At 36.0% G+C, this 62,515-nt stretch overlaps 1 protein-coding gene across 1 annotated transcript; it reads left to right on the top strand.

Annotated features, from left to right (window-relative positions):
* Positions 1 to 20,234: 20,234 nt before the first annotated feature.
* On the top strand, positions 20,235 to 61,724 carry CCDC172 (coiled-coil domain containing 172; the record flags this gene model as incomplete). The annotated part of the gene is made up of 8 exons (XM_081074732.1): positions 20,235 to 20,313; positions 20,520 to 20,605; positions 37,571 to 37,687; positions 38,832 to 38,997; positions 46,120 to 46,221; positions 46,578 to 46,680; positions 60,769 to 60,856; positions 61,689 to 61,724. The coding sequence occupies 8 exons, from the start codon at positions 20,235 to 20,237 to the stop codon at positions 61,722 to 61,724; spliced, it is 777 nt and encodes a 258-aa protein (XP_080930858.1).
* Between the last annotated feature and the right edge of the window lie 791 nt (positions 61,725 to 62,515).

Genomic DNA, 62,515 nt, shown 5'->3' with positions numbered 1-62,515 from the left:
TCTATCTTTGTTTCTCATTCTCTTTTTCTTCTCTCCACCCACCAGGTCCCTCCCAATCCATATCAAACTTTAACACAGGACACCAACTGGTCCTGCTAAGGTACACTCTGTCCAGTGGGATGGATGTCCTGATGTACCTAGGGCATGCCCATCCCCATGGGAACGGGATCAAATCTTGACGGACAGGCCCACCGATTACATGTGCAATTGGAGTAAGGGAAGCAGTCTGCAAAAAGAAGTGTTCTACCACACACAATTAATAAATATACTCCACCTCAACCACCGAAATCACTGCGAAGCATCAGGATTTGTTGTTTTACGTGATTTTCCCTGATCTCAGTTTTCTGATTCAGTTCAGTCCCATAAAGCCAGTTGAAATAATTCCAATATGGAAATTTGTCACTGGTAGCTGAATGAGGAAAGGAAAACTTGTTTTTACCTCATGCTGGGGCCCTGGACATCCTGACCAAAAATGTGTTGCTCAAAACATGTACACATGTGCCTAGGCTTCAAATGTGGACATGGCACCAGGCCATGCAGTAGTGAAGCTGTTCTTTACTGCAGGAAACAAGGTGCGGCATTTGACAATTCTCTCTCCTTGGAATCTGGCTAAGGGGGTGAATGTTGCTATTTCTGGTGCAAATTGGGTCAAATAAAAAGGTACTATGTACTTCTTACATACCAGCCATTATGGAGACATATTAGTGAATTTTTAAAAGATTCCCTGCCTTCAGAAAAATCACAGGTTTTAGGGAAACACAGAAAAGCAAGTAGCTAACTAGCACAATGTGATTAGTATTATGAGAATGGTATAATGAAGTGTTACGGGAACAAAGAGGAAAAGGTGATTAATTTTTCTGGGGATGGAAGGAATGAGCAGTAATCAGGGAGGTGGGGAGAGAGGGGTGTCACTAGAGGTATCTCAGGGGAGGTGACATCTGACCAGAAGAATGAGTGGGAGTGTGATAACTTAGGAGAAGGATAACAGCATTTTAGGCAGAGGAAATGGCAACAGGAGGATGGACGAAATCAATCCGACATCTCTCTAATAGTTGCTGGCCAAGCTTCCACGGCTAGCACAAGGGGGAAGATTGAAGCAATTATTGAGAAAACCTTCTCAATCTTTCCTTTCCTCCTAGCTGTGGAAATTTGTCCATTGCTGCATTTTTGTAAGAGAAAGAGTCTTGATTCCAGGGACCACACAATGTTACGTGATAGAAAAAATATTTTTTAGACAGAATAGAAAAAAAAAACAAAAACAGAGCACCTGAATTCAGCTGGGGAAAACTGGACTTTATAAGAAAGGAAAATGAAAAACTTTCTTCTTTGTTCTCTCTCTCTCCATTCTTCCCTCTTCTATTTTTTTTGGGAGGAGGGGGGGTTGGAGTGGGGGGTAGTTTCACTTCAGAGAGCAAATCCACTGAGCAAAAACCATGTGTCTATATGCAATTGACGCCTTGTGAAAACTTAACAAATAGTTATAGCAGGATGGTGCTAATTACTCAAATAATTTTTCAAGAATTTACTAACATAAATATCAAATTAAAGAGCAATCCAAGAATTGATTCCTATGCCCTCTCTTCCATTATCTTGTCTCCCCAAATACCTCGGTAGCTTATTAGCTTTCAACACATCTTTTGAAGATTAAATCGCATTAAATTTTTGCCTTGCTAGGAAAGAGATTACAAATTTATGTGAAAACAAGTCTTTGGTAGAAATGTATGCAGAAATGTGAAGAGGGGTGAAATTCTGGCTAAAAGTCCACAAAATGCACCACAAACGAACAGAAACTGAATGGACCTTGCAGTTTGAGTTTCAGCACCACGATGTATTAACTGTGTGACTCTAGACAAATTTCTTAATCTCTGTAGACCTCAGTTTTAAAATAGGAATAATGGCAATATTATTCAATGTATATAAAGTTTTTGAACATCAAAAGGGACAATCCATGAAAAAAAATGTTTTACACAGTACTTGGCACACAGGATTATATTGAAATCAACAGAAACTACAAAAAAAAAAAAAATGCCCCAGAAGTAGTACTGACCACAGAAGCAAACATTACACGAGGATTCTAATCTGGTACCACCTACCTCATCTGTTTGTCTCTTCATCAAGGTATTACATTAACAACATTTGGGAACTGTCGTTATGATATTGATCCATATTGGATAACACCAGAAGGCCAAGGGATGACCTTCAGTCCTTTTTACCCTCCTGTTATTTGCCAAGAGGAAAGAGAAGGGCATTGGACTCCTTCACTGAAAACCTAGGCCATTTGGCACCACATGAGTCGGATTATAGTGAGAGAAAGAGGAGGTCCTAACGAGATGTCAACACTGGGCCCAAAACGCCATGACACAAAGCTTTTCCCCTCCCCCATGTCAAAACTTTCTCTTGTTATGTGAACATTCCCTTCAAAAACAACATGTCACTTCATGGGAATTAAGTCTTAGAATTTGTTAATGTGTAACCTTTGAGCTGCGTACTTTCTAGAAGACAGAGGAAGCATAAGCTTCTCACTGAAGTGCAGTGTGGGTAACAGTGGAGTTGTCTAGAGTTCAAAAATGAGTATGAATGTTCCCTTTATGATACAAATAGGAAGTAGGTACATAATTCAGTACCGCGTGCTTTAAAATATATTTGCCTATTGGACTCTTGACTTGGAATTCACATTTTACAAAGGAGCTGAAATATGAATTTGCGTGGAAACAAGTCATGAAAAAATTTCACTTGGCTGTATTATAATTAGACCTTTGTGTACCTTACTTTTATAGTTAACTGCTTCAAAACATTGTAATTCATCTTATTTAATATACAAAGAAAAAATTATGATTGATTGAAGATATCAAACTGAAAATAAACACGTGAACAAGAGTACTTAGGGCTATACACTTTGTGGCAGAATTTCCCATGACTTCATTCACATACCTGCTATTCAAATTCACTTTTAGCTAGATATGTACACCACAGGGCGATGTCGACTGTTTGTGATTTATTGGAACATCTGAACAGTTGCAAGATACGGCTCTTTGTGGTCATCTATCATTCTGAATTATAATTAAGTACAAAAGGGAGATACAATTGAGAAAAAGAGCCCCATGAAGTTGGGGTGACAGGAATGGGCCACACCATGGTTTGTATCCATAATGAAATTTGAGAAAAACATATTATCAGAAAAATCATAATAGATATGTTAAATTTTGCAATAGCAAATAAACATGACTTTGCAGAATGGGTAAAAACCATGATTTCTATCTAGTCATAATTAAATAGTGGCATCTTGGGTCAATTTTTCAAGTGACATGACAATGGTCTTTGGCTATGTCTACAACTGACTTCTCACCTTCCTTAAAAAGCGTGTGAAGTTGAGACAATGTTTGTAATTGTAGAAAGGAGCTGTATACTTTTAGCTTCTCGGTTCAGAAAAAGTCAACCCAAAGTGGTGGCTTTTGAGTCTAGAACCAGGTCTGTCATTTGCACACTTGAGCACATCAGAACCTCAGTTTCTCCATCTATAAATTAAACACAATAATAACAATAGTGCTGCTTCCCCACAGAATTGCTGTGAGAATCAAATGAGGTAACGGATGTCAGCTGCCATTATTAGTATCTGCAAATCAATTAATTTAAAGAGAATTACAGCTGTTATTTCTTCTTAGAGAGCCAAGATGAAGCCTTATGTGGAAGCAGCAGGGTGACAATACATTATTTCCAAAGGTAGCTATTGCCTTGAAAGTGAGATATCATTGTGCTATTTGTTTCGCAATCCTGTTTTTATTCCTAGACTGAGGGGACATAGGAAATAATGGTCATACTTAGGTATGTAGGAAAATCCATGTGCACAGATAGGCCCAACTATGCATTTGTAAAACCCAGTATGTGTGTCTGTTTGTGTATCGTGTATTAAGAGCAGGGATTCTGGAACCAGATGGTTTAACTTTGAACCCTACTTACTTGTTTGTAACCCCGACAAGTAACTGAATCTCAATCTTGCTATGTATGCTTCGGTGTTCTTATTTGGGGGGAAAATAAAGAGGTATGTTTGTGTGGATTAAAGTACTGAGAATGGTGTCTCTGCATGCTCTAAATGCCTCATAAATGTTCATTCTTCATACTATCAAGGGGACCTACATTTTAGCAGCAAAATTATCAGAGGTGATTTACTCGGTTCGAAACATACACTCTTGTCCCTCTGGTGAATAAAAGTTAACCAAAATGCTAGCCTAGACCAGAATCACAACTTTTGGAACTAATGGCGAGAGGGCGGCTGAGTGGCCTGTCACCAAGTCCTTGGTAGCTGCCTAAACAGAAATCCATACCCGGCTTTGAACCACAAAACTGTGTATTGCAGAACACGACTGGCCCTAACATGGTTAAGTACTCCTCATGAAAAAAGGGTCATAGCCAAATACGTCTGGGAACATTTTGTGACACTATGCAAATCAGGTTTCTTTGTTGCAGAATGTCTCCGAACTTTTAATAAACTAATGTGCATTGTGAATCTCCAGAAAACTGTAGAACGTACAGTTTTCCCCTTTATTTTCATGTGGAATCATTGTTTTTGTCTTTTTTTTTTTTAAGAAAGCCTATAGAAATCTTGAAGGATGTGAGGGGTTCCTGAGGGCACAGCTTGGAAAAATACTTGTTCATGTAATTTTTCTCAATTTCAGATATTTTAGACTGGTACCTTTATCATAACAGGATGGTGAAGAACCAAATGTACTCAACAAAATACTCTTTTTGGTGGGAGTGGGTTTTGTGGACTCCTCCACTGGAAGGTCTTGGGGTCATCTTTGTTGGTAATGAGTTAATTATGGCTTGTCTGTGATTTTAAAGAAAAGAACCCCACATCATAGAGATGCCTGGGAAACACAGAACAGCGTGCACCATGAAAACTAGACTTAAATGTGATCTTTTGGGAACCCATTTGCACAATTTAGAGATGATGAGAATTTCTTTTTTTATGGATTAAAACAAAATTGTTAACTGCAGAGCAGAGGTCAGGTCAGACAGATAAACTGCTCGAGACAATGTGCTGATGATGATTTGTATTTTATGGTCGCTGAAGAGTTTGAGCTGCTTGTTAACGAGACCAAGCGCCATTACATATATTACCGGCATCCGCCGTAGCTGCAGAGCTATTTTGAAATATCTTTATGCTACATTTGTTCAAAGTATTGTCTTTCTGTTAAAGGAATTCACCTGCATATTAAATTTTCTCTAGACTATACCTCTGATAGTTTAAAGAAATATTTTTGTCTATCTCATTGTCTGAATTTGGAAGCTCTGTATTTTCTTTGAGTTCCATTTCTTCTGAAAACTAGTTGTTGACAAATATGACTGTCACAATGATTGTAAGACTGCATTACCCTGTTGATTTTCTAATTCGTTGCCTGAATTGTAATGACTGAAAATAAGAGCAGTCTCTCTCAAATATTTTGTCATCTTACACTCTTTGAAAGATAAATGGTCTTAGAATAGTTGTTGAAATTCGTTGCTAGAATTGAAGTTTTAACATCAAGGTCTATATCCGAGAGAATGTAGGTGGCAAGGATTACTCCTTTTCGGGTAGTTTTTTCTCATCCAAGCAGGAGAATTCTGTAGGGTCAAGTCTAATGTAAAGAAGAGAACATAAAGGAAATGGATTTCCTAGTAAAAAAGAGAGCTGGAATGTATATTAAAAAGAGTACCGAGTCCAGGTCTAGGTCTGTCATGAAGGCTTGGGTATATAAGGCAGCTATCCGGTGTGAATTTCCGTATTTATGAAAGGAACAGATGTCAGTAATCTATAAGAGACATTTTTTCATTAAAAAGTTGGTATGGAAGGAGAGGAAAAATAAGGAATCTAGTGACTAACTGTAGAATTCTTTCCATATGTTAAATGTGGGAGAAAAGTCATACGATGAGGACTCATCATCTGTATTCTTCAGTTACTTTTTCACATGTAGATTAGCAATGGCTATTGCTTTGGGGGGAGATAGCATTTCCAAACTTGACTCCATTTTCTGCCTGGAATTTTGTGTGCTGTATGCCTAGAATGATTTTGGTGTTGGGTTTTTCTTTTCCACTTCTCATTTGAAAGGCTTTCACTTACTATGCCTATAAGCTATGATATTAAGGCTCAATGCCAGTGAAGTTTCAGGGAAAAGAGTGAGAAAATTATTTAAAAGGACTACTTTTTGATAATGGCAGTGTTTTGACAGCTTTTGACAGGCAATTTAAAATAATGCAACCTCCTGGATTACAGCCAACCTCTGAAATGGGCTGTAATTTAGAATGATGGCAGCTCCTATGACCTCTGTATTGGAGAGTCACTGGAATTAAAAAAAAAAAAAATCTCCAGTTTAGGTTTATCTTTGAAAATCTGGCTTAAATGTTCTGACATGTAGCCATTTTATTTAATGAAAGGACTTGCTTGTCCAGCTCCAAATACTTGTTCTAAAGCTGGGGAAGATTTCCTCCCTTTTTGTGTGTGGTAAAATTCTTCTTCTCAGATTCCACTCCCAACCAGATTGTGGGCATTCTAATGAGCTGGTTGTAGGCACGTCTGCCCTTCTCTCCACTGGATGAAATTAGACCCACCCAGGCACTGGTAAGTATATCAAGCTGTCATTCTGCCGTGAAGTCCTGGGTTATTACAGCTTTCAACTTTCTCCTTTCACGCCAATGTGTTGTCTTGGATTCTGAGTTTGGTCCTCAAGGCCCCTCTGAAAAATAGGTTCTATTACTCCCTTAATTCTGAAAGTTAAATGCTTTTTAAAGAGTTGTGTAAGTGAAACATGAACTGGGTATGCAGCGTAGGATTTTTAACTGAACTGCAGTTCTCCAAACATACCAATATATTCCAAAATTGCCAGTTGCAGGTCATAAAATATTTACATTATGGAGTAAATAATGTATGTTTAGTAAGAAACGATGAAATATTTATAGTTTTTCTAAAGATACTATATGGGGTTTTTCCTCTACCACAGCCATTTTTCTTGAAGCAGGCAAAATAGGCAACTTTAAGAGCTCTGGGAACAACAAGGAAGCGTCTACGAAGGCAGCAAATGTTCTGAGGCCGTAAGTGGAAGAGTCTCCATAAGGAAAAGAAACAACAGCTGATCCCAGATATCAAGATACGTATTTCATATGATTAAAGGTCTAAGGAGTCATTAGCAAACAATTTTGGTATTTTTACCATTAAATTGAAGAGTTGCTAGGCCCTGATCTCGTGACACAATCATTTGCCAATGCCGTTCTGTGGGAGCGTTGTGAACCTCAGAGGATGGTATGACTATCGGGCTTTCAAACGAATAGATTTTTCAAACACTCATTGCCTGAAGTACTCTCACAGTGTTACTAAATCTTCATGGCACATGTTTGGGAAGGAGTCGGAAAAAGCTTTTAACAGGAATGTTCAACAGAATCACCTAAGAGGGTCTTATAAAGAGATTTTCAGGCTCCCACCCACTTTAAGGAATTCTAATAGGATCCTCTAGTGTAGGGCCTGGGAATCTTCATTTTTGAAAAGCTTCCCAGGTAATTCTGATGATCATCAGGGTTTGGGAACTGAATGATAGTAGACTGAATATTGGACCCCAAAGATATCCAGGTCCTAACCTCTGGAACTTGTGGATGTTACCTTATATGACAGACAAAAGGGAGGTTACAGATGTAATTCCATTAAGATTCTTGAGATTAGCCTGGATTAACTGGGTGAGCAATGAATGTAATCGCTGGTGTCCTTATAAGAGGGAGACAGAGGGAGATTTGACCATAGAAGAAGAGGGCAAAATGATAATAAAAGCAAGAGGCTAGGCGTCTGGCTTTGAAGATGGAGAAAGGGCCAAGAGCCAGTGAATGTAGGTGGACACTAGAAGTGCAAGAAGGTGAGGAAAGAGATTATCTCCTAGAACCCTCAGGAGGAACCAGCCCTGCTGACATCTTGCCTTTCGCCCCGTGAAAGAGATTTTGGACTTTTGACCTGTAGGGCCGTAAAAGAATAAATTTGTGTTATTCTAAGTCACTATTTGTGGCCATGTGTTACAATGGCAATAGGAAATAAATCCACACATCATTGCCCTTAGCCACCTCAATTTCAATAGTCCGTTGTGGCTAAACACAACACTTCGAGCCAGAGTTTCGAGGCCCTAGGACTTAACCCATTCCCCAACTATGGAGGGACACAACAGCAGCCTTGACTCTAGAAAATACTGCTGCCCCCTCTTCCCATCACATTCCCTTGACCTCCCTCACATTCCCTTGACGATGCCACTGCTGCCCCAAAGGGAAAAGGCAGCAGTGTGGGACCGTGGCCAATGACTGCGTCCCTCAAGCTTGGACCTCAAGCCACAAGAATTCATCAAAGCTCTCCTGTGTGCTCAGCATTCTGCCAACCGCTGTGGGGAATTAGGGAGTCAGGAGAGGTCACTCCCCATTCTCCTGCTGAGTACAGAAACTGCAGAGTGATCAGACACTTAGGAGCATTTTCCAGGAATGCCAAAGCCGAGGCTCCCCTGTCTACACAGGACATTGTCTAATTTTGGGATAGGACAAATGCATCATTGCAGTTTAGCGGAAGGATGATGTCAAAGCATGGGCTTCCCAGCTCTACTGTGATTAGAAGACCTGGAAATCAAGTCATTTTTACAGAGTTCTAGGCTCTCGGCAAGCTGAGCGATGAACAAATTATCCGTGCAACATTTGAAATGTATTTTCCAAGGTGGGTGAGAGTGTGGGGGGGAGGGGTATCTATATTTTTATCAGTACTTGTTCCTATCACAGCTCTTCTCAGTGAAAGAAAAAATAAGATGGCAGCTGCATAGAGCTGGGATAGCATCTCGTTGCTATGACAACAGTGTCTGCTCTGCTCCCAAGCTCCATCTGGTATTTTCAGGCCTAACAGCCAGGTAGCAATGCCTAGTGGAAAAAAAGGCATCAATAGAGATTCTTCAGATCAAGCACAAATGAACACAGCAACACCATGCCCTTTCTATGAAAAACAGTGAATTACTTCAGCAGCAACAGGGCATTACAAAGACAGAGCACTTAATACATAGACCATGCTGAACTAAGCAGCACAATATGCATATAAAGTAAAAGTAGCTGTTGGGGCTGATGGGGGGCTTTTTCCTAAAGGCAAGCTGACCATGCTCCCATGGGGTGATTCTCTTCTCTCCTGCTCTCTTTCCTGGCCCTGCTTTGTGGAGCTGTGTGTGCTTTAGGTAATATGGATGCAGCAGCTCTTACCTGACCTTCCCTTCAGATTTTATCCTTGCTGATTACTGTTCCCTGGTAGCTCTGTAGAATTTATGAGAAGCTGAATTTCAGTTCTCCTCCATGGGCACTCGCTCACAGAAAAGCATGCTTTTAAAACACAATACGACGCAGTTTTCACCTTCCCCCACTTCCATTTTGAACACAATTTAGTGAAAGCACTTCCTTTTTCATCCTTAATAATACCATCATTAAGGACGTTACATCTTTACAAAGATACCATTTATCTAAAATACGATGCAAGGTGACTTTATAGCTACATTGTCATGCAGTATTTGGGGCACACTTATACCAAACAATTATTCACTGTTTATCTGACTTTCCAATTTAACAGGGTATCCTGTACTTTTATTTGCTAAATCTGGCAACTCTATTTATAAACAGAGACATATGCCTTTTCAATTCAGTTGATCACTTAGGCTCTGAAAGAGTATATCAAAATGTCAGTACTTTGAACTGAGTCTTGGTTTCCAGCATTTACTGGTATTAAAAGGAACATTTCAAGGTTCATTGTTTACACCAAAAATGGTTGTTTGCATCAAACTTTACATACACTCATTTTTTTTCCTTCTCTCAACACAGAGTTACTGGGCACTTACTCCTTGGTTGGCACTGGGATTTCCAGAGCTGGGAATTCGTGGTACACAAGACCACCAGGCATTCTTTCATGGCGCTAACACCATGCTATGGCTCCTAGATCTTATTTCAGGATATTTGCGTATAAGCACTTTGGTATACAAAGACCTATCAGACATGGTGTTGCCCTCTAAGAGCAAATAAACTATACTAGGTTAGTTGTTTCATACCCATCTTAATATCTCCCCAAACCTCATCAAACCAATTTCAAGTAGTTCCATGGGCATTAAATCACAGAGGAAATCAAACTGTCATTTTTCACTTCCTTTGTCCCTCGGTATCCCAGGTTAGGAGACAATTGACCCTGAAAAAGTTAGACATTACCCAGTGCCACCCCACCATCAGTTTCTGAAAGACCCTTCTGCTCTCTCTGGGCTCCCTTCACTTGAGGATCCCTGCTCTGTCTTCTTCCCCTGGAGATGTTATTACATGAGTAATATTGGCATTCTCTCTCTTTTTTTCTCTCTCCTTTTTTTCTACTGCCCTAATTCTTGTCTCCTTTTAACTATTTCATCTATTTGATACTGGTAACTACTAAACCAAAGGGGAAGAATTAAAGGTCTGCAGTATTCCAGAAAGTTTTTGAGATATGATCCTTCTTTAAGTTTTTTCTATATCACTCAGATTCTTTCCTCTCACAGCTCACTTTTTTGACAGTGACACACTCCGTTTTATTTTATGAGAATTCTAGGTAACTTATTACATACACTCAGGTATGACATTTAAAATATGGAATCCCTGTGGTAGACAGAATAATGGTCCCCAAAGATATCTGCATCCTAGTCCCTGAAACCCATGACTGTGTCACCTTACATAGCAAAAGGGACTTTGACGATGTGATTTAAGACTCTTGATATGGTGAGATCATCTTGACATATCCAGGTGGGCCCCATGTAATTACAAGGGTCCTTATAAGAGAGCGGCAGGGATGTCAGAGGTGAGAGTCTGGAGGATGCTAGATTGCTGGCTTGAAGGTAGAGGAAGGGGTCAGGAGCCAACGGATGCAGGCAACTTCTACAAGCTGAAAAAACAAGGAAAGAAATTATCTCCTAGAATCTCCAGAAGGACTGCTGATCCTTTAAGATCAGCGAAGTCAGACGGGTTAGCTTAGTCAGACCATTTTTGGACAGGTGACCTCCAACACTGTAAGGTAACAAATTTATATTGTTTTCAGCCACCACGTTTGTGGTGGCTTGTTAAAGCAGCAGGAAGACAATGCACCTACAGGCCCAAGCACTGAGAAACTAGTACTAGGCGTTAACCTGAGTAGGCGTTAACCCTTAGTTGCTGGATTGTGTGAGATCTGCGTCGTCATGGAGATGGGACAGCCCAGTGGTGGAAGTTGGCACTGGAGGGCTAGGGTCAAGGTTGTTTACCAACCACTGCGGGAGCTTTTCAATAATTTTACAATGGGCGAACGCTTCTACAGATGTAGAGTGGATTCTGGCATCATCCTGAAGGCATTGATATTAACCTATAACCAAAATGGCCAATGCAATGATTCTAATGGATTTGTAGTCTCTTTTCTATGTGTCCTACATTGGGTTTTTCCAGAGTGTGAACTGGGATGACTTTTCACTTAAAGCCTTTTATCACTAAATTTTTAGTTGTTTGTGTGTTTTTCCAATTTACTATCTGAACTTTCCATCTGTAAGTATCAAGTATTTTTTTCTTTCCTTCCTCCTATTTTCTCCTTTATTTTTCTCTGCCTCTCCTATTCCCATCTGAAAACAAGTAAAATAGGGGGAAAAAGAGAGTCAGTGTCTTGCTCAAGGTCACGTAGCTAATTATCAACCAAACTGAGCCCTGGACCTGGGTCAACACCCTCTATCTCCAACCAGTGATGTGTAGTCACTTCCCCACCGAGGGAACAGTGCTGAGTGATTGTCTTATTCTTAAAATGCAATCATTCCCCTATACAACCCTTTTATGACCTTTCACTGCGTGGTGAATAAAATCTGAACTCCTTCCACTGCCTTCAAGGCCCTGCGTGATTGGGTCCTGACCATTTCACCAATCCCATCTGCACAATGATCCCACTGGCTTCCTCTCCGTTCTTCAGATGCCAGTTCTCTCCAGCCTGAGGGACTTTGTAGAAGTGTAAATGTGTTGTCCACATTCTATGGCAGGTGTCTGCCCCACACTGTTAGATTTTATACCAACACTTCCGCCATGTGTATTGAATTAATGAATGTGGACTTTGCTTCTTGTTGCCTCTGTAGGCTCCATGAGTGCAGAGAACTCATTCATCTTGTTCATTGTTGTGGCAGAGCCTGGTACACAGTAGTTCTTCAATGCACACTTAGTGGATGATGTTTGTGTTCATTCCTGATGTCCTCACCCTAAAGCCATATCACCATTCTTAAAGGCACAGAATTCCCAGTTCATCTTGTAAACCACTGAGACAGGCAGCCAATCAGATGCTGGGACTGAATAAAGGAAAGACAAGTTGTCTGGTCAGTTACATAAAACAGGATAGCGGGCACTTAAAGGAAATGGAAACTAGTTTTCTGACCTCTGTGGTGATCAGCTTACACTGTGAAGCAGGAGCCATGAATCCCCTTATCTACTTCTAGATGAGAATATTATGTCTCATTTATAGTTACAGCCTTCTGGACTAAAATATCATATTTTATGAGTAATAGCATCTGTAAGTAAGATAAAAGACATCACAGAAGAAAATGAAAGCATTTAAAATACAACAATTACTGAAATAAAATCATCTTTAGGACATTCTTCTGACAAGTTCTCTTAGGTTTTATTAATTTCTTCTAAAGATATCACCATGAATCTTTTTTATGGGTGTTTGGATCCCATGTGCACAATCCTTGCATCTATTCACTGGAGGCTAAGATACAACAGAGTACAGGATCTCAGCTGTTTCTGCTTTTCTCCATGATAACACCTTGAAAAAGGAAATGGTAAAGGTAGATTATCAAACAGTTTAAGAAACCCATGCATGGACAAATTTTACAAGTAGAATAATGAGATAGAACAGGCACAGAATTACAAGACTGCCAAATTTCAAATGATGATATATACACCACTTTAGTAATTCTAATATTTTGCAATATTTCCATATTTGTTTTCAGATATTTAAATTCCTTTCACTCTGTTTATTTATTCCCTTCAATACTGTCCCCAAACTGCTTACTATTATGAAATATCATGAAATAATCAGCTTATTCTGTTTGAAATGTTTCTTAGTGACCTCTTTTATTTAAATGTTAATTAATTGTTTCCTTTAACCATCTTACAGATTTTCCATATTCTATTATCAACACACTTGCAATGTCAAATAAAAGATAAAGTTTATGAGCCATGTAAACTATGATAAAACATTCTGAACTGTCTATGGCATTGTGAAAATAATGGCAGTGTTTGACTTTTATAATGTTATGCTATTGTACTAAGGCCACCAAAGTCATTTTAAACATTGAAAATGTAAAGTAGTTGTATCTTGATGAATGAGCAATTTTGAAAATTGTTTTAAGAAAAAAACAGAATTTATGGTTCAATCTATATATACACATATATGTTTATATGTACACTAACTTTTTTTCAAACTTTCCAGGGTCACTGTGAATAACTAATATATAGTAATAGAAATATTAAAATTTATCCAAGATTTCCAAATAATCACTATGACTAATTCACTCAGATTAATAGACATATTCATAGAAATTTAGAGTAGAATCTGTTGATTGTTGGTATAAATTTGGACCCATTGAACAACTAAAGAGTTGATTATTTACTAAATAACCATGTACGAAATAGGAAGGCACAGAATACAATAATGACTAAAACAAGTAACCGGTAAGAAAAAAAATACCTTAAATTTCTCTTTTAATTCTTTCTATGCAATCCTAAACCATTTAAATTTATTGTCATAGAAATGACAACTTGATACAACCAGATTTCAAGCCCCATGTTTTATTCATCTTTGTAATTCCAAATTCTTACTTGCCTTACATACAGTACACACCCAAAAAACAGATACTCAATAAACAAATGAATCATACAAGGTGGAGAAGAGTGGTTTCCAAGTTTTGTTTTGTTTTGTTTTCTGGGGTCAACAGGCTAATCTCTGGGGTAGAGCACCTGCGCAGCCTTCCTGGACCTTATGCTGGGCTCTGGGCCCTAACACTGTGAAAGTCCAAGTTCACCAGCTACGCTACACTTTTTTTTTCTTCCAAAGATTTTGATATTTAATGACTCCTAATGTGTTCATGGAATTTCTTTATGTAGTATCTTTCGCAACCAAAACAAGTTTGTTTTTTTCATAATTTCTATAATAAGCATTTATTGATGAAAGTGTTTCTTAAAAAGTATGCTTTTCTTAATCAGTAATTAAGAAATGAGTTTACTTAAATTTCTATTATAAAAGTGTGAAACTTAAAATAAAATTGGCACCTTAAACATTTATATTTATATATGACTTTATCATATATCAGTATGTGTGTACGTGTATGTATGTGTGTTTTATCTATTTCTATGTATCTCTCTGTCTCTCTCCTTATTTATAGCTATCATCTATCTATCTATCTATCTATCTATCTATCTATCTATCATTTATGCATCTATTATATATCTATCTGCCTTCCTCCCTACCTATCATTTATCTTTCTAATATCCTTAATGGAGAAACCCTCTTGCAGCAGATGAACTGCCCCAGGCCAGCTCTGTACTCTAGCTGTTATGCCCTTTCTTCAAATTCTTACTACAGAGTTCAATATAGAAAACAGATAAAAGAGGAGTTGTTTTAACTGTAGTAGTTGAAAGCCACTGGTGAACAAAAAAGATCTTTCATTGGAGCACAAGGAATTAGGAGGGAGTTCCAGACCTAGCTCTGATATTAATAGCCTGTGCAATGTTGGGGCAATCCATCAACCACCACGGCCTCAGTGTTAATATCTATAAAAAATAAAAAAAGGATTGTGAAGATGTTTTCTAAAGTCTGTTAAATGACTAAAAATGCTTTATTAAAATAGAAATAAATCAGTCACTTACATTTTTTTAAAAACTCAGATAACTATTTCCCACAATTTAACTTTCAAGCTCTGTTATATAGGTTGAATTGTGTCCCCAAAATAATAGGTTGAAGTCCTAACCCTCAGCAGCTCAGAATGTGACTTTATTGGGAAATAGGGGCATTGCAGATGTAGTTAGTTAAGGTCCCACTTGAGTAGGATAGGCCCTTATCTATTATAATATGACTGGTGTCCTCATAAGGAGAGAAAAAGAGACAAAGCGGCAGAAACACGCAGGAGAACTCTCAAGGGAGAAGAGATTGAAGTGATTCATCTATATATCAAAGAACCCATAAGATGACCAGTGAGGACCAGAAGCTAGGGAGAGGCAATGAGCAGCTTCTCCCTCAGAGGGCCCAGAGGAACCAAGCCTGCGGACACCTCGATTTCAGACTTCTCACCTCTAGAACGAAGAGAATAAAATCTTGTTGTTTTAAACCACCCATTTGTAGTATTTCATTATAGCAGCTCTAGGAAATTAATATAAATATTAAGAAACTAATATACTGCTTTGTATACAAATTTCATTCTTAGTTTTACATAGTAGATATGTAGCTGGTTAAATAAGCATTTACAACAAGGGACGATCCATTCTCAATTATTTTTCCTTAGGTCACATTTAATTTTAATTCATTACAGAGGCATTGCACTACTAATCCAAATTCTAGAAGTCTGAAAATGTCTTCAGAAAAGTTATTAATTTGCTGGTGATAAGCATTTTTTAGGAAATGTATCTGCCTTGAAATGAAACACAGCTGCTGAAATGGTGTCATTTTCTCCAGTGTCTAGTTTTTGGAGGCAGTAAATGAAGTGGTGAAGGGTAGCCTTGAGAGAGTATCAGGGTTCAAATCCTGATTCTGCTACTTCTTAGCTATTGTATGTGATCTTGGACAAATTACTTAGCTCTCTCTGCCTCGGTTCTCCAATGTAATGTGGAAATAGTAAAAGCATAGGGTTGTTGGATTGATTAAAAGACTCTTTTTTAGTACTTCTAACCCACTGTCACAGATTGACTGCATAAAACAACTCTGACATGCCATTTACCTGCTAAAAAACTTTACATGGTCTTCCATCACATAGAGAAAGTGTTAAACACCATCCAAACGTCAGCTCTATCTTCCTTTCTGCTTTTTTTCTCCCCTACTCACTATCTGTTGAAGTCCCATCCTCCTGAAAATCCAGCTTATGTTTCATCCCCTAATGATAAGCCTTCCCAGAACACCTACAACAGACTTCTTTCTCCCTCTGCCATATTCCCATAGCACAAGGGTGAAACTCTTGTACACATGCTGCTTAGGAGTTATTTGTGTATGCTATGTCCAATTTATTGATTATGACCTCCAGGAGGGCAGGGCCTGTACCTTTCAATCTCCTGTAGTATCTAACAGACATTTTTACACTTAGTAGAGACTCAATAAATGGTTGTTAAACTTGGTTGAACCCACATTTTTTTTTCTTTTTCTTTTTGGCAGATGCCCTAAGGAAAACATAAGATAAATAAATTACTTTTCTTCTTTTCATTGCAGTATATATGCCCTGGGCTAGTGGGTTTTTGCAAGCCTGTTTTAGAATTTAGGGAAGTCATCAATCTAAGGAAGGAGAGGCAATGCATTTTAAATCACAAGAGCAATATAGCCTTATATAAGGCCTTCTAGCAAAGCAATTATCAATGGTTCAATAACCCAGGTGCTAGTTGTTGAACAAAGTGTTACTATGAACAAAAGTCGAAGGTGGAGAGACAATGAATGATCTTAACTTTTATATTCCATAGGTATGCAATTCAACGAAACATGTACAGATGGAAAGTTTAGATCTGAGAATCATACGTGGGTATAATAATGCAAATAATTGGCTTTCTTTCTGAAGAACATCTGTTGAAACATCTGAAAGCAGTTGTTTATACTGCTACCAAAATGCTGAAAAATATAATAATTCTCCAAAGAGGTTAGAAATATCCGGGGGAAGAAAAATATTTCTTATGTAGCTCTGTTTTTATTAAATCCTGTTGTTGTTTCTCTAATGTGGCACATAGGAGATGCTCAATAATATTTGTCGAATGAATGTTGAATAAATAGCAGAGATTCATTAAACAGTTGTGGAGTGAATCATTTTTTTTTTAGACTTATAAGATACATTTCCAGGAAATAGTATGCCCTAGTTTTACCATGTTGTATATCATTTTTAGTCAGCATAAATGAAAGTAATGCTATTCTTGCTCTGGTGAATAGCTATAAGAAAAATATCTTAACATTATAGAAAATGTATGAACAAAGCTAGATGTATGAGAGCAACATTTTAATACCTTAGTATGTGACTTGTACTCATTATAATGAAACATTTAAAATTTGAGTTGTAAAAATTTTACAGTTGTAAAAAATCCTGTAAAAAATCAGGTTTGCTTTAATAAATAAAATAAAATAACCTTGCTATTGTCTATTGCTGTGATTCCTCTAAGCAGATTCAAATTTAGGATTTAAAAGTACCAAAATATTCTGGGATGTGAAAAAGACTGCAGAAGATGAAGAAGCCATTTCTCCTCATACCCCCTTTTCTTCCCAGAATCTCTAGCAGCTCTCTCTTCTGTACTCCTGTGTGAGTGAGGTGACTGGACTCCCTAAAGGCTGCCCAAATTTTACTCTGCCAAATTTCAGTACAGAAAGAGCACGTTAAATAATAAATGTAAGTTTGAATGCAACTAGTAACATTAGAATGTTAAAGAGCAGCCTGCTTTTGAAAACCAGCCTGCTTGTGAGGATACTCTCTGTGCAAGTCCATGGGAAATAATTCTGAAGGGAGTGATATTAATTAGTAATCTAATTTATCTTCTGGAAGCCCTAGTCTTTGATGGCCGTCGTGGCACAGTTCATAAGCCTCAAAACGAGTGCTCAAAGAAAGTGGTTCAAAACATAATTTCAGCTTTGTTTTTCATCCTTGAACAGATAAAAGAGTCAAATTTATTTCAGCATATCTAAATTTCACACATACATTTATATGATGGAGAATTATGAAGTTATAAAAATGTTTTTTATGAAGAGTTTTCAATGAAATGGTAAAATGCTTGTGATGTAATAAGAGGGAAAAGAAGCAGAATCTAAAATTAAATTCATGGCCTCTAATCTCATATTTCTTGGTTCCTGATCTTGCTCTGCCATGTACTAGATAAGCAACCTTGGCAAGATACTTAACTGTTCGGTGCCTCAGTTTCCTCAACTATACTATGAAGATAATAGTGAAAATCACTTCAAAAGAATATTGTGTCCAGAACAGTGCCTGGAAAATACTCAATAAACAATTATAATAAGTAACAAATAATGTAACTTACAATATTTTCAGGTTTGTAAAGAAAAAAAATGCAAGTCGAGGATGATTACCTGGAAGGCAATAACTGAAGCATTATTATTTCCGAATGAGATATTTGTGGGCAATTCTTTTCTACTTTGTTATACTTCTCAGTATGTATTTTAAAATAAAGTTTAAAAATTAAGTTTTAAGCACGCATGGCTTGACGGAAGTTAAGTTTTAAATTTGGAATAGGTTAAAATTTATAACCAATTATACTACGCATTAATGAAATATTAACTAAGTATTATACAGATGATGTGACAGAATTTACCTTTACCTTCTTTTACTTTGTTGTAAATACATTCTAACTAGGAATTACTTTTTCAAGTTTAGCAATGCCAATTTAACATTCAGAAATAAACTCAAATGTTGATTATAATCTTAATATTTTGACCTTTTAAAACTAAAAAATTATTTTTTAATTTAAAAAATTCCCAAAGGTGCCTTTCATGTTTAAGCTCGAATTAGCAACCACTCTGGTCTCTGACACATATTGCGCAGATATTGAAGTGTTAATAACACTGCAGCTTGATTACAAAAAGGCAATGATTAATTTTTAAGCAGACAAAAAAGGTATGTCCTGATTACAAAGGAATGATTAAGGCGGAATGTCAGACATTGCACATTTATAGCAGTCTTTGCCATCGTCAAAGGATAAGACTTTGCAAAAGTTTATATTTAGAATCACGGATACTGCCTACTTTATAATACTGGGTGTTTGTGCCTTGAAGATAGATCACCCTGACTCCAAAGGCCTGAGGCCTTTGGGGGCCACCTGGCCACAGGAAAATGTAAGGGTGCTGGTGTATTTTGCAAGGTTTAACAACGTAGTGTCTTTTTCTTTTTTCTTCTTTTGTTTCCTTCCCTTCCTCCCGGATTCAATTGCTCTGTTTTCCCAAGGTTGCATACATACCTCATGAATCTGGTCAATCGCCAGAACACGGATTTAAAAGAAACTTGCAGCCCTTAGACTTCTAGAAGCGGACAACCAGGCTGCAGCCCCCCTGCAAGTTTCCACCGGATGTCTCGTGCATCGCCCCTCCAACTGAGTGCAGGTAACCTTAGCTCCCAAAGCACTGGATGGACCCAGGATGCGTTGTTTTTGGACGTCAACCCCCAGGAGTCGCTTAGCCCGCCCTTCCCTTTGTCCTGCGTCTTCTTACAGGCCTATCAAACCTTCTGGCTGTTCTAGAAATGGGGGAGATGGCCTTTGAGGCAGGAGTCGGCCATCTTCCCAGAAGACTGGCCTTTTGAGTAAACCTCCTTGTCCTTCCACCAAGCCTTGTCTCTGGGCCGTCGGCGTTTGTGGGGCCAGCGGCAGAGCCTGGGATTTTCGGTAACCAAAGCCCCTGAAGGCAGACGGGCCAAAGGAGGCGCCATAGTTTCCGTCCCTCCGACGCCGCAGGGCCGACCCGAGGCGCGGGCCACGGCCTCCCCGACGGTCCCCGCCGGCGACATTGTCAGTAAGGACAGGCTGCACTGAGCGGCAGAGCACTGTGAGGACCTCCTCTCTCCAGAGAGGGGCCTGGGAGGCAGAGGCTGGGCCCTGACAGGGCTGCTGCCCAGACCCGCTCGGAAGCCTCCATTTTCACTTCCCACCGGCACAACCAGGAAACCGGGGAGAGGGGCCTGGTCTCGGGGACCCGCATTCAGCCAGGGAAGAGGCAGAGCTGGAGACAGTTGTCACAAGCGGGACGAGAGGGCGAAGCCGGGTTGGTCCGTTAGAACAGGACACAAAGGCCGGGACGGGACGGCGCGGCCCCGGGGCGCCACCGCTGGCCGTCGGCGTCCTCGCCGGGTCCCGCCTCGGGCTCCGTGCTCGGTGTGGGCCGGGGACCTGGGCCTGCAGGTCCACCGGGGAATAGGCTTAGGATGATCCTTATCTATTGTGCTTTCCAGGATCTTCAGAGTCGGTTATAAAATATTTAAGGGCAAAACAGGGATCCGCAGGAGCCTGTGCCGGAGATGAGTTTAGAGTCCTTGTTTCAGCACATCATCTTCTCGGAGCAGCGGGCGGAGGAGAGTCGCCGCTTGATGCGGGAAGGTCGGTGGGGTCGTTTGCGAGGACCTTTGTCTTCCTCAGTTGGGAGCTTGGAGCAGAAGTAAATCCCCAGCGTAGTGGTCTGAGCAGTTAGGGGAGGGTGCTCTCCACGTCGAGGGGAGAGACAGCTGAAAGGTGACTTTTCACAGGCCACAGAAATGGGGACTTGAGAAAGATTGATGTGTTCAAGGATTTAATTTGTATTACAGTCAGGTCGGAAATAAACAGATGCCGTGAGAAGCTTAAGAAAGCAACAGAGGAGCTGAATGAAGAGAAAATCAAGTTGGAAACGAAGGTACTGACCTGTGGAGTGTGCTCATTATCATTTGAAAAAGTCTGTTTTAACTTGACTTTGGGAAGATGTTTAACTAGTTGTCCTTCAAGTAGGAAGCAGGTTACTAGCCTGATTAGCGTATTGAATGTTGCCTGGGAATATTTAAAGTTCTGAATCCGGTGACACCTTCCATTCTAATATGAATTTGTCCTAAAGAAACCAGTTTAAGTAATAAGGCATTCATTGGCCATGTTGTGGGATGGTTAACATTTTAAAAGAGCACAATGTCATTGGAAAAATAATTGTTCCATAAGTAGTTGGTGCACTATGTACATTTTGAATAATAAATAATTTAAGAAGTGTGCTATGTTGATGTAACAATTGAATGTACCTTTCAAATGAGTCTCTGCCTTTTGTTTTTCAACTCTCTACCACATTTGGTACTTGACTGTCATCCAAAAGCATAATTTTTCTACTAGCATTTCTCCTTTTTCTGCAGCATTTGTAAAGTTCTGTTGTTTTAAATAGAAGCAAGGGAATCTGATGGTTTCTTGAAGGAGGATTTTGAAGCGTGCATTTTGGACAGGCAAATTGATAGGACAGAAACATTCCGGTCAGGGGGGGATCTGAAGGAAAGGGAGACATACCCAAGGCATATTGGGAGAGAAATCACCCAAAGCAGAGGACTGATACCTGGGAAGAGGAGGAAACCATCGCAGGTTTTTGATTGGGAAGCAGAGCGATAAAAGTGGTTTTCAGAAGATCTCTCTCTGAGTTCTGGGAGGATGAGAGCTATGAACATCATCCAGGTATATCACAATGAAGGCCTTGCTATGAGCAGGGGCAGATAGTCATACAAAAATATTTATTCAACTCCTAAAGATCACTAAGCAAGCAGTGTGCAATGGGAAATCTGTTTGAGGAAGTCTGTTTGCCTTAAAATATGTCTGTCTTAATTTACCACTGAGGAACTTCCAGTTCTCTTTTTGAATAGTGTAATTATAGATCTTTTCTCTACCTGGGGAGCTTCTGCTCTTGCAAGTCTTGCTCAGGCATCACCTGTGAAGCCCTCCCTTGGACATCTTGGAAAAATTCTTTCATTATAACATTCAGTGCATCACCTTACAATTAAGCAACAATATATACTTGTGTTTGTGTTTGTATCTTTCAATTTTGTGAGCAGTATAGCTGGAATTTTTTTCTTACCCATTTTTTTTATTCCCACAGCCTTTATCCAATGCCTAGCATTAGTATATATTAGCATTTTAAATGACTTAATGAGTGCTAATAATGAGATAATAGGGAGAGAGCTGTCTTTTACAATAGAATTTGAAACTATTATTCGGTAAGATCTTAGGTCCTGTTTTGCCTGAGTAGCAGATAGACTAGCTGTTAACAATGCTAAAAGCTGATGGGATGGGCAAAGCATTAAAAATGTCATGATGTACTTTAGCTTTCTTTTTCTTTAGAAAACAATTAATATACTTTGAGGACTGGTAACTAGAAGCTATTAGAAGTAACAGGCAAAACAATTAGGTAATGCATAGATAGCTACCACTCATTCAGCACTTACTTTATGCTGGGCACTGATCTAAATACCACACCTATATTAACCCCTTTAATCCTGCCAGGAATCCTGTGATAAGGCACTATCATTTAATCCCCCTTTGTAGGGTAGGAAACCCAGAGGTTAAATGACTTATCCATGGTATATAACTTAAAAACAAACTACCATAATGAAAGTACGACAGCATATTTTATTAAAACAGATTTCTGAGCTCATCTTAAACTTTTTTTCATGAAATTCACGTATAATATATGTGAAAATTTTGCGTAGAGTTTAGGGCAATATTTTTAGAAGGTCACTTATGTAAGTTTTTGTACAAAAATGTATTTTTCCGGATTGATGAAGATATTGTCCTGACAGATAGCAAATGTTAAAAAAAAAAAAAAAAAGATTTGCTATTTGAATATCTTCTCTGAAAAAAATTAGGTTTATTCTGTAATATTTTATTTGTTAGCAGCCTCTTTTGCTGGAAAATGGAAATGTAATTTGTTGATATATACATGTACATAAAAAATGATTCAAATATTTATACCTGAGAGGAGAGCAAATCCCTAACATTGTTTAGAAACATTTGCTGAAATTACTAATTAGTATATGTTCATAAATGTGTATAGCTTTTTAATCAGCTCATGTATGTGGGTAATAATGCAATTGCATCTTATTAATAAAATTAACATAAGAAGGTCACAGTTCATACAATACTAGTTTGTAATTAAAATAATTTGATTTATTATATAGTCAAAATGGTGTGTATGTGTGTATGTGTATAAAGATTTTAAAAGTAGACCACAATCAACGTAAGTGACTAATGGGAAGAACTGAAGAAGTAATCATAAATTGATTTCTTGTTTTTTATTCTCAGAGTTAATTATATGTCTGCCAATAACAATGAAAATATATTTACTTGAATATTTGACTTGGCATTTATTGACCAATTTATCAAGTAGAAGCAGCAAAAAAGAGAAACTAGAATATAATTTGAATAGGCCAGTGCTTCATGCTCCGTGTATAGTGATACTTCAGAAAATATTTTGGGCGTTTATTTTGGAAGTTGCCTGTGGTCAAAAAATGTATTTAGGAAGTACAGTATTCATTTTTCTTCTGTTCTTTAAAACCGAGGTAGCATGTAATTAGAACTTGAATGATAGCATTTGCCTTTCAGGCCTCGATGAGTCCTTTAAAATATATGGTTGCAAAAGTCTCAGATTATACAGTATGAGTACTTTGTGAATTGGACAGCTACAGCATGCCTGGTTAGGTTTGGTAATATGAAAACAGAAAGACAAGAACGGGCCCTGGATTTGCATTAATGCTTACCAATATACCAGAGCTTGTGATGGGCAAGGAAAGCTTTTATTGATGACAGTGCAAATCAAAGTTAAGGACTCACAGAATATTTGTAGCTTCTTTTAAGCATCTAAAAGAGTTTTCTTTCAGTTTTGTTTTTTTAAAGTATATAGTTAAAATTCGGGCATTTAAACTTTATAAACATACCATATGAAACCTAATATAGTATCGTACTCCCTTAAGAGGAAGTAAATGAAGGAAAGTCTGAGGTGATGTTGTTTATTTTTTCTTCTCCCAATTTTAACTTACTGTGTAAACATCATAACAATAATCAAATTTTATGAACTTTTTATTAGTTTCAGGTGTACAAAACAATGCAAGTTAGACATTTCACCCTTCACAAAGTGATAGCTCCTCTCCCCCAATCTGTTGAGCCCCTCTGACATTGTATGTATCTATTACAATTCTATTGATTCTATTCCCCGTATCTCGTGACCATATATATAAATATATATATATTAACTTATAGTTGACATACAACATTATTCAGCTTCAACTTCAGGTGTATAGCACAGTGGTCAGGCATCTACACCGCCCATGAAGGGGTCTCCCTAATAAGACATGTGCCCATCTGACAGCCTACAAAATCTTTACATTATTGAATATATTCTCCAAACTGTCTTTCATATCCCTGTGGCAGTATTGTAGTAGCAATTTATGCTATCTAATCCCTTCCCCTTCTCCCTCATTCCTACCCTCTTCCATCTAGCAATCATCAGTTTTTCCTCTATATCTCATACTTCTGAGACTATTTCTGTTTACTTTGCTTATTTATTCAGTTCTTTAGATTCCACATATAAGTGAGATCATATGGTATTTGTCTTTCCGACTGACATTTCACTTAGCATAATGTTCTCTAGGTCCATCCATATTGTTGCAAATAAGATTTCGTTCTTTATAACCAAGTGATACTCCGTTGTATACTCGGACCACAGTTTCCGAGTACCACATTGGAAAATGTACCAGTTTCTTAATCCAGTTGAAAGCCAATGGCATTTCGGTTGTTTCCAAATTTTGGCTATTGTAAATAGCACTGCAATAAACATAGGGGTGCATATATTTTTTTGAATTAGCATCTTGGATTTCTCTGGATACATACCTAAAAGTGGAATTGCTGGACATAAGGTAGTTCCATTTCCAGCTTTTTGAGATACCTCCATACTGATTTCCATAGTGGCACCAGTCTGCAATCCCTGGGAAACTGTCATTGCTGGGAGTATTTGAGATCTTGCTTCCTGGCATGTTGTCCGTTTATGTTATGTTACATAAGACCGGGTCTTATATTGTATTAAAATAAGACTGGGTCTTATATTAGTTTTTGCTCCAAAAGACGCATTAGAGCTGATGGTCCAGCTAGGTCTTATTTTCGGAGAAACACGATATTGACCACTACAGCATAGTATAAACAGAAGTAAGAAGGAAACAATGAGGATATAGGAAAGTTTGAAGACTTATTAGGTTGGTGGAAAAGTAATTGCGGTTTTTACAATTGTTTTTAACCTTGTATACCGCGATTACTTTTGCACCAATCTAAGAGTAACAGGAAACCGAAGACATGATTTACTAAAAGTAGTCTCTTAGCTTTATTTCAACAAATTTAACAAGTATAGGTCATGTTTAATGAAACTTCATTAATAAGAATGCTTTATTTCCTTGTTCTTTTGCTTTACCAGTTAGGTAGTAGCTTTATGCCAGCAAGGTAATAAGTTGAGTTTGGAAAAGTTTCCCTGTAATCATTTTTGCCACTCATGACTAAAGATCCATATCAGTCAGGCAGCAGGTTAGGATGAATAATATGTGGCCTTTGCCCTTGAGGTACTTAGAGTCAAGCCAGAGGTTACCCCTTCCTTGGAGAGGAGGCTCTATCAGTTGTGGACAAAGAAGGGGCTCTAATGAATCTAACTGAAAGTAACCTCACAGGGTGATCTGATCATAAATTCCTAACTGGGCAGGTCATGGTGGGTAGTCACGCCTCAGGCCGAGAATTTCCCTAGTAAAATGTTATCTTTGCCTTAAGCAAGCCCTGTCCATTGTTTTTGTGCATCTAGGTTAACACATCTTTGAAATGCCTCTTTTTCAAACTCCTGGGGTGGGAATCTTACCCACCCTCAAGAGTGCATAATCTTGTTAACTATCCTGTAATTGAATCTCCACCTTGCTTTCTCCCACCTTCATGTAATCTTCCTTGTATCCTCTCCTTAATTCCAAATGTATAAAAGAAACTGGGAAACTGTCATTCCTGGGAGTATTTGAGATCTTGCTTCCTGGCATGTTGTCCGTTTGGCTGAAATAAACTCATAAAAATTCTCTACAGGTTTGGTTGTTTCTTATGTTGACGCAGTTTAGGGTATTCTTGGTTACAAGTAACAGAAATTCATTTAAAAATGGCTTAAACAATATTGGGAAACTATTGACTTATATATTGGAAACCTAACCTTTGATTCTCTAGGAGTAGAATTTCTGGGTCATGTGGTAATTCCAGGTTTAACTTTTTGAGGAAATGCCAGACTGTTTCCATAGCAGCAGCACCGTTTTACAGTCCCACCAGCAATGTAAGAGGGTTCCAATTTCTCTATGTCCTCTCCAACACTTACTACTTTCTGGGGGTTTTTTTGGTGTTTTTTGTTTGTTTGTTTTTGGGGGGTTATGTTTGTTTTATAGCCATCTCTTTGGGTGTGAGATGCTATCTCATTTTGGTTTATGTTTCCAGTTCCCTGATGACATGAATGTCAAACATATTTTCAGGTACTTATTGGCCATTTGGCACATTTATACTTGACGTGAGTTACTTAATAGTCATGTACGTGCTTACAGTTCTTTTAGGAGGAGATGGTCTCTGAGAAGTAGCAGTCTCCATAGTAATTGAACTGAAATGACCATATTTCTAAATGAAGTGAAAAATATCATACATAGCATTTATTGGACTCCTTTTTCTCAACTTTGTTTTCATGATCTTAAGAAAATCCAAAAAATATTTCACGTTAATAGCAGTTTAGAGCAAACTCTGGAACAGTATGCCAGATAGCCTTTCTGTTTGCAGGTGCTTATAAATCACAAAAGTTGCACACTTTCTGACTTAAGATCCACAAAGTGGAAAATCTACTGTACTGCTTCTAATTGTAAAATCTACCAGCATGTCTCTATTTCTTTTTTATTTTTTAAGGAGCTACTCCGCATAAATTGTTTAGCCTGAAATGTTAGAAATGTTTTGAACAAAAGAAAACTTCTTTTCGGAAACTGAGAGAATGGTCCTTTAATTGAAGAACAACATGTTTGTGGTTCAGTATGCAGAAAGCACAAGATTAAAATTTGGTTTACTAGCCTCATAAGAACTATGCAGCACAAAAGAATGCCTTTTAAGAAGTTTACCGTTTGACTTGTGATTTCTTGGAAAATCAATTAACTGTATTCCTCACCTCCTAAATGTCTCCAATCACACATTGGATAAATATTCATTCAACAAACATTCATTGAGCAACTTCTAAATCACACCATGAATAATTGACAAGTAAATTATATAACAAATTTCTGGCTTAATTCGAGGCTTGACATCAAGCAACTTCAACTATGTTAACCTAACTAACCTAATTACTAAACTCAAAATACTTGATGTTCTCGTTTTTTCAAAAAAGCATGTAATTACTTTTAATCTTCCCTACGTAATTGTATAAAGAAAGCTTTATCACCTTTGTCATGAATAATGACATGAATTTGTCATGAATGATTATCTAAAATGTGGAAACGGAAGAAAGCGATCACCAGATGTCCTTTTAGTATAGAACTGGCACTTTCTAGTAGCTCACCTGCCAGGGATAATCTGATTTGCTAGGAGTGTGTGTACCTTTGTAATGGGTTCTTTTGTTCTTGAGTAAACAAGCCATTCTCTGACCTCAGGGCCTTTGCACTCCTCTGCCTGAAATGCTTGTTTTCTCAGCTATTAGTGTTTTAGGCACATTCACTTTCTTTGGGTCTCTCCTAGTACCGTAGAGCGGCCACCTATTCTACTGGAATGTGAGACCCTCTGTTCTAACATGCAGAGTCCTGTGCAAATCTTGATGGTTGATTACCTTGGGTCTCTGCCACTTTAGGGCTGAAGTTCTCAAAGTGTGATCTGTAGATCCATAGGTGTCCCCGAGACTTTCAGAAAGTCTGTGAGGTTAAACTATTCTCTTAACAATACAAAGGCATTATTTGTGATTTTCACTGTTCTGACATATACATTGATGGTGCAAAGGCAATGGTGAGTAAAATTGTTGGTCCCTTACCATAAATCAAGGCAGTGGCACCAAACTCTGCTAGTCATTGTTTTCTTCACTGTCTTCCACTCACAGTAACAAACCAAAACCTACCAGTTTCACTGTATGACCTTGACTAAAGTGTAAAAAATATTACTTTGAAGCTGACCAATGAGTATATGTGTTTCCAATGTTGTGTGCGAGGAAATAAGACGTTGACATCAAACACCTCTGTATTCCAAAGGACAGTGATTGTCTCAGGGAGAGTACTTGGGCCGTTGTTGGAATTGCGGTGTGAACTAGCTAGTCTTTTTCTGAAACACCAGTTTTACTTGAGTAATTGACAAACTGGTTATTTAAACTCGAGTAGTTGGCAAAATTTTCTCAAAAATGAACAAAGTGACCCTGACATTTCAAGGCAAACAACTGATGTTGTGGTTACTTTACCAGTGATAATATTCAGCCTTTCAAACAAGCATTCAAATTTTGGGAGACTCATTCTATACTGTAATTTGTACAGTGACTCACTGTCACTGTAAGCTTGAAGTTTGCTAAGTACTTAAACATTTTTCTAGTGAGTTTGTTGGTGATATTAATGAACGTTTTTTAGTACTATATCACGAAATGTATCAACATGTGGAGGATCTGCATAATTCAGTGAAGCAATATTTTCCAAAGGACCAGTGCATAATGTTACAAAATTGTGCATGGATCAAAGACTCACTCAGAGCACAGGATGGACCAATGGATTTTATTTTAATAGAGGACGAAAAGTTCATTGAAATGCCTTCAGATTCCACACTGCAACTAAACTTTAAGGAATTCCCACTTATCAAGTTTGGATGTAGTATCAAAGAAGAATCTGCACAATCATTTGAAAAGGGTATTAAAATACCCCTTCCATTTCCAATTTCCCATCTGTATGAGGCCAGTTTTTTCTCATCTGCTTCAACCAAAAAACACAGTATTACAAAATATTGAATATAGAAGCAGATATGAGAATCCAGGTGTCTTCTATTAAACCAGACATTAAAGAGATTTACAAAACATGTAAATGCAACTCTTCCTACTATTTGTTTTTTGTTTTGGAAAATACTATTTTTTCAAGAAAGTTATTTTAACATACAGTGGGTTTAATATTATTCTTAAATGAATTGAATGTTTTTAAATTTTCTCCGTTTTGATCATTGATACAGAAAATATTGATAGATATAACTAACAAAAACAAGTCAATAATTTTTTAAGATGCTAAAGTCTGAAAGACCGAAAAGTTTGAGAATGTTGACTGTAGAGAACTCTCTGACCTCCATGTATAAAACAGCATCATCTCCTCCCATCTCTACCTCTATTCTTTATACTGCTTTTTCTTTGTAGCACTTAATGTCTCTTGATGTATTTTACATTGATCTGTTTATTATTTGTCTCCCCTCAATGGAATGTAAACTCCACAGGGAATACAAATTCATCTATTTTGGACACAACCATTATTTCTGGTATCTAGAACAGTACATGTTAAATACACAATATTGAGTGAATAAATTAATTGAACATTTCTCTCATAGAATTTTCTGTTTTCCCTTTTCTGTAAATTCTGCTTATTTCATCTCATGACTTTCTTAGAGGGTGGTTCATTTTCTTATGAGCTTTAACATTTTTTATTGTGAACTTATCTTTAGCAGGGCTTTTCTAATAGGGAATCCCACATACTCCCTTGATAAGAAAGTTGTCCCTCAGGAGCAGTTTCACCCCAGTTGCCAGGGCCTTGCAGATTTTACTTGTTCAGAACCAGTTTTTATGTTAATTTCTGAGTTCAAGACTTCTGCACTGCATGGTTAGATATTTGATTCTCGTGTCTGTGAACAGTTCAAGCTTGGTGTTGAAGTTTCTCAGGTATGACTCCTCTTCCACTTATGGCTCAATCGAGGCAGATCACTTATATGCTACATTTTTAAGCCATTGGATGGAATTTTGTTACTCTACTTGCATAACTGGCATAGACACTTCTGGATTCCTGACTTTATCCAATAAGCCCAGTTCCAGCTCCCTCTGGCCTTGACTTTTGGTCTTATGTGGGCATTTAAAACCCTAGTCTCTGATGCCTGTATCCAATTTCAAAGATATCTCTTGGGCTTGAATTCTAGCATGATGATCTCTGGCATGATGATTTCTCTCTCTTGTTTTCAGCTTAGCTATGTAAATGATATATATTTTAAATTAGTTATATTTTATCCAACATTTCTCTGTATTTGAGTACAAAGTGGGTCCTTCCCACATTTGCTTAGACTGCCATATTAACCAAAATTCACTATATTCACTATATTCACTAAATTCACTATATTCACTATAACCAAAGTTCACTATAAAATTCTTTAATGCCTCATCTTCCTCATTCTTGAGTTATTATTTTTCATTTGTCTTTTGGTGAATCTGTGTTTGAGTAAGTTTTCAGGAAGAATAAGCACATGGTGGATTTTCTAAGCCATTAATATTTTGAAATTTCTGTTATTTTTATTATTTTTATACTTCAATGAAAGTTTGTCTATGTAAAGAATTCTTGACTCAAACTTGTTTTTTGAAAACTATATATCTGGCACTATTAGCACTAAAATTTTTCAATGCAGAAGAGAAATTAAAGTCAGCCTGATTTTTAAAAAAATTGTTTTAGGTAACCTCTTTTGTTTCATTTTTCTTCTCTGGTTGCTTGTAGTTTTATTGTCCTTATAATTCCAAATTTGTGCATAGATATTAATTTTGTCTGAAGCAAGGATGAACCTCACATTTTAACCTCAACTATTATATTCTTTCCTTTTAGAAATACCGTTTCTTTTTTTTTATTGAGGAATATTGGGGAACAGTGTGTTTTTCCAGGACCCATCAACTCCATGTCACGTCATTGTTTTCAATCTAGTTGTGGGGGGTGCAGCTCACTGGCTCAGGTGGGAATCAAACCAGCGACCTTGGTCCTATGAGCACCGCGCTCTAACCAACTGAGCAAACCAGCCGCCCAAATACCCTATTTCTTACAGCTTAGATCTTCTTTCTCTGAATTTCTTATCTTCTGTTATTGCTGGTTCTCAGAAGTCTTGTACAACTTTTTCTACTTTACATCACTGATTCCCTTTATTGCTGTGTTGGTTCTGTTATTTAATACTCTGCAAATTTAAATGTCTTACTTTTTTACAGTTCTTTAATTTTCTGTCTTCTTTTAATTTTAATCTCAACTTGTGTGTGTGTGTGTGTGTGTGTGTGTGTGTGTGTTTAAGATTTTATTGGGGAAGGGGAACAGGACTTTATTGGAGAACAGTGTGTACTTCCAGGGCTTTTTCCAAGTCAAGTTGTTGTCCTTTCAATCTTAGTTATGGAGGGCGCAGCTCAGCTCCAGGTCCAGTTGCCATTGTTAGTTGCAGGGGGCGCAGACCACCATCCCTTGAAGGAGTCGCACCAACAACCTTGTGATAGACAGGATGCGCTCCAACCAACTGAGCCATCCGGGAGCTCAGCGCAGCTCAGCTCAAGGTGCCATGTTCAGTCTTAGTTGCACGGGGGTGGAGCTCACCATCCCTTGCAGAAGTCAAGGAATCGAACTGGCAACCTTTTCGTTGAGAGCCCACTGGCCCTTGTGGGAATTGAACCGGCAGCCTCGGAGTTAGGAGCACGGAACTCGAACTGCCTGAGCCATCAGGCTGGCCCTTCAACTTGTGGGGTTTTTTTTGTTTGTTTGTGTCGTTTTTTATCTTTCTTAAGTCTTCATTGCTCTTGTTTTTTAGTGGACATAACTTTGTGTGCTCTTGAGGACATCAAGTAATTGATTAATAGTTTTTTTTTGTACCCTGTATGAAATATTATAGAGAGAAACAGTATTTTTTTTTCTGTTCTTTCAGGTAATTCTCTTTTTCTCTTCTGTTACAGTATTTTTTTTTAGATAGGGTTTATGTCATTATGCTGTGAGAACTGTTAAGACATAGAGTATGCCAACAGATACAGTACATAAATTGTTCTGGGTCCCATTCTTGTTTTCTTGAGTTCTTGAAGAATGAACTATCTTCTTAAAGCTAAAGCTGCTGGTTGACAAGTTGATGTGACTATCCCCAACCCAGTTTCTGGTGTTCTTGTCGTATACTTGACTGAGGGATGATCTTTTCTTGCTCATGTGCCAAATTTTCTATTATGAGGGGGAAATGTATATTTTAAGGCATCTGTGACATCTTATCGTTCTATTAAAAGCAGTACATGAAAAATTACTACCTTCAGCATCCCATTATTTTATATCCTGACAGAATAAGAAGATATGGTGATAGGTAAGATTAGGTACTGCCTCCTGAGTTGTCAAATAACACAGAAGTCACCGTATTTCAAAGTATCTGCCTGGTAAGAGTCTTTCAGTTTAAGAATTATCATTAGAGAATGTTCCTTGGCCTATCAGTATTTCTGCTTTACTGCTTATTCCCTAATCAGCAGTTCTCTGGGAATGGGAGTTTTATTTGAGGAAAAGGGAAGAATAGTTTGGGATAATGGTGGTTATTTTGAGGAAGGTAGATTTAGGTTGGCTATGGCCTTTGGAACACCAGATGGGTTCAGAAAAGGTGAAGGGAAGAGGTCAAAGGCCAACTACTTACCTACAGCTATGCCTATGATCTGAGTGCTATTGGAGAGAATTTCTCATGTAGTCTTTGGTACTGATGTGGTCTTATGCATTGCTATTGCCTGAATTAATAGTTCAAGGTAAGTTGAAAGGCTACCTACCTCAGCTTCTTTGATTCAGACTAGTTACATGGCTTTAAATATAGTTCAGTTTCTCCTTTAATTAAAGGCAATGTACAGTTATATGAGAAAGAAAACTCACAGGTCAAAAGACGGGAATGAATTTTTATTGTCTTGATTTGGTTTAATATTCATAGCCATGAAAAGACAGAAAGAAAAAAAGGAATGGGAGATATGTGACCACCACAATAGGAAAATAGATCAGATTGTTACTCTAAAAGGTTCTTTTTTTCCTTTGTTATGAGCTCTTCTTTATTTCTTGTTAAGTGTGTGTTTTGCTTATGTTGTTTTTGCTATTGTGAATAGGATCTTTTTCATGTTTTTTTTCCTCTGGGTAACCGGAAAAGATACTTAGTTTTTGGTATTTGTTACTAGCCTCTTTACTGAACTCTTTTTTTATTTCTAACAGTACAGTTTCTCAATAGATTTTCTTGGATTTATTAGGTATCTAATAATGACATTTGCCCAAACAACAAAAGAGAGAGATTATTGTGAGTCAGCTTTTTAGATAATTATATCTTATTCTTTTTTCTTGCCCTATTGCATTAACAAGAACTTCCAGAACAAACTTATATAGTAGTGTTCGTATCAGGCATCCTGATAACCCTCAGTGAAAAGGTGAAAGATGAGCAAAGTCCTGACTGAGGTAAAGGAATGAACTAAATAAAGAATCTGGGGAAAGAGATCTCCAGGCAGAGACCAGTCAGTGGCACGGCCTTGCGGAGGAAGTATGCGTGGTGTGTTCCCGGAATAATGAGGACGGTGTGGCTGGAGAGGAATGATTGAGGAGACTGGTAGAAGATAAGATTGGAGAGGGAATAAGGAGTGAGGACTAATGTTTCCTAATATTGATCCTTCCTTACTTTCTATATTAGGATTACTGTGTCACGATGAATTTTTCCTTAGGCATTGCATCTGTGGTGAGGAAATGTATTTATAAAAAATACATCTATTCTTTGAAAACCTTTATCTGTGTCACTGATACCATATTCATTGATGTACTCTAGTGTTTAAAATGTCTTTTATCATAGTCATAATAAACACATTCTTTCCCCAATCACTGTGATCTTACGAGTGTGAAATCTTCTGCATGACTTGATGTTGTTTTGTTTTGGTGTTTTTTTTTTTTTTTTTTATGTAAAGTCTGTTATACCATTGGCAGAGCATTTAATCAGCAAAATGTCAGTTTCTAAAGGCTGAGATTATTTTAAACAACAGCAACCACGAGAAGAGTAGCTTTGTGTTTTGCTTACTTGGACCCAAACATTAATTTTAAATCCTCAGTCATTTTCAATTTTCAGGTTCTTCTGGTAGAAAAATACCTAAAGGCACCCAGGCAGCAAGAATAGTAAAGAGTCACAAATCATGGCTATGCTGAAACTGACCTAGTTGACCAGATAAGGCAGCTCAGTGAGAAAACTGTAAGCTCCGTTGAAAAATCAAATATCCTACAAGGAATAAAATAGGGAAAGGAAAAAAAATCTTTATTGCTGAGAGAAGCAGAATTAACCAGAGTGTTGGCACTGCTATAAATTAAAATTTTCCAAAAGCAGCAATATTTTCTGACAAAGTTTGGCTGTTTGATTCTACAATGTAGTTTTAACGCTGCATGCAAATATTATTTCTTCATTTGTAGTCATAGGAGGGAGAGAGAAGAGAAAGAGAAATGTGTAGTACCACTGCTAGGAACCTTCCACTCTTATTTTTATTGTTTGTAGTCCCTTAGGATCCCTGGGTAACTTAGAGTCAGCAGCTTCAAAAATATTTAAGTCATGATTTTACACCTCTTCTTCCGTCTTCTTAATTCTGATCCCCACCCATCACTTTTGCAACAAAAGAGAGTTAAGAAGTTTCTGATGATAATTTATTCTGTGAAATGACCTCATCTTGTAATCCTATCAGTATGTTCAGGGTTATGTTTGGAATGTTTACCTAAATTTTACATATCAGTAAGTCTCATTTTCAAACACAAGAATGTAAAAAAAAATTTAAGAAATTAGTTGTGATAGCAGAAAGAACAAAAGGAGCAATGAGAAACATTCTGCAAATAGGTGGTCATGACAAGCTATTTTAGTTCTTAAGAGTTACTAATTTACACTTGGTAGAGAGGAACTGGGCAGATCAAAAAGTTTTTGTCCCTTTAGTCCCTTAAAATAGGTAGGCTCTCTATTAGCGTTAGACCCCATGTAGCTTCTGCAACCCTAACTTACTGCTGTCCTCAGCATGTTGTAGGATCTATTCTTTCTTGACCTTCCTGACTTGAGCTTTTCCAAATTCCTGCTTCTTTCTCTACTATGCTGTTTTCCCTACTTGCCAATTCCTTTTTGTATTAAATATTTTTATCACATATCCTGAGTAAATTTAAAAATCATTGTTACTGTAATTTTTTTGTAGTTGACTTTCTGGGATTGTTTACATTGATTAAAAGAGAAAAATGCGGAAGTAAAGGATAAAGACAGACTATAAGAACGTGGGAATGAAGAAGAAAATTAGACTAATAAAAAAACAAACAAGCAGAAAAGATCTCAAAATGGATAATTCATATAGGATTTTAGGGGAAAAGGAAACTTATAGGGTGACCTTCTTATAAAACTTTTGAACAGCTGTCTGCTTTTCACTTTTGGTTATATAGGTTTCATTTTTCAGGTTGTGATAAAATATTCTAATTCAATGCCAATATGTCTAATAGCTTTCTTTAATATTCTTTATTTTAAAATACTTCTTAATTTGATAATAGTTTTATAATTTTGGGATTTCCACTTAGGTTTTTTTACAACAGATCAGTGACAGAAACAGAATCAGAATTCCGGAATTTGGATTCTGAAAGGTGTAATACATGAACTGCCTTATTAAATGAAACTAAAATTTATCCAGTCCAATACTTGGTTCAAAGCATTTTTGCAGCTTTTCATGGATACCATCAATAATAGCAATTCTGTAGGTTAGGCATATACTGCAAGCAACCTTCTCTTAATAAGCTCTGATGGACCTAGTATTTGATATTTTTTTTTTCTTAAACTTGTATACTTTCGATAGATGAATGGATAAAGAAGTTGTGGTACATATACACAATGGAATACTATTCGGCGTTAAGGAAAGATGATATAGGAGCATTTGTGACAACATGGATGGATCTTGAGAGAATAATGCTAAGTGAAATAAGTCAGACAGAAAAAGCAGAAAACCCTATGATTTCACTGATATGTGGTATATAAACCAAAAAGAACAAGACAAACAAATGAGAAACAAAAACTCATAGACACAGACAATAATTTAGTGGTTACCAGAGGGTAAGGGGGTGGGGGGTGGGTGATGAGGGTAAAGGGGATCAAATATATGGTGATGGAAGGAGAACTGACTCTGGGTGGTGAACACACAATGGGATTTATAGACGATGTAATACAGAATTGTACACCTGAAATCTATGTAAATTTACTAACAATTGTCACCCCAATAAAATTAATTAAAAAAAAAAAAACTTGTATACTTTCAATTTATACTATTCTCAGAGACTAAAGTCCCTTTTTAGTTCCAGAAATATCAATTTCTTTGAAGTAGTTCTAATATTTCCATGTTAACATCATGATTTAGAAAAAAGGAAGCAGAAGACTTGCATTTTAGTCCTGGGTTTTCCTCTAATTAATAACCTTTGTAAGGTATTTGACTTTTCTGGAGCTCGTTTTATTCTCATTTACATAATAAATACTAAATAGCTCTGAAGTGTTTTGTTTTATTTTTTTATTCTAAGTAAATGTGCTAGAATTCATGATTATGCTCTTGTTTGCCATTGTTACTAATTTCTATGATTTTTATAGATCTGGACACATGTTTTCTAATTTCTGTCAGACAGTAAAATACTACTGCCCCATTCTCCCTTCCCCCAATTTTAAAAGTCCTTTCTGAATTCCTTCGGTCATGTAAATGTCACCTCTCTGATCTGTCTCTATCAATGTCTTTCTTAAGACAGAATTGATGAGACCATCACCAGGTACTGAAGGAGTGGGCAGATGTGCTATGGTAATATATAAATGTAAAATCATATTTTCTGTTTTATTTTGGCTAGTTTTTCTAATGCCAATATTTGTAGGACTTTTGAGCCATCTCATTTCCAAATGGCTAACCCATTGCCTCTGGACGAGACTGTTTCTAAGCTCTTTACTGTTCCATATCTTCTGGGACAGAGATTTCACACCCTGTCTCTCACCTTGAGGAAGTTCTTATAGCTAACATAAATCTTGCTTTCTGCGGTTTAAGTTGAATTTATTTCCTTTTCTTTTTCTATCTGTGGAGATGGGAACAGCACCAAACTAGAAGTGATGCTTTCTTATGAGGGCCAGTACGGAAAGTAGTAGTGGAAAGACTATTTCCAGTCCAGCATTATTTTTAGCTTTTATGTATTATAACTTCCTGACTTTTATATCAGTATTCATGGTCTCAGGAGATGCTATTCTTTATGGCCCAAATGAAATAACAGTTACATATCTAATATTAATGTTTATTGTATCTTTTGCTAGTTACAACCAAATGAGGTACTAAAATAAAAAATGAGCTTTCAAAACCCATTTGAGGATTTTAGCAGATTTGTGTTTTATTTAGTATAACTATAGTCATGGGATTGGGTTTTTGCTTATGGTTTGTAGGTTTTACCTCATTATTTTATTAGTCATATTTTATACATGACTTATTCATCCATATCTTTCTCATATAAGTGATGAAAATAGAAACTTGTTCTTTGAAACAAGCTGTCTTGAAGCAGATTTTAATGTGTGTTGTCAAAAACCTTTAGTACCTAAGCTAAGAAATGTGCTAGATATTGGAAAGGAAAAAGAAAACAAATTCTCTGCCTTTGAGGAGACTATAGTCTTATTGGGGGAAGAGATTATAAAAGTTGTAATTATAAAGCACTTATAAAATATTATAAGATAGTGCATATAAAGTAAGATGTTTAGTGTGCATTATATTTTGCATTTTGAAGATAATACAGAAAATGTTTTATACTATACAGGTCTGTTCTTTTGACTCAGGTATCCTAAAGTGTCTCGTTGTTTCATTCTGATTTCTGCTTTTCATTTTAAGGTTCAGGAGTTTTCTGAAAAATCCTTCATCTTACAGCTTTTGAAAACTCATGAAAATGCCTTAGAAAGACAGTGCAGTGAAATTACAAACCAAAGGAATATGCTTCTCCAAACCTTTGTAAGTCTCCAGCCACTTAGAAAAATCTATTTCATTAACTGTATCAAAAGTATTTAAATACACTTAGGTGTACTTTTAGAAAATTATCCATATGTATATTGGCAGATAGTCCTGTGCAGATATGGAAAAGTAGTCAGTGCTATTTAAAACCAATTGGTAGAATAATATAGTTTTAAAGAATTCTATTGGCAGGGATGCAATATAGAAATTATTTGCAATTGTAATAAGCATAAAAGAAACAGTGAAACTGATTTGAATTGCTCAGGCTTCTAGACATTGGTTTTAATGCTTTTGAAAAGCAGAGAGGTTCACACTTTAGGCATATTTATGGATGTGGGTAAAAGGATAGATTTTATTTATCTCTTTATCATAAGTCAGAGCCAGCAGACACAGTAGTTTTAAATGACAGGGCCAATTTAGGAACATGACTTGGAATTAATGGACATTTCAAAGAAAATACATTTTAAAATACTAAAAATGTATATCTGAAGTCAACAAAATCAACTGTCAGTGGTTTATACATGACACGACCAGTTTCCAAGAAAAAAAAAGAAAAATATAGTAACGTTTAAGTTCTAGCATTGTCCAAAGTTTTTGGAAATTCTTATTTATATTACATATTGATATTTCATAAAATGTAAACTATTATTTAGAATTAAATTTGAAGTGAATATATAATTTTACCTTCATTTTATACATTTCAATAGATTTCCTTGGATTTCCTTCTTTGTTTATTTTTCTCTTTTTTTTTTTTCTATCAGGCAGTAATGTCTTTGAGTATAGATTTTTATTTCCAGGTTTGGTCATTGAATTATTTTACCACTGAATTTATATTGCAATGACAAAATGGTATATATGGTTATAAGTTTAACGTACAAACACATATATAACAATGAGTGGTAGAATTTCTACATCAATAATTTTCCCAAAACATTAAGAATAAATCTTTCATGTGAAAATGGTTGTTATTACATAAGCTTTAGTGTTTTATTAATATTGCTGGAGGAATAAAGCACCTTTGTGATAAAACCAAGAAGTATAATATTATATTTTGTTAATAATTTCAAATGATTGCATTTTAAATCACTAAAGAAAGGTATTACTGCAATTAACACCTGCATTTGATCTTGTTTCTGTTTTTTAGGAGGGTAGGATGAAAAAAGTGACAGAGGAAAAGGAAAAATTTATTAAGGAAATTTCAGACTTCAATAATGAGTATGAAATAACAAAGAAAAGAGAGCTTTTGATGAAGAAAAATGTCAAGATTGAAATATCTGACTTAGAAAACCAAGCAAACATTTTGAAAATGGGTATGAATACATAATATTACCTCATTTATCTGGCATTAACGAAAATAACTTATTTTGAATCAATGGACTTTCCAGAAATTTAACTCTATCAATAAGCAAATTGGGCTGTTGCATAGCTGTTCTTTTAATTTTATCTTAATTGTCCTAATGGATATGTATCTTTTGTAAGCAATTTCAAATTGTTTAGAAATATTATAGGTGTGACATATACATTTGGTCATTCATTCAATAATCAAATATTTACTATCTGTTCTGTGATAGGCATTGTTCTAGGTCCTCAAAATATTAAACTAAAAAGTGGGAGAATCAAATGTGTAAGGAGATATTTATAGTACAGTGTTATAAAAGCTTTTATGGGGTAAGACTAGTGCTATGGTACTCATTTTACTGTCAATCCAGTTTAAACTAGTAGGAAACAAGGTTACACAGTGGGGAGAGGAGAATTTCATTTCAGGAACACTAGAATGCAGGCTATTGCAGTCTGTGATAAGATCCCGAATTAAAGAAGTTGCCAAGGAGAGGAGAGAGTGAGTTAGATGTTTAGGAAGAATGACAGGACTTGATCACTGAGGAATGTAAACAGAAATTGAGAAAGTCAATGATGAATCACAGTTTTCAGACTTCAGCTATTTGGTAGAATATGGTACCAGAAGAGCAGAGATGGAGAAGCCTTTCTAAACTATAGCCTTTTCTGTATAAAAAGATTGAATTTGACTCTAGGTAGTTTTAGTTGGAGATGTTTAGGGGATAAACAGGTGGCAACGCCCAGGTGGCAGGTGAAAATTTGGCGGTGAAGGTGATAAGAAAGATCAGAGCTAGAGTATTAGGTTTGGGACTGAATCCAGAGAAGCCGGTGACATCATTCTGAGGGAACAGGTAAAGGGAGCATAGAGGCAGAGCAAAGACCAAAGACGGAAACTAGGAAAGCATAGCATGTAAGGAAAGGAAGAGAAAGGAATTATAGTAGTTGAGGAGGGCAAGAAGAGAAGCAGAAGAGAGTAATTTTTAGAAACTAAAAGTGAAACAAAAATTTTCCTCAGAAGAGTATGAATCAAAATAGGACATGAATTTGATATTCAGAAGATGTCGTTTGGGAGACCACCTCAGGGATACTGTAGATGCCTGATCATGGCATTGTACACCAGAAGCTAAACAATAATGAATGCCAACTATAATTTTATATATATAATGTGATGGCTCGGTGCGAGGTCGGAGGGATAGTGGATGGGGGAGGGGGGTTCACAGTGTGAGGGATATAAATGATGAATGTCTAAGTATTTAAAAAAAAAAAAGGAGATAGAAGGCATCGTCCAATATGTTCCGAGTGAGCAAAGACCATGCAACTAACTGCAGGCTTTCCTAATCCCATGTTTTAGTGATGGCAGGTTAGGAGGCAGTGTGTCAGAGCTGTGGCTTAGATGTGTGCGTTGTCTCGCAGGTAAGGTTAGTAGATTTTGGAGAAAGCAGTAATGAGGTTCACAGAATTTTCTTCTAACTCTGCTAATAAACAGGAGCAAACTGCCTTAAATATCTACTTGGATTAAAATATTCCAGATTCAGTAAAAAAAAAAAAAAATGAAGATGTCAAGAGCAGTATCATAGAGTGGTAGAAAACTTGTGTTAATAGATTGAGGAGCCAATGAGAGTTGAGAAAGTAGAAAATGAAAATATAAATGATATTAAATTAAATGGAAAATGAGTTTTTCATGGAAGCCTTTGTAAAATATACTGTTACTTTGATGCCTTTAGTAAACAGGGAATAATAAACACATTTAATATTTGTATTGATTTAGAGCTATCGTGATGAATAATTTATTGTGCTTTGCATATGACGATTGTTATTATAAGTAATATTTATTAGCGTATGCCATATAAAAATCACCATCCTAAAGGTTATAAATGCTAAAGTCAAGTTGATTGAAATTAAATCTTAATTTCACCACTTAATAGCTATGTGATTTTTGGACAAGATGCTTCACTTTTCTTTGTCTCAGTTTCCTTATCTGTAAAGATCGGGGACAATGTAATTAATAAGGTTGTTGTGAGGATTCAATGAAAGAATATTTAAGAGGACAAAATGCTGCCTGGCACATAATTAAGACCTCAAAAATATGGGGATTATATTTTAGATTAGTTTTATTTTATAGATGAAGGAAATGAGGTTCTCATACATAAATTACTGTGGGTAGAGAGTGTAGGACAAAGGTTCTTAACTATAGGTGCACATCTTGGAAGCTTAAAAGATATTAAATGCTTGACTCTCATCCCAGACATACTGAATCAGAATCCCTGTAGGTGAGGATAGGGAACCTAATTTTTTTTAATTCCTTTAGGTGATATTGATGTGTACTGCTATTTAAAAACCATAGGTATAGGAGAAAATTATATAGATATTAACCTTAAAAGATACTCTGAAAATAAATTTCTTTAAAAAGTCATGGATATCACTTCTGCTCAACACAGTATTGGAAATTCTAGCCAAATAAATTAGGCAAGAAAAAGAAATAAAAGATATCCAAATAGGAAAGGAAGAAGTAAATTATCTTTGTTACCAGATGACATGATCTCATATGTAGAACACCTAAAAATTCCACAAAAAAACAGATAATAAATGTAGTTGACCTTTCAACACATGGGTTTGAACTGTGCAGGTTCACTTATACATGGATTTTTTTCCCCAATAAATATATAGTCGGCCTTCTGTATTCTTGGGTTTCACATCTGTGGATTCAACCAACTGGGGATCGAAAGCAATATTTTTGATCCATGGTTGAGAATTCACGTATGTAGAGAGCCAACTTAAGTTCTATGTGGATTTTGGACTGTGCGGATGTTTGTGCCCCTAACTCTTACCTAGTTCAGGGTCAGCTGTACAGCAAAGATGCAGTATATAAAATCAACACACAACAATTAGTTGCATTTCTATGTGCAAGCAATGAGCAGTACAAAAAGGAAATTTTAAAATTCCATTTATATCAGCATCAAAAAGAATAAACTACTTAGGAATAAATTTAGCCAAGGAGGTGAAAGACTTATATACTAAAAACTATAAAACGCTGCTCAAAGAAATTAGAGAACACCTAAGTAAATGGAAAGACCTTCCATGTTCTTGGACTGGAAAACTTAATATTGTTACAATGACATCATTACCCAAAATTATCTACAGATTCAATGCAATTTCTATCTAAATCCCCAAGGCATTTTTTTTTCATAAATAGAGAAACCCATTGTTGAATTCACATGAAATCTCAAGGGATCCCAAATAGCCAAAACTCACACTTCCTGATTTCAAAACTTACTAACATGCTACACAGTAATCAAAACAGTGTGGTAGTGGAATAAGGACGGACATATAGAGCAATGGAATAGAATAGAGAGCCCAAATATAAACCCTCATGTACATGGTCAAATGATTTTTGATATGGGTGCTAAGACAGTTCATTGGGAAAGGACAGTCTTTTCAACAAATGGTCCTGGGAAACTGGATACCCCATGCAAAACAGTAAAGTTGGGCCCTTATCTTAAGACCATTACAAAAATTAACTAAAAATAGATCAAATTATTAAACTTAAGGACTAAAACTATAAAGCTCTTAGAAGAAAACATATGGGAAACACTTTATAACATTGATTTCCTGATGATATCTTGGATACCAAAACACAGGAAACAAAAGAAAAAAATAGATAAATTGTACTTCATAAAAATTAAAATCTTTTGTGCAGAAAAGACACTATCAAGAGAGTAGAAATACAGTCCACAGAATGGAAGAAAATATTTGCAAATCATATGTTTGATAAGGGATTAATATCCAGAATATATAAAGAACTCCTACAACTTCACACACACACACACACACACACACACACACACAATTAAAAAATGGGCAAAGGACTTGAATAGACCTTTCTCCTAAGAAATGGCCAGTAAGCACATGAAAAGATACTCAACGTCAGTAGTCATTAGGGAAATAGAAATTAAAACCAAAATAAGACAATACTTCACACTCATAAAAATGGCTATTTTCAAAAGAAATCCAATGTCTTTACATGAAATTCACAAAGTTTAGGATGCAATCCAAAATTATTCAACCTATGAAGAATCAGTGAAATGTGACCTAGTGTCAAAAGAAAATCACGAGTTGTCAAAATCACAGTGGTCTAGATATTGGGATTATCAGACAAAGCTGTTATAGCAGCCATTTTAAACTGCTCAGTGAGTTAAGGAAAATACACTTGTAGTAGATGAAAAGATAGGTAATCTTAGTAGAGAAATAGAAAATGTTAAAAAGTCAAATGAACATTTTAGAACTGAAAAGTACAGTATCTGAAATAAAAATGTCACTGAATAGGCTTAATAGCAGAAAAGACTGACAGAAATTTAATATCAGAAAAACTGACAGAGGAGTCAGTGAATATGAAGATTGAGCAATAGAAATTATTCAGTACAGAGAAGAGAGAAAAAATTGACACAAAACAACAACAAAAAGAACCTCAGGAACCTGTGGGACAATTTCAAAGTATCTGTGAGTAATTTAGAGTCTCTGAAGGAGAGAGTATGGGGCAGAAAATACATTTGAAGAAATAATAGAAAAAAAATTTTAATTTGCTGAAAGATGAATTCGGATTCAGGTAGCTCAGCCAACGCAAACAGGATAAATTCAAAGAAATCCATGCCTAGACACATAATAGTGGATGAACTGCAAAGGGGCACAAGGAATCTCTTGGGTTTGATGGAAATAAATGTTTTCATGATTCTAGTGGTGGTTTCACGTGTGTATATGATGGTCAACACTCAGGGAATTATTTGCTCTAAATGTAAATTATGCCTCAATAAAATTGATTTTTAAAAAGTCCTTGATACCACAAATACTTTAGGAGCCCTCTATTTTATGTCCTTTCTTCCAGAAATATGCAATAATTTTAACAGATTTACTTCCATGGACCTGATACTGTTCGTTCTTTATATTTTCAGTAAGTCTGACTGTCTCTAGGTATTTCATAACATTTCCACATGAAACTTGAATCTCCATAATGGCAGGAAATTGGTTTTGTTTAATACTTTATCTCCAACAGCATGAATGAGATCACTATAAATTGATGACTGCTTCAAAAGAGAAGTATAAAGTGATATGCAAACATATAAAAAGGGAACATAACCTGGAGTAGGTCCTTAAAGAAGATCTCCCCGAGCAAGTGACCTTCAGACTGAGTTCTGAAGGGTAGTAGGGTTAGTCAAGTGATAGATTTAAGTATAGATGTCAGATAGTTAGGTATGAGTCAGGAGCTCAGAGAGAGGGCTGGCCTGGAGCAATTAAATTTTGGGCGTCACTCATGGAGAACTATTGAAAGAAAATAATAGAACCCCAAAGTACACCAGGATTTTCTGGGTAAGAAGAGAAAAAAGCCCAGTGGGAGAAAGAGCTTCAATAAAGATAGGACATATTTACAGCGTGAAGTTGCCAAAATTTTAACATTCGTATATTTTTAAAATAAATTACTAGTACTGAACTATTATAGTGAATCTCTTAATTTAGTTATATTCTGTTTTAAAATATCATGATAAACACAGCAAACCGAGTTCCTCGACTTACTTTGCCATCTCTGTACAACTTAGTGCCTCTCCTCCTTCCAACCTCACCCAGTGGCCTGTTCTTTTTGTCCTGAAGGCACACTGCCCTCTTGTGTTTCCTAGGTTGTGCTGTGCTTCCTCCTGCCTCAGGACTTTTGTATATGCTTTATTGGAATATTTTCCTTATTCTTTATTTAATTTAGTCATTCTTCTGATATCAGCTCAAATGTTACTTCCTCATGACATCCTTCTCTGACACGTACCTCCTCCATCCCACATTAGGTCATTTCCTCTGATTACATTATCTTGTGACTCTATACTGTTTCCTTGAGAACATTATGATTACATACTTAGTTGATTCATGTCTATCACCCTTACTAACGTGTAAGGACAGGAACTGTGTTTGTTTTGATCACTAGTGTATTTCTAAAATGTGCTTAGTTCATTCATCCATTCAGTAATTACTTATTGTATTTTGTGTGTGTGCATCAAGCACTTTATAGGCATTGGTGGTACTGCAGTGATCAAAAAAGAAAAAAAAATCCCTGTGCTCATAGAGCCTACATTCCTATAAAGGAAGACAAACATTCATACTTTAACCTGTCGGAATAGGAAGATCTCATAAAAAGAAGAATCCTGCCTTAATAGTTGAATAAAACTAGCCTTAGATTTAAGGCTATTCTAGACCTACTATTAAAAAAAAGATTTTAAAAACAAGGTTTGAACCTGATCTACAAGTTACTTAACTGCCTGCTAAATAATAGGCATCAGCATGCTTTAGGGGAAGATACCAAAACTCAAACATTTAACAAAATGGTAAACACAGTGTCTTGTATCCAATGAAAAATCACTAGACATTTAAAGAAGCAGCAAATCGTAACTCATGGCAAGGAGGAAGTTAGGTCCATAGAAACATATCCACAGATGACAGAGATGAGGCAATTAGCAAAGAAAGACGTTAAAATTGTTCTCATAAATATTATAAATATACTCCATGGCATCGATATAATAAAGAGATTAATAAAGAATATTTTAAAAATAAAAAACAAAGAAAAAGCATTTGATAAGATCCAATACCTTTTTGTGATAAAAATATAAATATAAAGTATAAAAGAGTTTGTTGTGGGAATAAAGGAAGGAACTCTAGGTAGAAGAAACGTTATTAGCAAATATTGTGGAAGCTTGTAGCCATATAGAGATTATTATGCAGAGTCATTTTAAATATGCTTTAGTTATGAAGGATATAGTTTTCTCATTATCTCATTGGGAAGTTTGTTTTGCTTAGTGATAATTACATTATTTTGAAATCCCTCTTTTGAATTATCTATAGTCTTAACCATCAACTAACATTCTTTTATATCTAATTGGTGCTTAGCCTAATTTTGGTCAGTTTATTAGAAACAATTCCTAGGTGGCCAAGAGAAGCTAGTTCAGGCTTAAAATTGACCACATGCTGCTTAAATTTTTACTACACAAGAAAAAGTTAATAAGTGCTGACATATTTATGGCAAAGCCTAAATAATTAAAATATGGTTTTTGTTTATTTGTTTCTAGAAATGAAATCCATGGAACATGACAATGGCCAGTTAAATGAACTTCAGAAACAAAAGAGTGACTTAATGCAAGAACTATTTACTCTGCAGAGAAAAATTAAAGGTATGACCTTTATGTGTTAGTGTATTTTGCTGATGAGTATATTTATATACACATGATAGGGTCATATTCTTTCAAAATGCATCCGCCTATTGGGATATAATGCTATCATTGGTATAAAAAAGGAATTGGTCAAACAATGACTTGATCAATGTTAGATCTGATTCTTTTAATGTCCCAAATTTTGTTAAGATTTTGTGTGTGCCTTTAATCAGTATATTAAAGTAGAAAAATAAAAATCATTAGTACGTAGATTTTACATGAAGCATGAAAAATTAGAACATTGTTCTTACAAATGAATACAGACAACTTTTATGTTTTATTTTTAAAAGATTGTAAAAATTTTGTTAATTGTTTAGTTTTAGAAGATGAAAAGAATGCAGCCGTTTGTACTACCAAATACCTCGAGGCAGAAAAAATAAAAATCAATGAAAAGCCTCAAAATGATGCTGAATGCTTAAGGTAAGAATTGCCTATTATAATTTGGTATAAAATCTGGTAATTTTTCAAGTTGTCAAATAGATTTCAGTATAAAGCTAAATGCATACGTTTTTTTAAAGTTCTGGATGATACTTCCTTTTGTGTGTATTCTGAAGCATGCTAATAAGCAAACACTTCACTGTCTAGAAAGCGTTGCAGATAAATTTCATGATCCATTGGGTTGATAATAGTGAAATCAATTTTTTCTTATACCTGGTAGATTTCGTGTTATCACATCCAAATAGATTAATAAAAAGGATTGGTCCCACAACTCTTCTTTCTGTTATTCCTAACTTTTCTTTTGGAAATGATTGAAATTATTTTTAATCTTTCTAGATTTCAGCGGGGGAGAATCACAGTCTGATATTTTGTTTGAAATTTGTTATTCTGGTTTTGTGCCTAAAGAATGAAAACATATTTTCTGTATGGAATATTCAGATGCTTTTTATGTATTTGGATAATGAAAGAATGGCCGATGTTTAAAATGACATGGTCATATACACAAGGAGGAAATACACAATTTATTAATTTGACTATTATTTCTTAACAATTCAATGTTCTATTTGCAGGCTTAATTTTAAAGAAGTTTCTATACTGTCTAGGCTTAATATAACAAAAGAAACCTCATTCCTGAATCTCTGAAGAAGCAAATGAAGCCTTCTTCCACATAACTCATATAGGAAATATGTCTATTAGAGCTGAACAGATTCCTCATATTAGTAATGTATTGCCTTAGGCCATCATTTTAGTAGATTGTGAGAAAATATTTGCAATAAGTTTTGTAAGCATGAAATATAAATCTCTTGGGTGATATGTGTGATACAGAATTAGTTTCCATAATGACACTCTGCTCATTAATTTTTTTACACTTTTAAAAATGGTAATGCCCACTGGTATCATTATAGTTAGTAGTGTAAGGGCTTCCAATAGGAACATCCAGTTTTGTGGGTTTATCACTCAGCTATGCCCTGGGTTAAAATTAAACACAGAGTCTGTTAGTGCTTTTTCCTTCATTGATGGTGACGGAGGAAATTTGGATAGAAAGGAACATCAGTCCATATACCTAGTCCATTCTTTAGATTTTAGCAATTATTAAATGAAATGCCAATATCTATCGATTCCCACTCTAAATTCTTTGATGTATGTAGCTTAGTTTCCCCACTTAGTTCTATAAAAGTTATTTGAAGTGTGAAGAACAGAGTCAAAGTACTGAGTGTAAAAATTTTAAAAGAGGGCCATCAGTCTCTTTTAAAATTTTTTAAAACAATTTATTGGGGTGGCATTGGTTAGTAAAATTATATAGGTTTCAAGTGTACAATTCTAAAATACACCATCTATATACTGCATTGTGTGCTCACCACCCAGTCAGTTCTCTTTCCATCATTATATAGATGGTGTATTTACCCTCTTCTACCACCTCCCTCCCCGCTTACTCTCTGGTAACCACTAAACTGTTGTCTGTGTCTGTGAGTTTTTGTTTCTTTGTCTTGTTCGTTTGTTGCTTTGTTTTATATCCCACATATGAGTGAAGTCATATGGTTCTCGACTTTTCTGTCTGACTTATTTTGCTTACATAATAATCTCAAGATCCATCCATGTTGTTGCAAATGGCAGTGTTTTGTCTTTTCTGATGACTGAGTAATATTCCATTGTGTATATGTACCATATCTTCTTTATCCAATCATCTATTGAAGAACACTTTGGTTTTCATATCTTAGCCACTGTGAATAATGCTGACCCTCATACACTGTTGGTGAGAGTATACATTGGAATAGCTATTATGGGAAACAATATGGAGGTTCCTCAAAAAATTAAAAATAGAAATTACCATATGACCCAGCAATCTTTTTTCAATCTAGCCAAAAAATCTGAAAATAATAAATTTATTTGTAGAGATATATGTACCTTTATGTCCATCAATCTTATAATTAGTGCAATAACAAGAAGCTAGTGATGGCAAGAAACAATATGACATTATTCAAGTTTATCATGAATGGCAATATTAAATTGGTTTTATCCCTAAATTTTTAAATAGTCTGTTTCATCCGTGTATTCAAATATATACTGAATTCTGTAATAGTTGCCTTTTTCTTAATTTTTCCAGTTTAGTTGCTACTGGTATGGATGCTTTTTTTTTTTTAATTAATTTATTTATTTATTAGTTTCAGGTGTACAAAACAAGGTAATACTTAGACGTTCATCATTTATATCCCTCATACTGTGAACCCCCCTCCCCCCATCCACTATCCCTCCGACCTCACACTGAACCATCACATTATATATATAAAATTATAGTTGGCATTCATTAATGTTTAGCTTCTGGTGTACAATGCCATGATCAGGTATCCACAGTATCCCTGAGGTGGTCTCCCAAATAGAACGCATGATGCTTTTTTTACTGGAGGATTTCTCAAACGTGGCACTGCTGACATTTGGAGCCAGGTTATTCTTTGTGGTGGGGAGCTATCCTATGCAATGTAGGACATTTAGCAGCATGCCTGGCCTTTACCATCTAGATGCCAGTAGCACTTCTCACCCGCCCCCATCTGTGACAACCAGAAATGGCCCCTGGGAACGGGGTGTGGGGAAAATCGTCCCCAGTTGACAACCAGCTTTATTTTAAGGTTATTGTAATTATACTTTCATTAAACTTTAGTAAGAAAGCAATTACAAAAAATCAATATTAGTTCATATCTATGAGCTTAATTATTTCTACTTTTAGTAATTAGAAGATTTTGATACATATTTTATTTGTCTGTATTACTGAATTCTTTTATAATGAGTATGTTGTTTTTTAAGTTAATTTGCCACGTTCCGGTTATTTGTTGAACTCTATTTTGGTACCATCCATTAAAGTAGAGAACACTACTTTACATTCATCATGGTTTAATGATCTCTTCTTTAGGTAATCTGTCCCTATTTATAATACCAAGATGTCAGTTTATTTAAAAGATTCTGTATTGAACAGTGTGGGATTATTAATTAACACACGTTAAGGCAACTAACTTACAGAATTTTGCTACGATTAACACCTAACCCAGGGGTTGGATTAATTCCTAAGAAGCTTCCGAAGGCCTGTAAAACCATGACTGAGCTAGTTTTTTCATGTGGTATAGGGAGGCCAGAAATGATAAAGCTCAGAGTCTTAAGAACAAGTAAACATAGAGGTTAAGTTTACAAATCCTTTGAATCCCAGCTCTGCTGTTTACTAGGTTAGTGACTTTGGAAAAGCAATTTAACTTGGCTATGCCTCAGTCTCTACTTCTATAAAATGAAGTTAGTAACAGCACCCACTCACGAGATTACAGTAAAAAATAAATTACTTAATTCATATAAATCCCTTAGAACACTGCTTAGCAAACAGTAAATGCTTTATAATTACTAGATATAATTATATAATTACTTATGATTTTATTTTTATTTCATACTATCCATGAGGATTTCACACTTTTCAAGCTTCTTTCTCATTTCTTTCTTCAGCTTGTCCTTTAAATGGAGAGGCTTCCTAAAGGTTAATCATTGACTGTCTTCTTACTTTGTACTCTCTGTGGGTGATCTCCTCTGGTCTAATGGTTTTAGTTATCATCTATAGACAATTTCCAATTTTTGTCCCAAACCCCTCTTTCCTAAGCTCCAATCCTAAATTCCCAACAATCTAATATAAACGTAGAAATGGAATGAAAGTGATGCTGCTCTGATTAAAAAAACAAACAAAATCAAAACCAAAAATTGTCAGAAGTCAAAGGGTCTTCATAACCTGCCTGTCCTTTATCTCCTTGCATTTTTATCACATGCCTTAAGCTACTAGTACATCGGAATGCTATTTGTGGAGTTCCAAGTATGCAGCAGGCCATCACACACTCTGTACTTTTCTCCATCAGCTAAAATCCAACTTACTTGTCAAGGGCCACCTCACATATCATCTTTTCTGAGTATTGCTCAAATCCAAAATGTAGTAGGCATTTTTGACATGTTCACAAATCACACCATTTTCACCCTACCCAATCTATCATCAAGTTTTGTTGCTTTTATCTCCAAAATACTTCTTGAATCCTTCAATTCTCTGTCTCCATTGCTAATAACATCCTAGTTCTAGCCACCACCCTCTCACCTGGATCACAGTAACAATCTCTCTTCTACTTGCCACTCAATCATTCTTGCATCCTCCAATCCATTGTATACACGTCGTCATCCCTCTTACCAAAATCGTTCAGTGGCTTCATAATTCATGTCATCAAACCTGAAGTCCTTTGTGTGGCTTTCATGACTTGCCACAATATGGCCTCTGACCACATCCCCGATGTTATTTTCAATCATGATGCCCATCTCACACTGCTCCCTCAAGCACTCTAAAATTTCTTCCACCTAAGCACCTTTGTCTACACCTCTCCTTCTCCTTCTCCTGCCTGTCTCCTTCCTGGTGGGACATACCCATCCTTTAGGTCTCAGGTGAAATGTTTTCTTAGAGAAGCCCTTCCTTACCCTGTGATCTAGATTGTGTAACCTCTGTTATTTTTCCTAATAGCGCCCTATTTTTTCTTTTATAGCACAGATTCCATTTTGCAATTACATATTTATTTGCTTTATTTCCACCGTGTGCTCAGTAAGAGGAGGAATCTTGTCTACTTTGTTTACCATTGTATGCTAATGGTCTCATACTTTGGTACAGAGCTTGGAATATAGTAGGCATTGAAGAAATAAATGGAGAAATAAACAAATGTACTAAATTATGAAAGCTTTCTTCTACTGTTCCTTTCTCTGTGGTATTAGAGCATATGCTTATAATTCTGTTATTAATCATACTCTATGATAGTTATATATATATCCGTCTGTCCCACTGGACTGGGAACTCCCTCCACTTCATGTTCATTTTTCTATCAGTCTCTGCATCTAGCACAGTCAGGGGCTAATAGTGTTCCAAATATTTATTCCACTCATTGAGAGTCTACATGTAATTTTATTTTCGCTACAAAGAAGATAGAAGTTCATTACATATTTTCAATGTTATTTGCAAAAGCATGGTATATTCTAACCACTGGGATAGACTGATGGAATTCTTTCTACTGATTTTTTCTTCCATGTGGAAGACACTTGACTGGTTTAACCCTCCTAACTTCCCCCACCCCCCAGCACCTCCCCTTTCTTGTTCAAGGTTAGAAGGAGTGACTGAATCTGATCCATTTGAAAGGGTAAACTGGAACCCAGCCCCTTCCTTTCCCCTATCTCTTTGGAGCTGGCTCGCCTGAGAGAGCATATGTTGCACTCTGTTCTCTATTCCTTGAGCTTCAGAGTGGTAGGACTCCTTGAGCTTTAGAGTGGTAGGGCATCCAATTTTACCTTTAATGGTGTCAGTTAGGTTAGTCTAATTCTGGGGTTCCATATTAGTAAATCCTTTCCTTATAGATATAATCCACATTCGCCAGTATCTGCTATCTCAGCAGTAATTGTGACATTTTAGCCTCCTTCCTGCCTTCCTTATTTCTCTTTTGGGCAGAATTCAGACAGGAAAGAAGAATGTTATATACTGGACTCCCAAACATCTATCATTTTTATTATTATCGAATACCATGGTCACTAAAATGCAGTTCTAGAGCATGACTTTTCATTTACTCCAAATAGTAATTAAGCATACCTTAGGACAACTTGAAACACTTCAGGCATTTTCCTTACCCACAAAACTTCTTTCTAGAATGGTTTTACATTTTTTTATAACCAATATTGGTGCTTGTTTAATGCAACAGGAAGTTTATTTCAGAAATGAAACTGCAAAGTCAACAGCATGGGAATTTTCCTTCTGAACATTTGAAGATAGTGTCGTTTTGTGAAGAGCACTATTTACAATGGAAACTGCTTAAAAGTTAATATAACTTTAGAGTGCTACTGAGACACTCTAAATGTATTATATGAAGTAGTAAGTCAATGCCGATGCCTCTTCAGTGAAAAAGTCATCCAGCTAAGTTGGTCATAGAGGTCACATCATGGTCCTTAGATTTATAAGAAGGCATAAACACATGATGGTATTCAATATTTTCAACCTCTCTAAAAGATAGAGATAAAATGTATATTTACACATGTACATATTTTTTATTTTACCAAATATGTGTAGATATTTTTAAATTTTATGAGTAGGCTATGTTGATTGAATAAAAAATTCAAACACTACAAAAATGTAAAACATCAAAGTCTCTCTCATTGCCTCACTTTAGAAACCCTTAGTGTACCCATTGTTAAAAGTTTCACGTATATCCTTCCAGAATTTATGCATGTGTGCGTGTGTGTGTGTGTGTGTGTGTGTATGTCTAGGTGTGTGTAGCAAAGAAATGAGATCACATCACTATTGGTCTGTAATTTGCCTTATTACGTAGCAAAATATTATAGACATTTCCCATGTTGCTTTGTACTGATTAACTTCGTTCTTTTTAATGCCAATGTACAGAGATACCATATTTACATTACCTTTCTCCCATTGATAGATGTACAAGAGTTTCTAAATAGTCATAATTAGAAACATTTTAATGAATGTACCTTAAATACTCGTGGGAGTGTTTCTGTAACATTATTTAGAATAAGCATCATTTATTAGAGTAGTAGGAATTGTTGTCTAAGCTACACTGAGGAAAAAACGCACATTTACTTTGTAGTATCTGTATTATCAACAACAATGAACTCAAAGTAGACAACTGTAACAAGATCTCAGTTTTAAATTTTCTGGAAAACACTAGTCAAAATAATTATATATCTGTAATTAATCCATCTCTTTTTTAAACGTTTATAAAATATGAAAATATACTAATTCTAGAATAATTCTAAGTTATGTATTTTGTTGAATACTTCTGTTGATTGCATCTTTTCTGGTAAAACTTCATGATTTATTCACTAACAGAAGTGTCTCTACAGCATTGATTGTGTAGTCTTCAAGCTAATAGAGATCCCGTTTTGTGAATTCTTGGCACATGCTATAGATATTAAAGCTTCAAAGTAAACACAAGGGAAATTTGGATGGTAGAGTAAGTTGATTATTTTAAAAGTTGTATTCTGACATAAACGTACCTAATTGTAAATACACCAAAACTTTGAAATAATTTTGTTTATTATATGAGCCATATATAATATTAATCATTTTCAAAATTCCTTGGTATCTTTGATACTACAATAAAATTTTTTTAAATTTTTTATATGTTACCTTTTTATTAGGTTGGTGCAAAAGTAATTGCGGTTTTTGCAATTATTTTTAACCTTTCAAACCTCAATTTCTTTGGCGCCAACCTAATAAACAACCCCTCTTGGTATGGGAATGGGGAAGAAGATAGAAAATATGTGGTAAAAGAAGATGCCTAATCCAACAAACCCAGGATTTGAGGTAAGATAACAGGACCCATCTTTTACCTTCTTCTCAGCAGATCTCTGGTTCAGCCTCACATACCTGTGAAGGTTCTTATCTGTCTGCTGGTGGCCTGGACTGAGGGAAAGACATAATTAGAAAATTGAAATTCTGCTTTCATATATTCAACTTTCAAACCTACTTTTGGAAATAAATTGTATATGAAAGAGGATGCCCTATTTGTCTTTAAAAATAGTGTTTTGTGTTTAAATGGCACCAAAATAATTTTCATATTAATTAATATAGGGAAATAATAAGAAAGTCAAACCATGGAAAAACTAGTGAAAATAGAAAAGAGGACTTATTAAATGTCTGGTGTGATTAAGGAAACCAAAAAGGATAAGATTAACAGACTTAGTGTGAAGATAGTTCCATGAGGCAGAAAAGTCATCAACTTAGAATGATAAAGTGGGAGAAATTTATAATAATTATACAAACGAGATAACAGTTTATCAAATATTCAACTGATAGAAAAAAACCAATAAGAAAACATTAAAATCAGTAGTTTTTCATTCATGTATGTATACACCAAACATGCATTAAATACCTACTGTGCACCGTACACTGCGCACGTTAGTGGGGGATACCAAGATGAGTAAGACAAGATAATTCAGTTAAACTGCTTATCAATAAATGTAAAATAAAACCTCTGTATATTATTTTTATATCAAATGTTGAAAGACATTTAAATGACCATAATCAAAATTGGCAGGAGTGTGATACAGAGATAATGTATACACTGTTATGGCAGTATATATTGCATATGTTTAGAATGCAATTTGAAGCCTATAAATTACTGTAAGCATCTTTAAAAGGTTTATGCCATTTGACCCAATAACTCCACTTAGCAGTTCTCTCCTAAGGAAAGTAATTCCAAGTACAGAAGAAATTTTTATGCACAAAAGTGTTCATAGAAATGTTATTTATGGTAGAACAAAAAAGGAACAACTTAAATGCTGTACCAGAAATGAATGATTAAGTTAACTGTGGTGTAATCACTTAGACTGCGCGTATTTTTCTTAAATTTGATAAGCATTAAGCAAAAGAAAAAATTCGGAGGTAAAATTACATAATCACTAGTCTATGGAAACAAGAACATGATGAAACATGCCTAAATTTTAATAGCAGTTGAGGTGGTATACTAGGACTTTGGTTGAAATTTTTCCTTCTTTCTACTTAAATAGTGCTTTGTACAGTTCTATTGCTAAAAAGGTATTCTTTAGGTTAAGGCTTTTCTATGACACTTAGAGGTAACTGAAAAAAAAACTGGAATGATACAGCAAATCAAAAATACATGGAACATAGGCTTTGCTAAACTATTAATAGCAGTATTGACCCATTTTCGTCATGAGTTGGTGGTTCACAGAAAGGTGACAATAACCAGTGCAAACTGCCCTTAGTTATTGCGCCCTAGGTGAAGGAAGTTTTTGACTCCTGTAGGCGGTCGGTCTGTGTCCCGAAGCATGAAATCCGCTTACCGTTGTACAGCTGTGACTCCTGCAAATGTATTCATATTCATGCCATTATCATCTAGCCTCTCTGAAAGCTAGCAACAGCAAGCTTTAAGTGCAGATCTAAATTCTGCAGCTTGATTACATGCTGAATAGTGAACTACTTCCTATTATTTGCTCTAAATGCCCTCCTTAATTTCCGTAGTCTCTCCTTCTTATTGTTAGCTAACTAAAGGCGAAAGTGGTCAGCACCCATTTCTGAAGGACATGAAAGTTCTTACAGAACCTGTAGTCCATTTGAACTGAAGAGGAGGAGGGCCAGTATTGATGGGTATGGTGGGAGGAAAGATCCCCACCGTTTTATTTGAAAAGATAAATACATTAAAAGGAAGCCTTAAGTAGATTGGATAGCAGCATCTGTGGTACATTCTAGCTCTGCATTTAACCTTCCACTTACCCTTTAAAAATATTTATTACAGGAGGTTTTATGCTTGTGTAAACATCTAATGCTCAAAATTAATAACTTGTTCTGTCTTTCCTATTTGAGCATTCCTTCAGAATTCCTATTTACCATTAAATTCCTCAAAGTTCAAAACACAATGAACTTCATATATGTAGGGTATTGTTTTCTCATCCATCCCTGTAACTATTATGTTTTTATTCTGCAGCTATATGTAAGTCGTAAGGTAAAATATAATGAGGACCTGTGAATTAAACTAGAACATTACCAATAACTCACATTAGCTGTGGGCTCCTTCTTTATCCCACACACCCTCCCTTACCCTAGGTGTAACTGCTGTCCTACAATGTTACTGTGTTTCGTGTGTGCGTGTGTGTGTGCGTGTGTGTGTGTGTGTGTCGTACTATCTTTATCAAGTTTAGGTATATACTTGCTTCAGAAAAGAAGTTGACTTTTCCTTATTTTTATACTTTGGAAAAGTGTATGTAGTATTGGGATTATTTGGTTTTTAAAAGTGATTTTGCTTTTTATTGATAATATAGTTCTTTGAAAACTTTCTCCATTTCAGCTGTAGTTATTGGGTGAGACATAGAACTTGAAAGTGCTACAACCTTTAAAGACAATGAAAAATCAAGAGATGGAAATTAAGGGTCCTGGATAAACTAAAGAAAGTCATAAAATCAAAAACACAGCACTCCTTTCCTCCCCCAAAGTAAAAAGCCATTGATTTAAAAAAAAAAACACACAAAAAAACAAACTTTCTCTAATGCTACTGTCGTGCAGGGTCTCCGCTCCCGCTCCCCACATAAGAACGCAGGACATGGTGAGGCCAAACAGGAACACCCATGGAGCCATAAGTAGGGGAGTGTAGTGCGGGGCGTCCGGCGGGGTCCCAACTCCCGCTCCCCACATAAGAACGCAGGACATGGTGAGGCCAAACAGGAACACCCACAGAGTCATAGGTAGGGGAATCATATCACTATATTCTCACCAGCAGCATCCGCCTCTCTGCAATCCGCTCTTGCTAGCCCCCAATCTTCTTCTAGCGTAGCCACAGCCTTTATATTAGTGGCCAATGGCTTACAGGTTACAGCTGATGGCCAACTAGCCACAGCTGCTGACCATCTGATCACAGTTGATGGCCATTTACTACCCGAGCCAGCACCTTTCTATTGTGAGGCCGAAAGCCTGGAAACTGTTTTTTGGGGCTTTGTCCCCACACTACAAAAGCCAGTATTCTCCACCCTGAGACCTCAGACGTGTTCTCTGTGTTTTCCCACGTAGGGTGGGACTTGCTCTTTCTGAGGATCTCCCCATGACCTCCCTTTCCTTTCTCTTCCCGTCCATCTAATTGCTGCTTCTCTCTCCGTGTTGGTGTGGTTCTTCTGGATTTAGATGTTTATTTCCCTACTTACATGTAATTTCAAGTTTGTAATGTCCTCTGTTTCTTAGTTAGCTTGTCAGTATGGTTTATGGGCGGCATTATTTTGTTTTCCTATTAAGCAATTGTTTTTATTGAGGTGGTTGTCAGTATTCTATAGGAACCTGGATTCCTGTCATTGTCTTTTTTTTTTTTTTTTTAAGATAGGCTTATATAGTATAAGTTACATGCAACAAAGTTCACCCTTTTTAATATACAGTTTTGGCAAACACATTCAGTTACCATATTTCCCCCAAAATAAGACCGGGTCTTATATTAGTTTTTGCTCCAAAAGATGCATTAGGGCGTATTTTCAGGGGATGTCTTATTTTTTCATGTTCAACAATCTACGTTTATTCAAATACAGTCATGAATCATCTGGAATCATCTGGAACATCTTCATAACATGTTAAATGCGTCCGTCTGGCTGACGATCTTAACTGGGGCTTATTTTGGGGGTAGGTCTTGTTTTCAGGGAAACATGGTATGTAACTACCACCACAATCAAAACAACACTTCCATCCACCCAAAAAGTTCCTGCTTTCCCATTTATAATCGAAATTTACAACCCACTCCCAGCCTCTGATCTATTTTCCTAGTTTCACCTTTTCCTATATGTCATATAAATGGAATAATATGCTATGTAGCCTCTTGTCTCACTTCTTTTATTTAGCATAATGCATTTGAGATGTAGCCATACTGTTCTAACATCCATAAAGCCTGGTGACACTCCACTTGACAGGAAGGAGTATGCAACCGCAACACACAACTCTAGACTAACAGCTGTAGAGCAGCCAGTCCTGGGGTCCCGCCCCAGTTTCCTGGCTGTGAAATAGATGGGGGAGTCTTTCTGGGGGCAGAGGGCGCTTGGGGAGGGAGTAGGGAAGGGGTCTGTAAGCCGCCCAGCCCCCGCCTCATTCTCTTAGCTTCATAATGGGACCCTTGACCTAATCTAAAATGGACTTTGTAGCGACCAGAGGAGCATCAGCTGGTTGGGCCTAGAATTTTACAAAAATAACGAAGTGTTTTGAAGCACAGATACAAGAAGCTCAGAGAACTCCCAGCATCCATTTTTAAAACAGCAAACATCTTCATACGTTATATTCAAACATCTGAAAAACACAGATAAAGAGAAAATCATGAAGGAAGGCAGAAAAAGAAAAGACATAAAGACACATTACATACAAAGGATGAAGATAAGAATTGCAGTAGACTTATCAGAAATCATGCAGAACAGAAGACAAAGGAACGACATCTTTAAAGATTGAAAGAGCTGTCAACTGAGAAATCTCAATGAAAATATACTTCCTAAATGAAAGCAAATTAAGATATTTTTAATACACATGAGTGTATAGAATTCCTTGAGAACAGACTATATTACAAAAAAGGCTATAGTAAGTTTTTCAGGAAGAATAAGATACCAGATAGGAATATGGAGCTACACCAAGAAATAAAAGCTCCAGAAATGATGAAAATGGAGGTAAATATAAAACCCTTTTTTATTTTTAATTGCTCTGAAAGATAAATGACTAAAGCAAAAATACTAGCAATATATTTTATGTTTATAGTAAATGTAAAAGAAAAATATGTGATGACAATGAGAACAAAAAATAGCAGGGAGTAATTAAAAACATACTGTAAGTACAGTTGTATAATATTATTTGAGAGTATACAGTAGTAAATTGAAGATGTATATTGTAAACCTAGTGCATTACAAAATATTTAAAATATGTATAAAAATAGATCAATAGGAGTAGATAAAAGACAGTCATTAAAAAAGAAAATCAATCCAAAAGCAGGCAGTAAGAGAGGAACAGAAGGGACAAAGAACAGATGGAACAAATAGAAAACAATTAGCAAAATTGTTAATCCAGTCAAATAAATAATTATATTAATTATAAATGGCCTAAACACACCAACCAGAAGACAGAGATTATCATATTAGGTAAAAGAGTAAGATACAACTATACAGTTTCTACAAGAAATTCACTTTAAAAATAAAGACATAGATAGGTTAAAAGTAAAAAGATGGAAAATGATATTCTATGCCAGCAATGTCTGAGAATTCTAGTTTTTTCCTCTTTGTCAGCACTTGGCATTTTTATTTTAGCTATTCTGGTGGGTGTGTAATGGCATTACATTGTGCTTTCCTTTTGTATTTTCTTGATGACTATGAAGTTGAGCACCTTTTCATATTTTTATTAGCCTTTTGGTATCTTCTTTTGTGAATAATCTGGTGAGAGCTAGAGAGAGTGTGTGTGTGTTTTCATTTTTTATTGTGTTGTCTTTTTCTTATTGACTTGTAGTTCTTCATATATTACAGTTATAATCTGTTGTTTATTGTCTATACTGGCTTTTACTTATAGTGGCTTTCCTTCTTGGGTACTTGGTAATTTTTGTAAGCTCATTGTTTGCTCTTAATCTGTGGGATGCCTATAACCTAAATAATGTTAAACTTTCCTTCAGAGAGGATTTTCTTTTGCTTCTGCTAGTATACAGGGAATGCCACTAACCTAGGACCGCTTCAGCCTGCCCTTAATGGTCGGGGCTCAGCAAAGGTTCAAGTTGATCTATATTTTTCCCCTTGTGGCTGGAAAAATTGCTTAGGTTTGTAAGAGCAATATTGCTCTTAGTATTTTCTGCTCTCAAGGCAGCAAACGTCCTAGCTGCCCAGTCTCAAGCCCTAGCTCTCCACCTCTCCAACCACAGCTCATGGCTTTTGCTGATTTTGTTTTTTTTTAAGAAGGAATGTTAGTCATAATGCTGGTAATGGAAGACTGCTTCTTGACTGTTTTCCACATTAAATGTGGGCATAAAATAATTTTTTGAAAAAGAAGTAATTTCAGGTATTCAAAGGATTAAAGACTTAGTTGAGGAAAAGAAATAGTGATATTACTTACTCTCATTAAAATATATTTTAATGATGTATGTGTATTATAAAGTTAATGTTTAATTTAAGAGCAAGAAGAAATTGCAGAGGTCATTTTTTTTCCTGTACTTAAAATTCTCAGGTGAAGTTCAGAGAGGCTAAATGATTTAGCCAGTTATTCAGCTTGTTAATGGCCAGAACTAAAATAGAGGTCTTCAGACTATAGTTTCTCCCACTAAAGCATGTTGCTCTTTTAATTACCCTAAAATTATTAAGTATCTATTATTATTCAATCTACCTTATTTTATTTGTGGCAGTATTATTTTCCAAAATTTTATGTATTCTTACAGAATTACAGAGAATTTAAATTTCTTTCCACACTTCAGTGTTAACTAAAGTCTCATGCAAACCTGCCACCATCCGTGTAATAAAAAGTTATTGTAAAAGTTTATTGCTGAACTAATAGGGTGAATTTTTTATTTAAAACAGACTTAAAAAAGAATTAGAACTTTATAAGGAGGATGACATGCAAAGTGTTTATGAAGCTCTCCAAACAGAAGTAGAATTTTTGGAGTTGGTAAGCCATTATTGATCATTTTTAACTTTTGATTACCATGATTTACCTACTGGTAAGAATGATTTTGCTGGTATACATGTCATTGAACCAGTGTTTTGCCATTCACATGGATTTGTGCTAGATATAAAAAGCAAAGCAGCTACAAGAACAAAACTAAGGTCAGGATATAAAGCTCTAAAGTATTTTGAGTTCCTGGAGAGCTAGGTGCTATATAAAGCAATTTATATTCAAGGAGAATATGTATAATTTCAAACTAAGTTAAAACAAAATTCAAACCTGACCTCACAACATTCCCTTGACTGAAACTGTTATTAGAGGATTAATGCACTAAAGGAATTTAACTGTCATAATGCTAAAAGCTTTTTGTTTTTGATAAGCATAAATTATACTTTTATTATATTTGATCCTAAAACTTCCTTATTACAGATCTTTATGATCTCAAGAACTTTGGATTCAATTATTGGAAACTTATTTTCAGACTGTGTGGGAGGACTTTAAATTGCTCTTAACCTCTTGCTTTGGTTGTTTATAACATGAACACATTATTTACCATGCTCTATTTTAACTGAAGACGTGTATAGCTAGTTTTAAAGTATGTTAAAATATATTTAATTTAATGTGTTGCATTTTGTTCCATGTTTATTTTCTGTAAACATTTTCTTGTTTAAAAATGTTCCCGTGGGTTGTTGGGATTTATATTTTTTATAAAAACTTTCAAAAATAAAGTTTAGAAATGCCCAGAGTGATTGTTGTGTTAAATTTACATAAGTTCTATGTAATTCCTTTATTAAGAATTTCATTTTCCTTATGGATAATTATATTTTCTTTTCAGACATTGGCACAGAAAGATCTTCAGGAAAACAAATAACTTGTTGAGAATTGATCAGCTATCTGCAATTTGATCAAGGCATCTGCAGATCAATTCTTTATGGTAGATACATGAATGATTGATACCCGTGACAATATATTCTTGTGGAAAATGTGAAGTCCAGAATGTTCAAAGTTGTTGATATCAAGAATTGGTTCATAGCACTTTAAAAAAATAATTTTTGTCATGTTACTTGCTGGAACTTGAAGAGTTCTTGTGTGGTTTGATTTTGTTTCTAAGGGAAAGAAAAAGAGTAGATACTGTGTTCTCAGGCTTCTCATATCCCCTTGACCCTTAAGCTGATCTGTACTTTCTGATGTCGTTCGTTCTTTGTTGCAGTTTACCTGGAGTCCAATCAAACGTGTAGGAAGAAACGCTCAGATTATTGACCCAATTTTGTCAGTGCCATTTCCACCAACAAGTTTCTTACTTTCATTTTGATCCTTCTCTTATTATAAGATGTCTGTTGACAGAGGTCTTCTGAGGTCTTTCATCTGCAAAAGCCAGTTTTCTCCACTTTTCTCTAGATGTGTCTATGGAGTTAAGTCTGGGGCACTTGAGCTTTTTCTAGCAGTTTGTGCCTGCCAGTTTTCTTCCCAATGCCAGTTTTGGTTAGAATGAAATAAGTCATCCACTTGGGAAGGTGTGTAATCTCCTTTCAGCCATCAGGATTCATTTTCGCTGGTGGCCTGAAACATTACAACTGAAAACAGTGTACTTATACTTGGGTCAAACTTGGTATTGCCATCAAACTTCTAACATCACATGTCTTTCTGCTGTTGCCAGTCCTG

Source organism: Rhinolophus hipposideros (genome assembly GCF_964194185.1).
Source record: "Rhinolophus hipposideros genome assembly, chromosome: 15".
NCBI classification, from domain to species: Eukaryota; Metazoa; Chordata; class Mammalia; order Chiroptera; family Rhinolophidae; genus Rhinolophus; species Rhinolophus hipposideros.
The sequence above is the reverse complement of the archived record's forward strand: the minus strand, read 5'-3'. Positions and strand labels throughout refer to the sequence as shown.